This window comes from Chiloscyllium punctatum, chromosome 29 (assembly GCF_047496795.1).
Source record: "Chiloscyllium punctatum isolate Juve2018m chromosome 29, sChiPun1.3, whole genome shotgun sequence".
Lineage (NCBI taxonomy): Eukaryota > Metazoa > Chordata > Chondrichthyes > Orectolobiformes > Hemiscylliidae > Chiloscyllium > Chiloscyllium punctatum.
Genome location: NC_092767.1, coordinates 8,548,052 through 8,620,140, shown reverse-complemented (window position 1 = coordinate 8,620,140; position 72,089 = coordinate 8,548,052). Strand labels below are relative to the sequence as shown.

Sequence of the window (72,089 nt, the reverse complement as noted above, 5' to 3'; positions counted from 1 at the left end):
AGTACTCCAAATGGGGCCTAACCAGAGCTTTATAAAGTCTCAGGAGCACATCGCTGCTTTTATATTCCAACCCTCTTGAGATGAATGACAACATTGCATTCGCTTTCTTAATCACCGACTCAACCTGCATGTTTACCTTTAGAGAATCCTCGACTAGTACTCCCAGATCCCTTTGTGCTGTGGCTTTACGAATTTTCTCACCGTTTAGAAAGTAGTCGATGCTGTGTTCTTTCTTCCAAAGTGCAAGACCTCGCATTTGCTCACATTGAATTCCATCAACCATTTCCTGGACCACTCTCCCAAACTGTCTAGGTCCTTCTGCAGACTCCTCACTTCCTCAGTACTACCTGCCTGTCCACCTAACTCTGTATCATCGACAAACTTCACTAGAATGCCCCCAGTCCCTTCATCCAGATCATTAATATATAACGCGAACAGCTGTGGCCCCAACACTAAACCCTGTGGGACACCACTTGTCACCATAGAACATAGAACATAGAACATAGAAGAATACAGCGCAGTACAGGCCCTTCAGCCCTCGATGTTGCGCCGATAAAAGCCCACCTAACCTACACTAACCCACTATCCTCCATATACCTATCCAATGCCCGCTTAAATACCCATAAAGAGGGAGAGTCCACTACTGCTACTGGCAGGGCATTCCATGAACTTACGACTCGCTGAGTGAAGAACCTACCCCTAACATCAGTCCTATATCTACCCCCCCTTAATTTAAAGCTATGCCGCCTTGTAATAGCTGACTCCATACGTGGAAAAAGGTTCTCACTGTCAACCCTATCTAACCCCCTAATCATCTTGTACACCTCTATCAAGTCACCCCTAAACCTTCTTTTCTCCAATGAAAACAACCCCAAGTGCCTCAGCCTTTCCTCATTGGATTTTCCTACCATACCAGGCAACATCCTGGTAAACTTCCTCTGCACCCGTTCCAGTGCCTCCACATCCTTCCGATAGTATGGCGACCAAAACTGCACACAATATTCCAGATGCGGCCGCACCAGAGTCTTATACAACTGCAGCATAACCTCAGGACTCCGGAACTCAATTCCTCTACCAATAAAAGCCAGTACGCCATATGCCTTCTTCACTGCACTATTTACCTGGGTGGCAACTTTCAGAGATCTGTGTACATGGACACCAAGATCCCTCTGCTCTTCCACACTACCAAGTAGTCTACCATTAGCCCAGTAATCCATCTTTTTATTACTCTTACCAAAGTGAATCACTTCACACTTAGCTACATTGAACTCCATTTGCCACCTTTCTGCCCAGCTCTGCAGCTTCTCTATATCCCGCTGTAACCTGCCATATCCTTCCTCACTGTCTACAACTCCTCCGACTTTCGTATCATCCGCAAACTTGCTCACCCAACCTTCTAACCCTTCCTCCAGGTCATTTATAAAAATGACAAACAGCAATGGTCCCAAAACAGATCCTTGCGGAACACCACTAGTGACGGCACTCCAAGATGAACCTTTGCCATCAACTACTACCCTCTGTCTTCTTCTAGAGAGCCAATTCCTAATCCAAACCTCCAACTCACCCTCAATGCCATATCTCTGTATTTTCTGCAGTAGCCTACCATGGGGGACCTTATCAAACGCCTTACTAAAATCCATATATACCACATCTATCGCTTTCCCCTCATCTACCTCCTTAGTCACCTTCTCAAAGAATTCAATAAGGTTTGTGAGGCACGACCTGCCCTTCACAAAACCATGCTGACTATCCTTGATCACATCATTCTTATCCAGATATGCATAAATCCTATCCCTTACAATTCTCTCTAAGACTTTGCCCACAACAGAAGTGAGACTCACTGGCCTATAGTTACTAGGATTATCCCTACTCCCCTTCTTGAACAAGGGAACCACGTTTGCTAGCCTCCAGTCCTCTGGCACTACTCCTGTCGACAAAGAGGACACAAAAATCAAGGCCAATGGCTCTGCAATCTCCTCCCTTGCTTCCCAGAGAATCCTAGGATAAATGCCATCAGGCCCAGGGGACTTATCTATTTTCACCCTTGCCAGAATTTCCAACACCTCTTCTCTACATATCTCAAAGCCATCCATTCTACTTATTCGTGCCTCAGTATTTATATCGACAACAATGTCCTGTTCCTGAGTGAATACTGACGAAAAGTATTCATTCAGCGCCTCCCCAATCTCTTCAGCCTCCACACGCAACTTCCCATTACTATCCTTGATTGGACCTATTCCTTCCCTAGTCATTCTTTTATTCCTAACATACCTATAGAAAGCCTTAGGGTTTTCCCTAATCCTACCAACTAAGGACCTTTCATGTCCCCTCCTTGCTGCTCTTAGCTCTCTCTTCAGGTCCTTCCGGGCTACCTTATAACTCTCAATTGCCCCTATTGAACCTTCACGCCTCATCTTTACAAAGGCCGCCCTCTTCCATTTAACCAGGGATTCCAACTCCTTATTAAACCACGGCTCCCTCACACGACCCTTTCCTCCCTGCCTGATAGGTACGTACTTATCAAGGACACTCAATAGTTGCTCCTTGAACAAGTTCCACATATCAATTACGCTCTTGCCTTGGAATCTACTTTTCCAATCCACACATCCTAAGTCATGCCTCACCGCATCATAATTTCCCTGCCCCCAGCTATAACTCTTGCCCTGTAGTACACACTTATCCCTCTCCATCACTAGAGTAAAAATCACCGAATTGTGGTCACTGTCCCCAAAGTGCTCACCTACCTCTAGTTCTAATACCTGGCCTGGTTCGTTACCCAGAACCAAATCCAGTACGGCCTCACCTCTTGTTGGCTTATCTACATATTGTGTCAGGAAACTCTCCTGCACACATTGGACAAACACTGACCCATCTAACGAACTTGAGCTATAGCTTTCCCAATCAATATCAGGAAAGTTAAAGTCTCCCATAACAATCACCCTATTACTGTCACTCTTCTCCTGAATCATCTTCGCAATCCTTTCTTCAACGATTCTAGGACTATTAGGAGGCCTGTAAAAGACTCCTAACAGGGTGACCTCACCTCTCCTATTCCTAACCTCAACCCAAACTACCTCAGATGGCAAATCTTCGTCCATCTTCCTTTCCACTGCTGTAATACTATCTTTGACAAGCAAAGCCACACACCCCCCTCTTTTGCCCCCACCTCTGACCCTACTAAAACATTTAAACCCTGGAACCTGCAACAGCCAATCCTGTCCCTGATCTAGCCATGTCTCCGTAATAGCCACAACATCGAAGTCCCAGGTACCAACCCACGCTGCGAGTTCACCTACCTTATTTCGTATACTTCTGGCATTAAAGTACACACACTTCAAGCCACTCTTCTGTTTACAGGCACCCTCCTTTAAGATTGATGCCATATTCCTAACCTCCCTACACTCCAGGTCCTGCACCCTAAAGCTACAGTCTGGGTTCCCATGCCCCTGCAGAGTTAGTTTAAACCCCCCCCAAGAGCACTAGCAAACCTCCCCCCAAGGATACTGGTGCCCCTCAGGTTCAGGTGCAGACCATCCTGTTTATAGAGGTCCCACCTTCCCCAGAAAGAACCCCAGTTATCCAAGTACCAAAATCCCTCCCTCCTGCACCATCCCTGTAGCCACGCATTTAACTGTTCTCTCTCCCTATTCCTCGACTCTCTATCACGTGGCACGGGTAACAAACCAGAGACAACAACTCTGTTCGTTCTAACTCTGAGCTTCCAACCTAGCTCCGGGAAAGCCTGTCTAACATCCTCAGCACTCCTCCTACCTATGTCATTGGTGCCAATATGGACCACGACTTCAGGCTGCTCCCCCTCCCCCTTAAGGACCCGGAAAACACGATCAGAGACATCACGTACCCTTGCACCAGTTGCCATTCCGAAAAAGAACCTTTTATCCCAACTCTCTGCCTTCTGTCAGACAGTCAATCCTCAATCCATACCAGTAGCTCACCTCGAATACCACAGGCCCTCACCTTGCTCAGCAGCCTCCTGTGTGGCACCTTATCAGAGGACTTTTGGAAGTCTAGATAGACCACATCCACTGGGTTTCCCTGGTCTAACCTACTTGTCATCTCTTCAAAGAATTCCTACATGTTTGTCAGGCATGACCTCCCCTTACTAAATCCATGTTGACTTGTTCTAATCCTACCCTACTCTTCCAAGAATTTAGAAACTTCATCCTTAATGATGGATTCTAGAATTTTACCAACAACCGAGGTTAGGCTAATTGGCCTATAATTTTCCATCTTTTGTCTTGATCCTTTCTTGAACAAGGGGGTTACAACAGCGGTCTTCCAATCATCTGGGACTTTCCCTGACTCCAGTGACTTTTGAAAGATCTCAACCAACGCCTCCGCTATTTCTTCAGCCACCTCCCTCAGAACTCTAGGATGTAGCCCATCGGGGCCAGGAGATTTATGTCATACTTGTCTGCAGGGTTGGAAAAGATTGGGTTAGTGTCTGTCTTTTTGCTAATATAAAATATAATGTGATCCAGTCTCTTTTATCGGTAACATGTATCAAGGATTATTAAAATATTACCTCAGTTTTATTTATGGTTGTGTTCAATCTGGTTATTTCCTGTTTTCTCTTCAATCTATTTCCGGCTGTTTGGGAATCAGTTCAGGCCAAAGGGACAGAGACAATTGGAGTCAGCACAGGAACCTACAGCTGCACTGACTGTATCCGTGGGTGAATGTTTCAGACTCTTCAGGGCTAGAACAAAAAAGAGAAGTACAACTTTCACGTTGTTGGGGTGGCACTGATATAAGGGGTTAGAATAGAAAGACTGCAGGATTAAAACGACACGACACATGGCTATAGGTCAACAGGAATAGGGAGGAAAAGTCACAATGAAAACCCATGTGTGTCTCCCCCATTGAGAAACAGCTGGGGCTTGTTTTCAGTTGAAAATGAATCGATATTTGATGTAAAGGTAGGAGACTGCAAGGTTTAAGTTGGTGTCTCTGAGAGAACAGATGGACAAAGGCCACAATACACCGTGGTATTTATGACTCCTAATGGATAACATAATATGGAGGTGCCGGTGATGGACTGGGGTGGACACAGTTAAAAATCCTACCCCACAAGCTACCTGATCAAGGAGCAGCTCTCTGAAAGCTATCACTTTTAAATGTACCTGTTAGACTATAACCTGATGTTGTGTGATTTTTAATTCAATGGATAACGTGGGAGAGCTTGGACATAGGTTCGAACAAATAACTTGAAACCCGTTTCAATCAGCTGGCAGATCCTCAGAAGACTTTAATCCTCGGTTCAAAGTCCTGATGTCAGGGCTTGGGTTTGCACCATCTGACCAATTAGAACATCACATGTCACCTATTAACAGTTAATTAGAAATTAGATAATTATGCAGTTAGCAGTACAATATAATTTGATTCAGTTAAATATGTTAACGTTTTATTATCTTCAGGGAGCATTTATTCAACTCGGATGGTTTATCCTGCTTAACTGTAATAAAGTTGTGTTTTCCTCAAGGATGTCTGAACTCTAGCAGTCAGTGCTGAAAATGTGTTGCTGGAAAAGCACAGCAGGTCAGGCAGCATCCAAGGAACAGGAGAATCGATGTTTCGGGCATAAGCTCTGATGTCCGAAACATCGATTCTCCTGTTCCTTGGAAGCTGCCTGACCTGCTGTGCTTTTCCAGCAACACATTTTCAGCTCTGATCTCAAGCATCTGCAGTCCTCACTTTCTCCTTAGCAGTCAGTCCCAAACACGAAATTAGAACAAGGCTATTGATTGGTATGTTTTCTGCTCAAAATCATTCATGTAACTATATTTTGTCTACAGAAGTCACAACTATATCTATATCACCTGTCTCTTATGGAAAACATGTACAGTCACTATTAGAGGGGGAATCATGTGTTTGTCTGTGTGAGAGGCCTGGATATTCAGAATCTAGCAGAGGGAGAATGCTGTTGGTGGTGTATGTTCTGTAATTGACACTGTTCTGAGTGTCAACACCTTGAACACAATTTGCGTCAAGCAACTATTTCCCAACATTGACTGTAGATGAACTATTGATGAAAAATGGAACAGCCTTGTAACATTGAGTTAAAAATTCCTAGGAATGAAGTACTTTTGTTTCATGCATGTATGTTCAATTCATCATACATTTCTGTTAATTTTTAAAAACATTTTGTCCATTTGTATAATTGCTTTATGTTAAATTGTAGAATGTATTTAGCATAATTTGTATAATCTCAAACTCATTAAACATGCTGATGAAAGTTACCTTTCCTCCTTTGGTTATTTCATGACAACTGCATAGCTTATACAAGTATAATTAGTCCATTCAGTCAATTTGCATTCTTAGTAAGTCAAGTGCCTCCTCTGGGGAGTCATCATCCAGAGGAGCAGCATCTGAAAGATACTAGATTTCAGCATGGAAGTTTGGGCATGGAGGTACTGGGGTAGGCAAGGGTCGATTAACCAGATTCCTCTTTGGCTTAGGCAAAAAAACAATATAAGGTCCGCTTCATACATAGGTGGATGACAATGTATATTCCTAAGATGTGACATAGGACTATCAATACGTCCCATATGATCCACCCATATAGCGACCATAGCCAGCAACTAACACTCCATTCACATGAATCAGATAATGGTGGGGCAGGTACCTTCCCTGTGTCTTGACCTGATTTATTGATAAAATGTGTTGTCCAAATGTTTTTTGAGAAATCATTGAAGTAGGTGCCACGTTGCGGGCCAATGACTGAACAAGCACCTCCTTTAGCAAGGAGAAAATCTAGCACGAGCTGATTCTGAACCATCATCATCCGGATCTCCTGTAACTCTTTGTTCACCAGCTTCAGAGCATGGGCAGTCGAGTTGGCAAGTTTTTCTATGTCATATGCCAGGTCACTTATCTGATCTAGGGCCATCTCAACACACCAGCCAGGAATAAGACCTCCCAGCAATCTGGACCACCAGCCTTATTGATGGAAGAAGTTGTGTAAGTTTTGTTTGTCCTTTACTTTTTATTCCGTACTGATTCACATGTTGGTGGGTGTTCCATTCATCACCTGTTTCAGACATTTCATGGCGGAGGGTAAAATGTGGTAACGTGTGTACTACGGCACAACTTCCGTAACAGTCATTGGGTAAATATGAGTCGGCTTTGTTTTCACATCGTCAATGAAGGCTAAAAGGAGTTCCAAGGGTGCGCTTCTGTGAGTGAATGAGGAGTCCACTCAGAACGAGAGCTGAATCTTACAAACAGTGAGTGCTACCAAATGTTATGTTCAGTTGTCCAAGGGTATTCACGGATGGAGAACAGGGGTATGATCAGTGTCTTTGATAATATTTTTACATAGTTTTTGTTTCACTTGCCCCACATTGAGGGTACCAGAAGGTCTTTCAGTGTACCATTTTAACAGCAGAACAACGTTAATATTGAATCCTTTAGGTTTGTACACTTTATACAGTGATGCGCTTCTTCTACTGAATGGGTGTTTCCATCACAAATGAGGGACTGCATAAGTGGATGAGTCCTATTTACACACTGTCCATCAGAATGATAGAAGAGTGAGTAGATAACACATGGATCAGGAGGTTTAGCTTAAATCAAGAAACCATTAGTAACAGGAGGAGGATTGGGAGTGCATAGTATTTTTGGTCTTGGTTCATCTTTCCAGCTTGTCTTGTCAATTACTGTAGCTACTGAATACAGGAAATGTGTAAAGGTATTGATGACGGTGGCGTTAGGTTGGATAGGAGAGGATTCCATTAAGAAGGTGTAGATGGTCAGTCTCATTTCGGTACTGTGTGCTCAATATTGCAATCTGTACAGTTCAGTTTGAGAGGGGAATAGACAAACATTTCAAGTAACAGTTTTTGGTTGACAGAGCAGATGAGGTTATGGAATTATACTATCTCATGATGACTGGCATAGAAGTGTTGTGAGGATGACAATAAGGTCGAGAGTGATATTTACTTACACAATGTGAGTAGTTTAAATAAGTTTCAGCTGGGGAGCTGCAGTCATAACTTCCCATGGTTTTAGTACAGGTTTCACTTATACAGTTACACTGGAGTTTAGCCGGTCTGAGATATCACAGATGGATTGGTTACAGCTGGGCGCATGTACTTGGGTTGGGTTTTCATAAGATGCCTGTATCAGTACTAACACTAGGACTGTGAGGAAGATACAAGCTTGCAATGTCCTTCGTCGCCCATGTTGAACGTCCTTCTACCTTTACTGTAGTTTCAGTTGTCAGAAGAATTTCATAAGGATCTTTCCAGCAGAGGCCCAATTTTTCATGATTAAAGTCTTTCAGTAGTAGGTAGTCACAAGGGTTGATGTATTTTAACGTTGGGGCTTTTTCTTCTTCCTTCCCTGGTGTCTGATAGGCTTCTTTGACCTGTTGATGATAAGACTGCAATGCTTGGTTAGCTTAATCAGGTACCTCTTCTGTCATGGCATCTCTTCCGTCATGGCATGCACATCAATAGGGTGTTGGGCAGTTAATGATGCAGACCAGCAAGTCCTCAAAGATTTTCCATATATCAGTTCAGCTGCTAAGAATCCCGTCTTTTTCTCTATAATGGTTGGCATATTTAAAAGGGTAATTGGGAGTACTTGCAGCTAATTAAGACTGGTTTAGAGTCATAGAGATGTCAAGCATGGAAACAGACCGTTCGGTCCAACACATCCATGCCAAACAGATATCCCAACCCAATCTAGTCCCACCTGCCAGCACCCGGCCCATATCCCTCCAAACCCTTCCTATTCATATACCCATCCAAATGCCTCTTAAATGTTGCGATTCCACCAGCCTCCACCACATGCTCTGGCAGCTCATTCCATACACGTACCACCCTCTGTATGAAAACGTTGCCCCTTAGGTCTCTTTTATATCTTTCCCCTCTCACCCTAAACCTATGCCCTCTAGTTCTGGACTCCTCGGTCTATACCAATTCAATTGTTAAATTTATATTTGACATAAGCAGTGATTTTTATGAATCAGTGTATGGAGTTAAGGCAGACAAATGGAGTGAGGCCACAGATCAACCCCAATCTTATTGAGGGATTGGAACAGGATCTAGGGGCTGAATGGCCTCCTCTTTTTCCTGTGAAACTTGTTTACAAATTTACCAGAGCTCTTCAGTAAAATTGGAAGGTGATAAATTAATAAAGATGGATAATCTCGTGCCCGGGGGCAGCACAGTCACTCAATGGTTCGCACTGCTGCCTCACAGCACCAAGGCCCCAGGTTCGATTCCAGCCTCGGGTGACTGTCTGTGTGGAGTTTGCACATTCTCGCTGTATCTGCGTGGGTTTCCTCTGGGTGCTCCAGTTTCCTTCCACTGTCCAAAGATGAGTGGGTCAGGTGGATTGGCCATGCTAAAGTGCCCATAATATTAGGTGCATTAGTCAGAGAGAAATGGGTCTGGGTGGGTTACTTTTCGGAGGGTCGGTGTGGACTGGTTGGGCAAAAGGGCCTGTTTCTGCACTGCAGGGGAATCTAATCTAAGACAGGGTTCACTCTGCTGAAACTGCTGGGATGGGACTGTGCATTTCTCATCAAATAGTTACTGTGTCCCTGACCCCACTGTGTCGGTGTCCCTGACCCCACTGTGTCGGTGTCCCTGACCCCACTGTGTCGGTGTCCACTGTGTCGGTGTCACTGACCCCACTGTGTCGCTATCACTGACCCCACTGTGTCGGTGTCACTGACCCCACTGTGTCGGTGTCACTGACCCCACTGTGACGGTGTCCCTGACCCCACTGTGTCGGTGTCACTGACCCCACTGTGTCGGTGTCACTGACCCCACTGTGTCGCTATCACTGACCCCACTGTGTCGGTGTCCCTGACCCCACTGTGTCGGTGTCCCTGACCCCACTGTGTCGGTGTCACTGACCCCATTGTGTCGCTATCACTGACCCCACTGTGTCTGTGTCACTGACCCCACTGTGACGGTATCACTGACCCCACTGTGTCGGTGTCCCTCACCCCACTGTGTCTGTGTCCCTGACCCCACTGTGTTGGTGTCCCTGACCCCACTGTGTCGGTGTCCCTGACCCCACTGTGTCGGTGTCACTGACCCCACTGTGTCGCTATCACTGACCCCACTGTGTCTGTGTCCCTGACCCCACTGTGTTGGTGTCCCTGACCCCACTGTGTCGGTGTCCCTGACCCCACTGTGTCGGTGTCACTGACCCCACTGTGTCTGTGTCCCTGACCCCACTGTGACGGTATCACTGACCCCACTGTGTCGGTGTCCCTGACCCCACTGTGTCGGTATCCCTGACCCCACTGTGCCGGTGTCCCTGACCCCACTGTGTCGGTGTCCCTGACCCCACTGTGTCGGTGTCCCTGACCCCAAGGAGAGCAGACTGATACCTTGTCCCTTTAAGGAGGATGTGTTCTGTTTCTCTTGATGAGGGATGTTATCAACCTGGTGCCAAGGTGTATGTTCCATGGAAAGCAGAGTAAATAACTTTGGGTTTTCTTAAATTATGACCAAAGCAGCTTGCGGAAGTGGAGTCTGGCTCTTACCGATCCAGGGGCTCAGTGCTGCTTTCAGTTACTGAAGTTGCATTATTTGGTGCTGAAGCTATTCGTCACAGCTGTCACCTCTCTCTGCTGTAGGAAAAAAGCTTGAACTCTCTCCCTGCTGTGAGATTGTTTGTTTTTGTGTTCCTATCTTTTGGATTGGAGGAGATAGTCAGTGAGGGAAGTCTGTTTTGCTGAATTTGCCTTTACTATGGGTCTGTTTATAGGACGTGGCTGTATTGGAACAGTTGATTGGTAGAATTAAGTAATATATTATTTTGTTCTGTATTCCAATAGGTTCAAGTTGTGTTTTTTTTCATTGTTTGCATTTTAATTGTGGTGTAAGAATTAAGTGTATTTTGTGTAAAGCTCAACATTCTGACCAATCGAATTCCATCCAGAACAGAACACTCTTGAACTGTCCATGATGCTACCAGCAATGTCTAAGGTTCGACGTGACTGTTCTCAAACTCACTTGAACTATTAGCCAATGGAGTTCGGTACATTCTAGAAGGGGTGTGAGTGCATTGGAGAGGGTGCAGAGGAGATTGACCAGGACGTTCCCTGGGCTTGGAGAGTTTTAGTTCTGAAGAGAGTTTGGACAGACTGGGATTGTTTTCATTAAAGCAGAGGTGATGGAGAGGAGACATGACTGAGATGTATAAAACTATGATGGGCGTAGGGTACACAGGAAGAGAACATTTCCCATGGATGGGGGGATTAAGGACCGGGGCATAGATTTTAAGTGAAGGAAACTGAACCCTTTAGTTGAAGAGGAGTAGCGTGTCAACAACTAAATGGCTGGAGGATAAGAGAAAGAGCTGGAAAGCACAGCCTAAATGAGTGTAGAGGTGTGAACCCTGAAGACAATTCGGAATTATATGGATGATATTTTGAAATGCCACAGTAGACAAGGCTGCAGACTAATGTAGACAGTGGGGCAAGAGGATATGACAGACAAGGAGTGAAACCCACACCTCTCTGTATAGTGGGCCCAGAACCATACCCTCCCTGGCCTCACCCCTCCATCCCCCTTCAAACTGCTCCATCATCAGTCAGCTGTTTTGGGTTTCTACACTGAGCATGCCCAGTACACTGCAGGGAACAAAGAATGACTCAACCCCATCTGCTGCCGTACAGATCGTGTGTGTCTCAGAGTCAGCTCTGAGACCTCTCCAGGGCAGTCTCAATCTGTATCTGTGTGTCTCTGACTCCGTGTCATTGAGCATCACCCGTACACCCTAATGTCTGTGTCTAGAACTGCTTTATATATTCTGGAATATGAGCACATTGTAACCTGAGAAAAGTGAGGGTTTCGGTCCTCCCCGGCTTACTCCCTGTTTGATCGCAGTGAGGCCACTTGAATTGGACAGGTCAAAGTGTGACCTCACAGAATAAGTGTGACCTCACCGTGTACATCACAGAGAGAGTTCAGACATCACAACTGGTTTGTGAACTGGCTTCAACTGAGACACGAGGCTGTGTCAGGAAACACAGGGAAGGCTAGGTCACTGCACTGACCGTGTCTCGGGCTGATCTGTCTGGGAGTGAATGTGATCAGAGAGACCATCAAAACAGCTGGACTTTACAAAGAGAAAACAAAGCTTTGAAAACACCATCAGCAATCTGATCAGGCAGAAGATGGGGAAGTTTAAAAGGTTTTTTTTAGATATTAGATTAGATTCCCTACAGTGTGGAAACAGGCCCTTCGGCCCAACAAGTCCACACCGACCCTCCGGAGAGTAACCCACCCAGTCTCATTTCCCTCTGACTAATGCATCGAACACTACAGGCAATTTAGCATGGCCAATTCACCTGACCCGCACATCTTTGAACTATGGGAGGAAACCAGAGCACCCGAAGGAAACCCACGTAGACACAGGGAGAATGTGCAAACTCCACACAGACAGTCACCCAAAGCTGGAATTGAACCTGGGACTGGTGCTGTGAGGCAGCAGTGCTAACCACTGAGTCACCGTGCCACCCTAAAAAAGGTTGTTGTAAAATTCTTCCTCTTGCACTGACTGAGGATTTGGGAGTAATTGCAGAATAATGCTCTCAAGATTTATTCTGAGAAAGTTTAGGGCTGACTGAAACCGGCGAGATATACAGAACTAATTCTTAATGAGGGACAGAAGCTGTCCCAAATGGACCTAGGCCGATCCCTATGTTCATCCTTTTGACAAGCATTAAGGGTGGTAAAAATTGTTCAGTAGAGAACTGATATGCCAACAATATGAGGAGACCCCAGAGACAAGGCGGCACGGTGATAGGGCGGCACGGTGGCACAGTGGTTAGCACTGCTGCCTCACAGCGCCAGAGACCTGGGTTCAATTCCCGCCTCAGGCGACTGACTGTATGGAGTTTGCACATTCTCCCGGTGTCTGCGTGGGTTTCCTCCGGGTGCTCCGGTTTCCTCCCACAGTTCAAAGATCTGCAGATCAGGTGAATTGGCCATGCTAAATTGCCCGTAGTGTTAGGTAAGGGGTAGATGTAGGGGTATGGGTCGGTTGCGCTTTGGCGGGGCGGTGTGGACTTGTTGGGCCGAAGGGCCTGTTTCCACTCTGTAAGTAATCTAATCTAATTTAAACAATGCATGTGATTGGGAGGAAGACGGGTCAGAAATTGAGTTGGAGAGAGATTGATTGAAGGGGAGCTCCCTGTGGGAGATTAGGGTGGGAGAGGTGTCTGATGGTGAGGATTAGAGGGGAGGGCATTGTGGAGAGATGATGCCCTGCTTCACATCATCATTGCCCTCAATTCCACCAACATTACCAAGGGTGCCAACCTCAAGAGTTTGCAGAGATCCAACCCATTCTCAGCATGGGGCCACAGTGCCCAAAACTCTTCATTAGGTTTAAAAAAGATGTTTGATCTTAATCTTGAGATTTGTTATTTAGTTGGATGGAAGTTGCCATGGATTTGAAAATCTGCACTTTCTCTTGTTTCTCATCCTGCAGACATGATTTGGAGGTGCTGGTGTAGGACTGGGGTGGGTGGGCAAAATTATAAATCGTATCACACCACTTTATAGTCCAATAGGTTTATTTGGAAGCACTAGCTTTCGAAGCACTCTTCCTTATCAGGTGGTTGTGATAAAGGAGCAGCACTTCAAAAGCTAGTGCTTCCAAACAATTCTGTTGGACTATAACCTGTTGTAGTGTGATTTTTAACTTCTTGCAGACACATTTCATAGTCAAAGAACAAATAAAATTTACAGCCGAGGAACAGGCCCTTCGGCCCTCCAAGCCTGAGCCGATTCAAATCTGCTGTCTAAACCTGTCGCCCAATTGATAAGCATCTGTATCTCTCTGCTCCCCATCTACTCATGCATCTGTCCAGATGCATCTGAAATGAATCTACTGTGCCTGCCTCTACCACCTCTGCTGGCAACGCGCTCCAGACACCCACCACCCTCTGTGTGAGGTACTTGCCGCGTGTATCCCCCCTTAACTCTTCCATCTCTCACCTTGAAAGCATGACCTCTTGTTATTGAATCCTTCACCCTGGGTAAAAGCTTATCTCTATCCACCCTGTCTATATCCTTTATGATTTTGTAAACCTCAATCAGGATCCCCCTCAATCTCCTTTTTTCTAATGAAAACAAACCTCACCTACTCAACCTCCCTTCATAGCTAGCACCTTCCAGACCAGACAACATTCTTGTAAACCTTCTCTGCAACCTCTCTAAAGCGTCCACATCCTTTTGGTAATTTTAACATAACTTGCCAGCTCTTATACTCAATACCCCATCCAATGAAGGCAAGAATACTGTATGCCTTCTTGACCACTCTATCCACCTGTGCAGCAAACTTCAGGGTACAATGGACCTGTACTCCCAGATCTCTCTGCCCAACAACTTTTCCTCAGGATCTTCCATTCATTGTATAATTCGCTCGAGAATTAGTCTTGCTTAAATGCATCACCTCACATTTAGAACATAGACATATAGAACATAGAACAATACAGCACAGAACAGGCCCTTCGGCCCACGATGTTGTGCCGAACTTCTATCCTAGATTAAGCACCCATCCATGTACCTATCCAAATGCCGCTTAAAGGTCGCCAATGAATCTGACTCTACCACTCCCACGGGCAGCGCATTCCATGCCCCCACCACTCTCTGGGTGAAGAACCCACCCCTGACATCTCCCCTATACCTTCCACCCTTCACCTTAAATTTATGTCCCCTTGTAACACTCTGTTGTACCCGGGGAAAAAGTTTCTGACTGTCTACTCTATCTATTCCTCTGATCATCTTATAAACCTCTATCAAGTCACCCCTCATCCTTCGCCGTTCCAACGAGAAAAGGCCGAGAACTCTCAACCTATCCTCGTACGACCTACTCTCCATTCCAGGCAACATCCTGGTAAATCTTCTCTGCACCCTCTCCAAAGCTTCCACATCTTTCCTAAAGTGAGGCGACCAGAACTGCACACAGTACTCCAAATGTGGCCTAACCAAAGTCCTGTACAGCTGCAACATCACCTCACGACTCTTGAATTCAATCCCTCTGCTAATGAACGATAATACTCCATAGGCCTTCTTACAAACTCTATCCACCTGAGTGGCAACCTTCAAAGATCTATGTACATAGACCCCAAGATCCCTCTGTTCCTCCTCCTGACCAAGAACCCTACCATGAACCCTGTATTCCGCATTCTTATTTGTTCTTCCAAAATGGACAACTTCACACTTGGCAGGGTTGAACTCCATCTGCCACTCCTCAGTCCAGCTCTGCATCATATCTAAGTCCCTCTGCAGCCGACAACAGCCCTCCTCACTGTCCACAACTCCACCTATCTTTGTATCATCTGCAAATTTACTGACCCACCCTTCGACTCCCTCATCTAAGTCATTAATAAAAATTACAAACAGCAGAGGACCCAGAACTGATCCCTGCGGAACTCCACTTGTAACTGGACTCCATGCTGAATATTTACCATCTACTACCACTCTCTGACTTCGACCGGTTAGCCAGTTTTCTATCCAATTGGCCAAATTTCCCTCTATCCCATGCCTCCTGACTTTCCGCATAAGCCTACCATGGGGAACCTTATCAAATGCCTTACTAAAATCCATGTACACTACATCCACTGCTCTACCCTCATCCACATGCTTGGTCACCTCCTCGAAGAATTCAATAAGACTTGTAAGGCAAGACCTACCCTTCACAAATCCGTGCTGGCTGTCCCTAATCAAGCAGTGTCTTTCCAGATACTCGTAAATCCTATCCCTCAGTACCCTTTCCATTACTTTGCCTACCACAGAAGTAAGACTAACTGGCCTGTAATTCCCGGGGTTATCCCTATTCCCTTTTTTGAACGGGGCACAACATTCGCTACTCTCCAGTCCCCTGGTACCACCCCCGTTGCCAGTGAAGACGAGAAGATCATTGCCAACGGTACTGCAATTTCCTCTCTTGCTTCCCACATAATCCTAGGATATATCCCGTCAGGCCCGGGGGACTTGTCTATCCTCAAGTTGTTCAAAATGTCCAACACATCTTCCTTCCTAACAGATATCTCTTCTAGCTTATCAGTCCGTTTCACACTCTCCTCTTCAACAATACAGTCCCTCTCGTTCGTAAATACTGAAGAGAAGTACTTGTTCAAGACCTCTCCTATCTCTTCCGACTCAATACACAGTCTCCCACCACTGTCCTTGATCGGACCTACCCTCGTTCTCGTCATTCTCAGGTTTCTCACATACGCATAGAATGCCTTGGGGTTATCCTTGATCCTATCCGCCAGGGATTTTTCATGCCCTCTCTTAGCTCTCTTTGTCTGGATTGAACTCCATCTGCCACTTTCCCGTCCAACTCTCCAGTCTATCTATATTCTCCTGTATTCTTTGACAGTCTCTTATGCTTTCTGCTACTCCACCAATCTTTGTGTCATCTGCAAACTTGCTGATCATACCAACAGTGCCCTCTTCCAGATCATTTATGTATATTACAAACATCAGTGGCCCCAACACTGACCCCTGTGGAACACCACTGGTCACCTTTCTCTATTTTGAGAAACTCCCTTCAACTACTACTCTCTGTCTCCTGTTGCGCAACCAGTTATTTATCCACGTAGCTAGAACACCCTGCACACCATGTGACTTCACTTTCTCTATTAATTTTTCCATGGGGAACCTGTTCAAACACCTTACTAAAGTCCATGTATATGACATCAACAGCCCTTGCTTCATCTATCAACTTGGTCACTTCCTCAAAGAACTCTATTAAGTTGGTAAGGCATGACATCCCCTGCACAAAACCATGTTGTCTATCACTGATAAGCCCATTCTTTTCTAAATATAAATAGATCCTATCCCTCAGCACCTTCTCCCTCAGCAACGCTCCCACCATTGACATCAGGCTCACTGGTCTGTAGTTACCTGGAATATCCCTACTACCCTTCTTGCACAGGAGGACAGCATGAGCAACCCTCCAGTCCTCTGGCACCTCACCTGTATTTAAGGATGCCAAAAAGATATCTGTCAGGGCCCCAGCTATTTCCTGTCTCACCTCCCTCAGCAACGTGGGATAAATCCTATCTGGTCCTGGGGATTTGTCCACCTTACTAACCTCTAGCCTGCCCAACACATCTTCCCTACTTATGTCAACATGATCCAGACTAATCAAACTTCTGTCTCTAATCTCAACATTCATCATGTCCCTCTCCTCAGTGAACACTGATATAAAGTAATCATTCAGAATCTAACCCATTCTCTCAGGTTCGACACACAGCCTTCCTTCATTATCCTTTAGTAGATCAATCCTTTCTCGAGTTACCCACTTGCTTCATATATAAAAATAAAATGCTTTGGGATTCTCCTTAATTCTGCTCGCTAAAGTTATTTCATGACCCCTTTTAGCCCGCTTGATTCCTCGTTTAAGACTTGTCTTACTCTTCCGATTTTCCTCCAGGGCCCATTCTGTTCTGATCTGCCTAGACCTTATGTACACTTCCCTTTTCCTCTTGGTTAGTTTGTACAATTCCTCCTGTCATCCATTGTTCACCAATCTTGCCCTTCTTATCCTTTGCCTTCAACAGGACGTGCCTACCCTGCACTATCTTTAACCTCTCTTTGAAAGCCTCCCACATCTCAAATGTGGACTTCTCTTCAAATAGCTGTGTCCAATCCACATTTCCCAGCTCCTGCCTAATTTTGATACAATTGGCCTTGGCCCAGTTTAGTACTCATCCCTTAGGACCACTCTCATCTTTATCTTCAAGTATTCTAAAACTTACAGGATTGTGGTCACCGTTCCCAAAGAAATCCCCCACTGCAACTTCTACCACCTGTCCTGGCTTGTTGCCCAGTACCAGGTCCAATATGGCCCCTTCCATCGTCGGACTATTGAAATACTGCTCTAGAAAACTCTCCTGGACACTTTGTACAAATTCTACTCCATCTAGACCTCTGATGCTAAATGTATCCCAGTCAATGTTGGGAAAATTAAAATCTCCCATCACCACTACCCTATTGCCTCTACATCTTTCCATAATCTGTTTACCTATTTGTTTTCTACCTCATGCTCACTGTTGGGAGGCCTGTAATACAGCCCCAACAATGTAACTGCACCCTTCTTATTTCTCAGCTCCACCCATCTTGCCTCACTACTCAGGCCCTCCATAGTGTCCTCCTTTAGCACAGCTGTGGTATCATCCCTGACCAACAATGCAACTCCGCCCCACCCCCACTTTGACTTCCCTCCCTGTGCTGTCTGAAGCATCTATATCCTGGAACATGCCAATCATGCCCTTCCTTCAACCAAGTCTCTGTGATTGCAATAACGTCATACTCCCAGGCTCCAATCCAAGCCCTTAAGTTCATCTGCCTTATACACTATACACCTTGCATTAAAGATGCATTTCAGGCCACCAGTTCTTTTGCATTCATCTGGTCTCTGCCTACTCTTCCCTTTATTAATGCTATCTTCGTTATTCTTACCATCTCCAGTCTCCACCTCGCTGCCTACTTATTTTCTCTTCTGGTTCCCAGTCCCCTGCCACATTAGTTTAAAACCTCCCCAATAGCAGTAGCAAAACCCCCCCAAGGACATTGGTTCCGGTCTGGTTCAGACGTAGACCGTCCATTTTGTAATAGTCCTACCTTCCCCAGAACCGGTCCCAATGTCCAACGAATCTGAACCCCTCCCTCCTACACCATCCCTCTAGCCACGTGTTCATCCTGCCTATTTTTTTCATTTCTACGCTGGCTAGCACGTGGCACTGGTAGTAATCCCGAGATCACTACCTTTGAAGTCCTTCTCTTTAACTTCTCTCCTAGCTCCCTGAATTCTGCTTTCAGGACCTCATCTTGTTTTTTACTTATATCATTGGTGCTTGTATGCACCAAGACAGCTGGCTGTTCACCCTCCCCTATTAGAATGCTCTGCAGCCGATCGGTATCTCCCCTGACCCAAGCACCTGGGAGGCAACATACCATCCAGGAGAGCTTTTTTTTAGGCCACAGAACCATCGATCTACTCCCCTCACAATAGAATCCCCTATGACTATAGCCCTATGAGTCTTTTCCCCGCCATTCTGAACAGCAGTGCCCACCACGGTGCCATGATCCAGGCAACTGCTGCCCTACCCTGGTCGGCCATCTCCCCCAACAGTATCCAAAATGGTATACCTGTTTTGGAGGGAGATGAGCTCAGGGGACACTTGCACTGCCTTCCTACTCTTTCTCTGCCTTTTGGTCACCCATTCACTGTCTCCCTCAGCAATCCTAATCTGTGTGTGACCAGTTCACTAAACGTGCTATCTATGACCTCCCCAGCATCGCGGGTGCTCCACAGTGAGTCTATCCGCAGCTCCAGACCATTATACGGTCAAACAAGAGCTGCAGCTGGACATACTTCTTGTAAGTGTCAGGGTCAGGAACGTCAGACACATCCCTGAGCTGCCACATCAAGCAAGAGGCACAGGGTCTGAAGTCCCCTGCCATTGTAGTCTTAGCTTTATATCAACTAACTAAATCCAAACAATGCCCTTAAATATACGAAAAAGAAAGATAAAGAAAAAATAAAAGCTTTGTCTTACAGAATCTTTTTCTCCTGGTTCGAGGGGTGGGGGGGGGGGGGGGGGGGGGGGGGGGGTGTGTGCGGGAGGGAGATACTACACATGTAGTATCTCGGGTTTAGCCACTGCCCAAATATAAATGAAGCCCTTACCTTCCCAGCAGCCCTCGCTTCACTCCACCTTCTCTCCTCGCCGCTCTGTCAAAATGGAGGCACAGCCAACTCCATTTTCATCTGTCGCCCCGTGATCAGCTTTTCCTTTCTCTCGGCCTCACAATTATCGGTCCCCTTTATCTGTCTGACTGCTCTTCTGTCTCTTTCTGGGCTCCATCTCCACCTATTGCAGCAGTGAGATGACTCACCCCCCACATCTGCACCATTTCCTAGCTCCTATCAGTTACGATGAAGGATTACTGGATCTGAAACGTTACCTCTGCTTTAACTCCACAGAATCTGCCAAACCTGCTGAGTTTCTCAAGCAATTTTTCTTTTCATTCACATTTACATCCAGACGACGTTCCCAAGGTGGGACCACACTTCCTACTGACTATAAGCTCGAGATGGACAGACTTTCTAACCAATCAGAGTGGGATGGAGAATCAAGGCCCGCCCTGAGGACTCTCATGGTGTCAAGATTAGAGTGGTGTTGGAAAAGCACAGCAGGTCAGGCAGCATCCGAGGAGCAGGAAAATCGACCTTTTGAGCAGGAATCCTTCATCAGGAATGAGGCTTGGAGCCTCGGGGGTGGAGAGATAAATGGAAGAGGGGTGGGTAGCTGAGAGTGCAATGGGTGGATGGAGGTGAGGATAAAGGTGATAGGTCAGAGAGAAGTATATAGCAGGTAGGTGGGAAGGAAGATTGACAGGTGGGACAGGTCATGGGGACAGTGCTGACTGGAAGGTTGGAACTGGAGTGAGGTGGAGGGAGGGGAAATAGAAACCAGTTCTACCAGAGAAGACACCAGATGGCCTCCTTCTTTAAAGACCGTAATGTCCCATTCCACGTGGTTGAAAATGCCCTCCAATGCATCTCAGGCATGTCCTGCACCTCTGCCCTCAACATTAGACATCCATGGCTGATGAAGGAACTCAGAAAAAGAGAGAGCCTATAAAGTGGCTGAGAGCACGGGGACATCAGAAGATTGGGAAGATAACAAAGAGAAGGATAAGGAAGGAGAGGATCAAATACGAAGGTAAGCTAACCAGTAATATTAGAAATGTTAATTAAAGTTTCTTTCAATACATAAGAAAAAAATGAGAGGCAAAATTAGAGATCGGGCTGCTCCAAATTGATGCAGGAAGGCGAGTGCTGGGAGATAAGGAAATAGCTGAAGAACCTCATAAATACTTAGTGTCAGTCTTCACAGTGGAAGACCTGAGTAATATCCCAACAATAGTCAAGGGGCAGAGTTGAGTATGGTAGCCATTACAAAAGAGAAAATACTTGAAAAGCTAAAAGGTCTAAAAACTGATAAATCTCCTGGCCCGGATGGGCTACATCCTAGAGTTCTGAGGGAGGTGGCTGAAGAAATAGTGGAGGCATTGGTTATAATCTTTGGAGTCAGAGAAAGTCCCCAGGTGAATGGAAAATCGCTGTTGTAACCCCCTTGTTCAAGAAAGGATCAAGACAAAGATGGAAAATTATAGATGATTAGCCTAACTATGGTTGTAGGTAAAATTCTAGAATCCATCGTTAAGGATGAGATTTCTAAATTCATGATAGTGTAGTATCGATTAGAACAAGTCAGCATGGATTTAGGAAGGGGAGGTCATGCCTGACAAACCTGTTAGAATTCTTTGAAGAGGTAACAAGCAGGTTAGACCAGGGAAACCCAGTGGATGTTATCTGCCTAGACTTCCAAAAGACCTTTGATAAGGTGCCTCACAGGAGGCTGCTGAGTAAGGTGAGGGCCCATGGTGTTCAAGGTGAGCTACTGGCATGGATTGAGGATTGACTGTCTGACAGAAGGCAGAGAGTTGGGATAAAAGGTTCTTTTTCAGAATGGCAGCCGGTAGCAAGTGGTGTCCCGCAGGGTTCAGTACTGGGGCTATAACTGTTCACTTTCTACATAAATGATGCAGACAAAGAGACTGGGGGCATTCTGGTGAAGTTTGCCGATGATATGAAGTTAGGTGGACAGGCAGGTAGTTCTGAGGAGGTGGGGAGGCTACAGAAAGATTTAGGCAGTTTAGGTGAATGGTCCAAGAAATGGCTGATGAAATTCAATCTGAGTAAATGTGAGGTTTTGCACTTTGGGAAAAAGATCACAGGCATGGACTATTTTCTAAACAGTGAGAAAATTCATAAAGCCAAAGTACAAAGGGATCTGAGAGTGATAGTGCAGGATTCTCTAAAGGTTGACTTGCAGGTTGAGTCCGTGGTTAAGAAAGCATATGTAATGTTGTCATTTATCTCAAGAGGGTTGGAATGTAAAAGCAGTGATGTGCTACTGAGACTTTATAAAGCTCTGGTTAGGCCCGATTTAAAATACTGTGTCCAAGTTTGGGCCCCACACCTCAGGAAGGAGATACTGGCACCGCAGCGTGTCCAGTGGAGATTCACATGGATAATCCCTGGAATGGTAGGCCTAATGTACGACGAATGGGTGAGGATTCTGGGATTGTATTCATTAGCGTTTAGAAGGTTGAAGGGAGATCTAATGGAAACTTACAAAATAATGCATGGCTTAGAAAGGGTAGATGCTGGGAAATTGTTTCTGTCAGGCGGGAATACTAGGACTCATGGGCACTGCCTTAAAATTAGAGAAGGTCAATTTAGAACAGAAATGAGGAGACATTTCTTCAGCCAGAGAGTGATGGGCCTGTGGAATTCATTGCCACAGAGCACCGTGGAGGCCGGGACGTTAAATGTCTTCAAGACAGAGACTGATAAATTGTTAATCTCGCAGGGAATTAGGGATACAGGGAGGGTGCGGGTAAGTGGCGTTGAAATGCCCATCAGCCATGATTGAATGGTGGAGTGGCCACGATGGGCCAAATGGCCTTATTTCCACTCCTACTTCTTATGATTAGATTAGATTAGATTACTTACAGTGTGGAAACAGGCCCTTCGGCCCAACAAGTCCACACCGACCCACCGAAGCACAATCCGCCCAAACCCATTACCCTGCATTTACCCCTGCCCCTAACACTACAGGCAATTTAACATGGCCAATTCACCGAACCTGCACATTTTTGGACTGTGGGAGGAAACCGGAGCACCCGGAGGAAACCCACGCAGACACGGGGAGAATGTGCAAACTCCACACAGTCAGTCGCCTGAGGCGGGAATTGACACTGGCACTGTGAGGCAGCAGTGCTAACTACTGTGCTACCATGCTGCCCATAAACATTATAACACTACAGTCTCCCCTGGACTGGGAGGAAGTGTCAGGAGACTGGAAGGTTGCCAGCATTACAGCTTTGTTTTAAAAACCTAAGGCTAATCCTGGCGAATACAACCTTGTCAGTTTAACTCTGGGGAACAATTATTTGGGATAAAGTCATATGGAAAAAATATGGGATGGTTAGGAAAAGTCATGAGGAAATTGTGCACATCAGCCATTCCTAGTCACTGAGTTTTTACAGCATAGAAACAGGCCGTTTAGTCCATATCCCTCCATACCTATCCCATTCACGTACCTGCCCAAATGTTTCTCAAATAATGAAATTGCCCTCACTTCCACCACGACCTCTGACAGCTCCTTCCAGACACCATCCTCGGTGTGAAAAAAACTTGCCCCGCTGGATCCTTTAGTACCTCTCCCCTCTCACCTTATACTTATATTATCTAGTTTTAGACTCCCCAACAGTGAGGAAAAGCAGTTGGCTATCCACCTTATCTGTGCCTCTCATTTTCTAGACCTTGATAAGGGGACCCCTCCTTCTCTGACGCCCCAAGGAAATGTTCGAGCTTATCCAGTCTTTCTGTATAACTCAAACTTTCCAGTCCCGGTTGCATCCTCATAAATCTTTTCTGCACTCTTTCTAGTTTAATAATATCCTTTCTATAGCAGGGTGACCAGAACTGCATGGAGTACTCCAAATGTGGCCTCACCAATGTACAGCTGCAATAAAAAGCCCCAATCCCTGTATTCAGTGTTCTGACCAATGAAAGCTAGCATGTCGAAAGCCTTCTTTACCACCCTGTCTACCTGTGACTCCACTTTCAAGGAACTATGAACCCGTATCCCCAGATCCCGTTGTTGTATAACGCTGCCCAGAGGCCTATGACTGTAACTCCTGCCCCGGTTTGCCCGACCAAGATGCAACATCTTGCACCTGTCTAAATTAAACTCCATCTGCCATTCCTCGGCCCAGTGGACCAGTTCATCAAGATCTCGCTGTATTCCCAGATAACATTCTTGACCATTCACTATACCATCGATATTGGTCTTATTCACAAATTGATTAATCATTCCTACTAAATTCAGATCCAAATCATTTAAATATATGATGAATAACAGTGGACACACAACCTCCACCACCATCTGTCAAACCAATTTTGGATCCAGTTGGCTAGCTCTCCCTGAATCGCATGAGCTTTAACCTTACTCAACAATCTACCAGGTGGTATCTTGTCAAAAGCCTCACTAAAGTCCATATGGACAACATCTCCTACATTGCCCTCATCTACTTTCTTGTTCACCTCTTCGAAAACTCAGTCAAATTCATGAGACACGATTTCCTATGCAAAAAGCTATGCTGACAATCCCAGACTATCGTTGCCTTTCCAAATACCTTCAATCCTGTCTCTCAGAATCCCCTGTAGCAACTTACCTACCACAGATAGTAGGCTCAATGGTGGAAAGTTCCCACGCATTTCCCTGCAGCCTTTCTTAAATAATGGTACAACATTAGTCACTCTTCAATCTTTGGGCATTCCATCCCTGGCAGTCGATGATACAAATATCTCCATCAGGGACCTCTCAGTATCCTCCCTAGCCTCTCACAGTCCAGGAAGACATTTCATCAGGTCCTAGGGATTGAACCCTAATTCATGTTAAGACTTCAAGCACCTAATCTTCTGTACTTTGGACATCACAATTTATTCCCCAAATTCCCTCACATCCATGCCTTTCTCAACAGTAAATACTGACAAGACATATTCATTTAGGATCTCATCCATCTCTTGTGGTTATAGCAGGTCTCCCAACCTCCAGTTCCGATCATCTCTATGCCAGGAGAGATCCCAATGATCCAAGTACCTGAATACCTGCCCCATCTCTCAAGCCACGCACTCATCAGCCAAATCCTCCTATTCCTACTCTCGCTTCCACATGGCACCGGAAATAGTCCAGAAATTACTGCCCTCGAGGTCCCACATTTTAACCTTCTGCCTAACTCCCTACTATCACTGTTCAGGACCTAATCCCTTTTCCTAACCATGCAGTTGGTCCCAATATGTACAATGACTGCTCACCCTCCCCTTAAGAATTTCATGCAACCACTCAGGGATGTCCCTGAGCCTGGCACCAGGAAGGCAACACACCACTTTGGTGTCTCGATTGCTGCCACAGAAACATTTGTTTTTAACTGTCCGTAACCGTTACAGGCATCTAGAAATAATTCTTGACTGCGGAAAAATAGTTGTCATCACAACCTTCTCACGTGGATCTGATCAATCATTATTCTTTTTCCTTTGCATGTATCCTGCCCTCAAAGTTGAAAGATTGAAGCCCGTTTGTGTAACCTTTGTTCGGGACTTGCAATGATAGATCATAAATTGATGGCTCCCTATCAACAAGTATAATTACAAATCAATAAAAACTAGTGCTTATCAGATTGAGTCACCCTTGGTAATTGTAATCGGAGTCTCAACTTTGACCAGGGAGTGGGACAAATTGACTGTAAGGACGGGAAGAAGACTCTCAATCAGTGAACTTTGGTTAGGCTGGGTGGTTAAAATGGTACTGTATACATCCAATTGTGTCACTTTGCACAGTGCTCGTTATGAGGTAGGAACAAAATCAATCAATGAAGCATGGCTCTAAACACCATGATTCCAGTAAAACTCTACTTGTCCCACTAATTTGAGTAAAAAAACAACAGCCTGAGGCATCAGTCTGATTACTGCGTCACTTTGTTTCTAAATAAGAATAAATGAGAGTGTTATCTATTCCGGGTATTTTCACAGACGGTCAGACTTGTCCTCTGCTCTTTGCAGCCTCCTTCCGAAGCAAGTTGTCAGAAAAAGCTCAGCAGAGAAGATGGAAAATTGATCACATTAATTTCCCAAGCCAGACATTGATGTGGTTGAATCTGCAGCTATTACCGGAGTCTCAGTGTTAAATGGAGGATATTTGATCGTGACTGAATCAAACAGAAATTGCTGGAAAAGCTCAGCAGGTCTGGAAACAACTGTGCAGAGAAATCAGAGTTAACGGCTCGGGTCTAGTGATCCTCCCTCAGAATGGTTTACACTGTATAAGGGAACCTTTTGAAATTATTGTAACAAAGAGAAGTAGAGAATAGTTCTGAGGACAGGTCACTGAATCCCAAACGTTAACTCTGATTTCTCTCCACAGATGTGACCAGGCCTGCTGAGCTTTTCCAGCCATTTCTGTTTCTGTTTCTGATTTCCAGCATCCCTAGTTCTTTCAATTGTTATTTGATCGTGACTACTTCAAACAACTATAAACATGACTGCACTTGGAGCATACATTGCCACGGCACTTCTATTTGTTGATAAGCCAAACAAAACCCAATTCCTAAGCTGCTATACCTAATCTTTTGTCATCCCTAAACACGACACTGTATGAGTATCCTTTCACATTATTGTGGTTCTGTTTGCCGAGCTGGGAATTTGTGTTGCAGACGTTTCGTCCCTTGTCTAGGTGACATCCTCAGTGTTTGGGAGCCTCCTGTGAAGCGCTTCTGTGATCTTTCCTCCAGCATTTGTAGTGGTTTGAATCTGCCACTTCCGGTTGTCAGTTCCAGCTGTCCGCTGCAGTGGCCGGTATATTGGGTCCAGGTCGATGTGCTTATTGTTTCAATCTGTGGATGAGTGCCATGCCTCTAGGAATTCCCTGGCTGTTCTCTGTTTGGCTTGTCCTATAATAGTAGTGTTGTCCCAGTCGAATTCATGTTGCTTGTCATCTGCGTGTGTGGCTACTAAGGATAGCTGGTTGTGTCGTTTTGTGGCTAGTTGGTGTTCATGGATGCGGATCATTAGCTGTCTATGTAGTGTACAAAATCCCATGCATGGACTGCACAAAACACTACATAGGACAAACAGGAAGACAGCTAACGATCTGTATCCATGAACACCAACTAGCCACGAAACGACACGACCAGCTATCCTTAGTAGCCACACACGCAGATGACAAGCAACATGAATTCGACTGGGACAACACTACTATTATAGGACAAGCCAAACAGAGAACAGCCAGGGAATTCCTAGAGGCATGGCACTCATCCACAGATTCAATCAATAAGCACATCGACCTGGATCCAATATACCGACCACTGCAGCAGCGGACAGCTGGAACTGACAATTGGAAGCGGCAGATTCAAACCACTACAAATGCCAGAGGAAAGATCACAGAAGCGCTTCATAGGAGGATCCCAAGCACTGAGGATGTCACCTAGACAGGGGACGAAACGTCTGCAACACAAATTCACAGCTCGGTGAACAGAATCACAACAACGAGCACACGAGCTACAAATCTTCTCACAGACTTTGAAATCCTTTCACATTATTGAAACGAATAGACGTAAAGAACATTTATTTCGCACAGAGGCAGTATTGTTGTATTGTAGTTCTTGAACTAATAGGATGAAAGCTCTAGACAGTGTACCAATTCTGCTGTGTTGGCTGATTGAATTTGAAATCTATGAATAAACGTGGAATACCTCCGTGACAGTGAATGTAACAGCTATTTCCATCAAAGCTGATTATTTTTTCAGCAACTTCCATTTGGGAAGAAAATCTGCCATCCCATTTTGTTTTGGCAGACCCACAGTGTGATTGACTGGTAAATACTCTCTGCCATGCTTCACAAACCTGCTGAGGTCAAGCGGTGGGCAAATTGACAACAGTTTCACTGACAACCCAATAAACACTAAAATGAAAGGAAACATAGGAACAGGAATAGGCCAATCAACCCCTCAAGACTCTTCTGCCATTCACTGCGATCATGGCTGATCTGTGGCCTAACCTCATTTACTTGCTTTTGACGCAGATCCCTTAATATCTCTGCTTAACAAAAAATTATCAACCTCAGATTTGAAATTAGAACTGATACAGCATCCACAGCTATTTGTGGAAGGGGATGTTAAATATCTACCTGCCTTATGCATAGATGTGCTTCCTAACACCTTTTGTCCTATCCACAGACAATATCACCTAGTTCTCGAATCAGTGAAAAGAGTTGATCCCTACCTACCCTGTCTTTTCCTGTTAATATCCCAAAGAGTTTGATCAGATTACCTCTTAAACTTCTAAATTTATAAAGAGACATCACATGAAATGTCTGTGACCTCTGGGTTGTTAGTTGAGGAACAGAACTCAGCTCAAAATGCTTCTAATCTTGCAGTCCTCGAATCATACAGCACAGAAACAGACCTTTGGGTTCAACTTGTCCATGCCGCCCAGCTTTCCCCAAACTGAATGAGCAGTGGTGTGATGTTTTCTGGCTCTTGTAATGGAGTTTTAAATTTACACCAGAGAATGTCGCAGATGATGAGTGATTTTCCATTATTATTATGCACCAAGCATCCACCTGGAGCAGGTCTTGGGAGCAGGATCCCATATGTTTCTGCCTTGGAGGTAAAAGCACTATCCGAAAAATGGGCATTTGAAATTCTGAGCAACAGTGCACCAATAAATGATGGTTGAAAACTAACTATTCTGTTCATTTTATTTTCCGCAAAGCAACTTGTTCAGAAATGTTATTGCGTACCTCTGGAGCAGGCAAGACTCGGACTCTGGCCACCTGACTCAGAGATGGGGATATTACCACTGCACAATGTGACTCTGAAGGCACATTACGCTTAGTAACATTGCACCGCAACCTTTAAGTACTTGTGAAAAATTTAGATTGCTACTCCGAAGTGGCAGTCACAATGTTTGCAATAATATCCAATTACTGGCAGGAATATAATTGTCCCACTCAACAATATGGTTTGAATATGTTTGATTCACAAATCTGGCCAATGCATTCATTCACAGCCAAACATTATTCCTCATTAGTTGCAAAGTGATTTCAGCTGCTTCGAATTCCTAAATATTCAACATGGGAGCAAAATTGGGCTCTTGCAGTGCTTCTATCTCCGGCCCAAGAGTCCTGGGTTCAAGACCCAGCTTCTCCAAAGATGGGTCTGAACAGATTGATTGAAATATTTAGAGACTCTTGTGGCTGGGTTTTTATATTCATTCACAGGAGAAAGGCTTTGCTGGCTCAGGAAGCATTTAATTCACATCCCTAATTGCCCAGAGGCCAGTTGTGATTGAGTCACATTGACTAGGTGGTCTGGAGTCACATGTAGGCCAAACCAGGAAAGGATGGCAGTTTCCTTCCCTAAAGAACATCAGTGAACCAGGAGGGCTTTTCCCAAAAGTCAACAATGGATACATGGTCATTGTGAGACTCTTCATTCCTGATTTTGTATAGAATGCGAACTCCACCAGCTGCCACAGTGGAATTTGAACTTGGGGACCAGGCTCATGACCAGCATCCCTGGATTAACAGTTTAGTGACAATAGCACTAGGCCATTGCTTCCCCTAGCCCAGAGGCCTCTGTTTAAAACCCATCTACTTCAGAGCTGTGCCACAACGTATCTGAATATGAGTTTAAGAAGCATCCATAAGTACAAAATTAATTTATCCTACAAGTTAATTTTGGGTGAGTGTTGTGAAGATGTGGGGTGTACTGTACTTTTAAGAGAGTTAAAAGCTACAGAACTACCAGACAGAAAAAAAAAGATAATGTAACGTGCCCCAGCTACTGGTGTAGTTAGGGTAGCTGGTTGCCGGGAAACGACAAAACAGAATTGAATTAGGCCAATCAGTTTAAATTATACCCCAAAAAATACCGAACTCCAATCCAGTTTGAATTTGCTTTATTGACGATCTTAAAATGATACAATCCAGTGCTTTAGGGGTATAAGACCAGGGAAATTTGAACAGTTGGGAGGAGCATCTTCTCAACTGCAACAGCATCTGCACACTGCCCAACAGAATAGCTCTCTTAAAAAGGTCCCTTTATTGATCAGTAACCTGTGACACAATATCCCCAAGGAGAAGGAAAGAAGACTGAAATACAGAGAAGAACAAAAGCTGCCTAGATTTGAGATAATAAGTTTTTTTTGTAAATCTTAATCGGGGTGTTTTAATCGGACTAGTATTGTGTGTGCAAGGTTTGTGAAGGTTTGTAGCTCAGGTTGAGGTTTAGGGTGTAGGTTTGCTCACTGAGCTGTAGGTTTGATATCCAGACGTTTCATTACCTGGCTAGGTAACATCATCAGTGGTGACCTCCAAGTGAAGCGAAGCTGTTGTCTCCTGCTTTCTATTTATATGTTTGTCCTGGATGTGGTTCCTGGCATTTGTGGTGATGTCATTTCCTGTTCTTTTTCTGAGGGGTTGATAGATGGCACCTAGATCGATGTGTTTGTTTATGGCGTTGTGGTTGGAGTGGCTTCTCGGAATTCTCTGGCATGTCTTTGCTTAGCCTGTCCCAGGATAGATGTGTTGTCCCAGTCGAATTGGTGGTTTTTTTCACCCATGTGTAGGGTTACGAGGGAGAGAGGGTCGTGTCTTTTTGTGGCTAGCTGGTGTTCGTGGATCCTGGTGGCTAACTTTCTTCCTGTTTATCCTACGTAGTGTTTGTGACAGTCCTTGCATGGAATTTTGTAGATGATGTTGGTTTTGTCCATGTGTTGTACTGGGTCTTTTAAGTTTGTTAGTTTTTGTTTGAGAGTGTTGGTGGGTTTGTGTGCTACTAGGATTCCGAAGGGTCTTAAGTAGTCTGGCTGTCATATCTGAAACTTCTTTGATGTATGGTAAGGTGGTTAGGGTTTCTGGGTGTGTTTGGTCTGCTTGTCGTGGTTTGTTCTTGAGGAATCTGCGGACTGTATTTTTTGAGTATCCGTTCTTCTTGAATGCGTTGTATAGGTGGTTCTCCTATGAGGTACGAAGGTAAACTGGCCAAGAATATAAAGGAGGATAGTAAAAGCTTTTTTAGGTATGTCCAAGGCAAAAAAATGGTTAGGACAAAAATTGAGGAAGCACTATGTGAGGCACTGAGGGAGCATTATCTGACATACTGAGGGAGCATTATCTGATGTACTGAGGGAGCACATTCTGTGGTACTGAGGAAGCACTTTCTGAGGTATTGAGGGTGCACTATCGGAGGTATTGGGCCCTTGAAGACAGAAACAGGGGAATATATTACTGGGAACAAAGAAATGGCAGAGGAATTAAATGGGTACTTCAGATCTGTGTTCACTGGAGAAGACACAAGCAATTTCCCTGAGGTAACAGTGGCTGAAGGACCTGAACTTAAGGGAATTTATATTTGCCAGGATTTGGTGTTGGAGAGACTGTTAGGTCTGCAGGTTGATAAGTCTCCGGGACCTGATGGCCTGCATCCCAGGGTACTGAAGGAAGAGGCTCGGGAAATCGTGGATGCGCTGGTGATTATTTTCCAGAGTTCAATAGAATCGGGGTCGGTTCCTGAGGATTGGAGGGCGGCTAATGTGTGCCACTTTTTAAGAAGGGTGGGCGGGAGAAAGCAGGAAATTATAAACCAGTTAGTCTGACCTCAGTGGTGGGAAAGACGCTGGAGTCTATGATAAAGGATGAAATTATGGCACATCTGGATAATAGTAACAGGATAGGACAGAGTCAGCATGGATTTATGAAGGGGAAATCATGCTTGACTAATCTTCTTGAATTTTTTGAGGATGTAACTCGGAAGATGGACGAGGGAGATCCAGTGGATGTACTGTACCTGGACTTTCAGAAAGCTTTTGATAAAGTCCCACACAAGAGATTAATGAGTAAAATTAGGGCGCACGGTATTGGGGGCAAAGTACTAGATTGGATAGAGAATTGGTTGGCTAATAGGAAACAAAGGGTAGTGATTAACGGCTCAATTTCGGAATGGCAGGCAGTGACCAGTGGGGTACCGCAGGGATCCGTGCTGGGACCGCAGCTTTTTACAATATATGTAAATGATATAGAAGATGGTATCAGCAATAACATTAGCAAATTTGCTGATGATACAAAGCTGGGTGGTAGGGAGGAATGTAATGAGGATGTTAGGAGATTACAGGGTGACCTGGACAAGTTAGGTGAGTGGGCAGATGCATGGCAGATGCAGTTTAATGTGGATAAATGTCTGGTTATCCACTTTGGTGGCAGGAACAGGAAGGCAGATTACTACCTCAATGGTATCAAATTAGGTAAAGGGGCTGTTCAGAGAGATCTGGATGTTCTTGTCCACCAGTCAATGAAGGCAAGCATGCAGGTACAGCAGGTCTTGAAGTAAAGGCTTATAGCATGCTGGCCTTCATAACAAGAGGAATTGAGTATAGAAGCAAAGAGGTGCTTCTGCAGCTGTACAGGGCCCTGGTGAGACCACACCTGGAGTACTGTGTACAGTTCTGGTCTCCAAATTTGAGGAAAGACATTCTGGCTATTGAGGGAGTGCAGCGTAGGTTCACGAGGTCAATTCCTGGAATGGCAGGATTGCCTTACACGGAAAGACTGAAGCGACTGGGCTTGTATACCCTTGAGTTTAGAAGACTGAGAGGGGATCTGATTGAAACGTATAGGATTATGAAAGGATTGGACACTCTGGCAGGAGGAAACATATTTCGGCTGATGGGGGAGTGCCGAACCAGAGGACACAACTTAAAAATACAGGGTAGACCATTTAGGACAGAGATGAGGAGAAACTACTTCACCCAGAGAGTGGTGGCTGTGTGGAATGCTCTGCCCCAGAGGGCAGTGGAGGCCCAGTCTCTGGATTCATTTAAGAAAGAATTGGATAGAGCTCTTAAAGATAGTGGAGTCAAGGGTTATGGAGATAAGGCTGGAACAGGATACTGATTGGGAATGATCAGCCATGATCATATTGAATGGCGGTGCAGGCTCGAAGGGCTGAATGGACTACTCCTGCATCTATTGTCTATTGTCTATTGTTTTCCAAAGTTTGTCTGTGCTGCAGTGTGTGGTGGCTCATTGGAATAGTGTTCTGATACAGTTTCGTTTGTGTGTGTTGGGACGGTTGCTGGTGTAGTTAAGTATTTGGTCAGTGTTTATCAGTTTTCTGTATACGCAGGTTTGTAGTTCTCCGTTGTCCTTTCTTTCGCCTGTGACGTTCAGGAATGCAAGTTTGTTGTCGGTTTCTTCCTCCTTGGTGAACGTTATTCCTGTGAGGGTGTTGTTGATGATGTTAAATGTCTCTTCTATCTTGTTTCGTTTTGTGATGACAAAGGTGTTATCTGTGTAGCGGACCCAGATTTTTGGTTTGATGGTTGGTAGGGCTGTTTGTTTTAGTCTTTGCATTACCGCTTCCGCTATGAATCCTGACAGTGGAGATCCCATGGGTGTGCCGTTGGTTTGTTTGTAGATTATGTTGTTGAAGGTGAAGTGGGTGGTGAGGCACAGGTCCACAAGATTCATGATATTTTCATTGGTAATGTGATTGGATGGTGGTTGGGGTGTGTGTGATGGTCTCGTCTAAAAGTGTGGTAAGTGTTTCCTTTGCCAGGTCGATGTTGATGGAGGTGAACAGTATTGTATATTGTATTGTCTGTATCCTTTTATTTCCTGCCAATCATGTCTGTCAAAATGCCAATAGACATTGCTGTTGTGTCTGCTTCGACCACTTCCTCTGAAAGCGCATTCCAGGCACATTGAGTCAGTCATATTGTCATACAGCACGGAAACAGACCCTTCAGTCCAACCCGTCCATGCCGAGCATAATCCCAAACTGAACTAGTCTCACCTGCCTGCTCCTGGCCTACAACTCTCCAAACCTTTCCTATTCATGTGCTTCTCTCATTTCTTTCTAAACATTGTAATTATACCCACATCCACCACTTACTCAGGAAGTTGCCTCTGTGGAAAAAGAATTTGCCCCTCTCATCTCCTTTAATCATTCCCCCTTTACCCTTAAATCTATGTCCCCTAGTAATTGAGATTTCTATCCTGGGGGAAAAAAAACTGCATTCTATCCATGCCTTTCATAATTTTGTAAATCTCTATCAGGCCGCCTTTCAGCCTCTGGTGTTCAAGTAAAAACCAATCTTGTCCAATTTCCTTCACAGATAATTCCTCCCAAACCAGACAAAATCCTGGAGAACATTTTCTGTACCCTCTCCAATGCTCTCACATGTTTCTGGTCATGATGCAATGACCAGAACTGTACACAATATTCCAACTGTACACCTTGCTTACGCTCTGCAACATGGCTTGCCATTTTTTATACTCTGTGTCCGAAACAATGAAGGCAAGCATGCTATATGCCTTTTAGACTACCTCATCCACTGACATTGTCCCTTTCTGGGAACTGTGGACCTGTATGCTTCAAGCCCCTGTACTTTAATGCTTCTAAGGGTTCTGCCAATTATTGTGTAACTTCCCTTATGCATTGGACCTTCCATATATATCAACTCATATTTTTCCAGATTAAAGTCCATCTGCCATTTCTTCACCCAAATCTCCAGATTATCTATAATCCTGCTGTATCCTCTGGCAATTCTCCACATTATCCATAGCTCCCTCAATGTTTGTGTTATCGGCAAACTTACTGATCAGACGATGGACATTCTCCTCCAAATTATTTATAAACAAATGAGGGGTCTCAATACTGATCCCTGTGCACCAACACTGGTCATATGGCCATATGACTTCACCCCCAGTATCCACTTACCGTGACAGACCTTGACAAAGGCCTTGCTAAAGTCCAGTGAGACAATATCTGCCACTCTGCTCTCTTCAGGCATCTTTGCCACTTCCTCAAAAATCTCAATCAAGTTTGTGAGACATGACCTTCTCCACACAAAGCCTTGCTGCCTGTCACTAATTAGTCCTTTTTTTTCCCAAATGTGAGTAAACCCTGGCCCTAAGAATCTTCTCCAAGATCTCTTGCCTTGGCGGTATAGAGTCATGGAGTTGTACAGCAAGGAAACAGGCCCTTCGGTCCAACCCATCCATACTGACCAGGTATGTTAAATTACCACTGACATAAGGCTCACTGGATTTCCCATATTATCCGCGTTGCCCTTCTGAAACAAGGGAACAACATTGGCTATTCTCCAGTCCTCTTGGACCTCTCCTGTAACTAAAGAGGATTTAAAGATTTTGTACAAGGCCCCAGCAATTTCCTCCCTAGAATAGCGACCATCAGCTCCTGGGAACTTGTAACCTCATGGTTTTTTGAAAAGCCCAACACTTCCTCCTTCTTTTATATAGACATGCCCTAGAATTATCGACATACCCTTTTCTAGACTCACTATTCACCAGGTCCATTTCTTTTGAATACCCATGCAAATTATTCACTAAGGTCCTCACCCACATCCTCTGGCTTCATACAGAAATTTCCTTCTTTGTCCACAACTGGACCTGGCTTTTCCCTCACCCGCACCAACCAACCCAACCGCCCCGTGGCTGAACACCTTAATTCCCTCTCCCACTCCGCCAAGGACATGCAGGTTCTTGGCCTCCTCCATCGCCAGACCATGGCAACACGATGCCTGGAGGAAGAGCGCCTCATCTTTCGCCTAGGAACCCTCCAACCACAAGGGATGAATGCAGATTTCTCCAGCTTTCTCATTTCCCCTCCCCCGCCACCTTATCTCAGTCCCAACCCTCAGACTCAGCACCGCCTTCTTGACCTGCAATCCTCTTCCCGACCTCTCCGCCCCCACCCCCTCTCCGGCCTATCACCCTCACCTTAACCTCCTTCCATCTATCGCATTCTCTCCTCCCTCCCCCAAGTCTCTCCTCCCTACTTTTTATCTTAGCCTGCTTGGCACACCCTCCTCATTCCTGAAGAAGGGCTTATGCCCGAAACATCGATTCTCCTGCTCCTTGGATGCTGCCTGACTTGCTGCGCTTTTCCAGCTTTGGCCAATATCCCTCTAAACCCTTCCTGTACATGTACCTATCCAGATGCCTTTTAAATGTTGTAATTGTCCCATCCTCCATCCCTTCCAACGGCAGTTCATTCCAGACATGCACCACCCTCTGTGTGAAAGCATTGTCCCTTAGGTCCCTTTTATACCTTTCCTCTCTCATCTTAAACCGATGCCTTCTGACATTGGACTCTCATACCCTGGGAAAAAGACATTGACTATTCACCCTATACATGTACCTCATGATTTCAGAAAACTCTATAAAGTCACCCCTCAGCCTCCAATGCTAGAGGGAAAATAGCTTCCGTTTATTCAGCTTCTGCCTGTAGCTCAAAGCCTCCAACCCTGACAACATCCTTGTAATTCTTTACTGCACCCTTTGAAGTTTCACAACACATTGAGAGAGACCAGAATTGCACACAGTATTCCAAAAGTAGCTTAACCAATTGTCATCCAAAGCACTTGAATCTAGCCATTATTATCCTTCACTTTCACAGGAAACGCTGGTCTGGAATTCACTAGCCTTTAAAAGAGTCTCATATTATCCACAAACAGCTACTCCCATCTATATGCTCCAGTTTGTGACTAATATCACCATTGCTAGCTTCTCCCAATTTCGCCAGGAACCACTTTTATCCTCAACATAAGTAATGTATAACTTGCAGAATTCTGGTCAGTGTTCCCAAAATGTTTTTCCACTGAAACTTTGATCACGTGACTGGGCTCATTCCTTAATACCGGGTCAAGTATTTCCCTTCCTCAATTGGACTAGAGACATATTGCTTCAAGAAATCCTCTTGGACTCAATTAACACATTCTACCCCAGCCACACAAAAGCCCCTTTCCTTAAGAGAGTCCTTGTCAATTTCTAGAATGTTAAAATCACACATCACCACAACCCTGGTGTTTTCACATTTTTCCATTGACTCTCCATGGATATGTTCCTCTGTCTCCCACTGGCTGTTGGGAAGCCTGTAATACAAACCCACTGAAAGGTTTGCAGCCCTCTTATTCCTGAGCTCTACCCATATGACCTCACTGGATAAGCCCTCCAAGATGTCCTCCCTCAGTAAACCTGTGATATTCTCCCTAATCAATAATCCTCAACATCTTTTACATCCCTCTCTATTTTGCATGACAAAATATAGAACATTAAGCTACCATTCTTTTCCTTCTTTGAACCAAGTAATAGCTACAATGTCATAGTTATTTGCATGAATCCAAGCCCTAAATTCATCTGTTTAATGTGCCATAATCCTTGTAATAGAACAAATTCACTTCAGATCAACAGTCCTGCAGTGTTCAGTAACCTCTTCCTGTCTGTTCTACTTCATTGAGAGTGTGCTGCTGGAAAAGAACAGCAGGTCAGGCAGCATTCGAAGAGCTGGAGACTCGATGTTTCAGGCAAAAGCCCTCCGTCAAGAATCAGGCTTGTCGTTCAGGGGGACTGAGAGATAAATGAAATCCACATCGATCCCACATACACCTCCCCCCGAACACTTTAACTCCCCCTCTCACTCCACCAAGGACAAGCAGGTCCTGGGCCTCCTCCATCACCAAACCCAAACCACCCGACACCTGGAGGAAGAACACCTCATCTTCCACTTTGGGATGCTGCAACCACACAGGATCAATATGGATCAGTTTCCTCATTTCCTCTCCCTCCACCTTATCCCAGTCCCATGCCTCCAACTCAGCACCACCCTCTTGACCTGTCCATTTTCCTTCCTACCTATCCACTCCATCCTATCACCTTTCCCTGCCACTTTCACCTACCTAACACATTTCCAGTTACATTTCCCCCCAGCCTCAGCCTTCTCCCATTTATCTCTCAGACCCCTGGCCCACAAGCCTCATTCCTGATAAAGAGCCCATGACTGAAACGTTGACTCTCTTACTCCTCAGATGCTACCTGACCTGCTGTGCTTTTCCAGCACCACAGTTGACTCTGATCTCCAGCATCTGCAGTCCTCCCTTTCTCCCACCCTGCTTTAAACACCTACCGAGTGACACCAGCAAACCTCCCTGCCAGGATATTGGTGCCTCTCCAATTTGCGTTAAATCCTTCCTTCTTGTTGAGGTCCCAATTGCCCTGGAAGACATTCCAACGATCCACATATTGGAAGCCCTCCATCCGACAGCCTTTTAGCAATGTTTTTCACTGCACTGTCTTCCTATTCCTCGCCTCACTGGCACATGGACTAATCCCGAGATGTGAACCCCAGAGGGGTTGCCTATGTTATTCATACCAACCTGTACCACACTCTTTGGCTACTCAGAGTCATAGAGATGTACAGCATGGAAACAGACCCTTTGGTCCAACTCATCTATGTCAACCAGATTTCCTAACCTAATCTAGTCCCACTTGCCAGCACCTTGGTCCATATCCTTCTGAACCCTTTTTATTCATGTACCCATTCCAGATGCATTTTAAATGCTGTAGTTGTACCAGACTCCACCACTTCCTCTGGTAGCTCATTACATGCAAGCACCACCCTGTGTGAAAACACTGCCCCTTCGGTCCCTTTTTTTATCTTTTCCCTCTCACCCTAAACCTATGCCCTCTAGTTCTGGACTCCCCCACCCCAGGGAAAATACTTTGTCGATTGATCCCATCCATGCCCCTTCATGGTTTTATAAACTTCTATAAGATCACCCCTCAGCCTCCAACACTCCAGTGAAAACAGCCCCAGCCTGTTCAGCCTCTCCCCATAGCTCAAATCCTCCAACCCTAGCAACATTTCTGCAAATCTTTTCTGAAATGTTTCAAGTTTCACAAATCCTTCCTACAGGAGGGAGACCAGAATTGCACACAATATTCCAAAAGTGTCCCAGAGATATTCTCTGAAACAATCCAACGTCCTGTACAGCTTCAACTCATTGTTCCTTTTGACAATGTTCTATGCCCACTCACAGACACCCTTGACCCTGGAACAAGGGAGACCATGCACCTTCCTGGTCCCTTTTGCAGCCATAGAAATGCCTATGGAGACCCCTATTAGTACTGGTTTTCTGTAATTTGATCCTACCTGTTGAACAACAGTGCCAGCTGTGGTAGCACTGTTCTGGCAGCTGCTGTTGTTATCCCCTGATCGGGCCCTACCCACCACTCCACTCCTCTCCTATCAACATCCAGAACGGTATACTTGTTGGAGATGGTTTAGCCACAAGGGTGTCCCAGTCTCCAACTGCCTGTCCCTTCCAGCTACCTGCCTGAACCTTGGTAGTGACCACGATATAAAACTCCTGTCTATGACGCCCACCACCCACTTTCCTGAATGCCCCGAAGTGTGTCCCCAAACTGACCCATGTAATCTGACAGAAGCTCCAACTGGACAGTTCCCACAGGTTTGGTTGGCATGACTGTTTGAACTGTCTCGTATTTCCCACATTCAACATGATAAGCAAACTACCCAGTGTACTGCCATTTTAATCTTCTAACAACTATTTCATTGAAAATTAATGCCTGTTAAAATTAACTTACAGTAAACTAGATAGCCCTAGAGTTAGAATCTCATTAAAGAACAATAAATATGCAATTAATTCTAGAAATAGCAGTCTCGGTCCCACTCTTAATCCCAGGACTGTACTGCTCCCCCACCAGCCTGACTCCCATTGCCCTTAAACCTGATGGGGAGGGCAAGGTGAATGGAGATTTCAGGTAAGAACAGAGTGAGTCATCTGACCGTTACTGCCCAATCAGCAGCCCTTCTGTCCAAAACGTTACTTTGGCATTGTGACGTCACTCCCCTCCAGGTCTGGCCCCGGAAGCTCCTTCCGCTGCCTCAGCCCCTCAAGGTGTGTCCTCAAACCCGAGCCCGCTCCTTCGGGATTGATGTGGAAGCTCCCACTGAGTGAGACCGTTTCATGCCGGGTCACAGGAAGCCTTGACTGTGCTGGGTGTTGACAGTGTCAGTTAAATATTAATCAGCTCAACCTGTCACTGAGAGAGGTGTGAAAAAGGGGATAAATCGGAATCACCTTCTTCTGTGCTGTCGATCTCTACGACAATCATATAACCAGAAGGTAACACTCTGAGATCTTAATCAAGGTGCTGGAACAAATGACTGCAGATGCTGGAATCGGAACTGAAAACAACAAATGCTGGAGATCACAGCGGGTCAGATAGCATTCACAGAGGGAGAACAAGCTAACGTTTCGAGTCTAGATGACTCTTCATCTTAATCAATACAGTTAAATATTTTTAGTGTTTTGATATCAACACGATCTATTTGCTGTTATTAGAATGTAGTTTGCTTCCATTTGTTGAATAGCAGCAGCAACAAAATTCCGCCAGCATTTTGATCAGTCTAACAACAATGGTACATATTCTTTTGTTTAGCTTGTGAACAAATGCAAAATTATGACGGATGGAGTAAATGTGGGACAAATACAATGTACTTCAATGAAAGGAAGAAATGGAAAAGGTAAAGTTCAAAGATCAGTTGTGTTACTGGCAATATTCCCTGATGAGTATCAGACCCTCCAGGATAGAATGTTACAATTTCAGGAAAGGCTGAGAAGTAACTGTTGCTATCAGAATGGGAAACAGCATGGCAGGCATCTCAGGAGACTGCATAGCCTGAGCACAACTTGCAGATGAATGGTATTTGGTGCTTGGCCACTGGGCAGACCACCTATGAACAAAAACAGTTGTTTTATCCCCTCATACATGATCTGTGGCAGCAGGAGAGATCATCTAGGCTCACGATCCTGCTACATGGAAACACAATTCAGTTTACTGAACCAGCTCATAACATCAATTGGATGGCCAGGCTGGTTGTAAACAGGTCTTGGCAGTGTGACTGTGGAGGGAGGTAACTATCTGTCCTTCTGTGGTTCCATTCAAGCCCGGGTGTCCTTGGAGATGGGGCGCAGAATGTCCATCTCAATGCCTTTAGAGGGATGGAACACCACAGAGGCATACAGTGCTTTATTTCCCGTCCAACTCCATTTCGACTTTATCCCTTCCCTCTCTTCCTACTACGTCCGCTGCCACGTTTATATTTGGTATTGCATTGCCCAAAAAAGGCTGCGCTTGTAAATCATCAATTGGATATACATGAGTTTTTACTGGTGGTGGCTGCTCATTATACAAAAAAAAGAAGTTGCAGTGGGAAAGAACTCATTTTTGTGTGATAACACTTCTGGGTAGAAATATAGACTAATAAAACACAGCAATGAAGGGCTCCTATGGTGCAGGGTTAGAATTCTTAAGTGTGTTCAAGTTCAGCCTGCTACCCTAAATGTGTAATATCTATGGGCAGAGTGATTAGAAATAACTAATGAGAACTGAAACAATTTAAGTTTTTGACTCTGTCATGTAGGAGGAGAAAGAGACCATTAATCCTTGTGAAATTGCTACATAAAGACAGGAAGAGTCTGCAAGTAAAATCGCACAATTATTTATTGCAAATTAATATTTTGTATCAATGGTTGAAAGTAGAAGGTTTTTGGTGTGATATTTCTTTAGCTTTTTACATCAGATTTTTTAATTGCATGTTTTGTTCACTTTCTTCTGACAGACGGTGATGGAAAAGGAATTAGTCAATTGCTGAATAGTTACAGCGACAGGGAGTTAAACCTGATTACCCGATTCTACTGTGAGAGATTGGAGGATGCAATATTAGACTTGGTGGAGAGCATTGCCCTGACATTAACAGCAACTGATTCATTGAGCAATGGAAATTACGCTGTAAGTTATATTATAGATTTTTTCCATTATTCTATTATTAATCAGTAAAATGATTGAAGTGGGCATGTATTTGAAGGAACCTTTGGAAGTTTAAGGAAAAGTAACAAGGTTGTGCATTTCATTAATGATATGAAAAACAGTAAAAGTAAGGGTCAGGGGTACAAAAATAAAAATGCACCAGAAAATAGAAAATACTGAAACAATATTTTTTTCAAAAGAAAAAAAAATAATGAAAAGTTGTTTACTTGAAGGACCGATAATGAACTGAGAGCAAAATGGAAATTAGTGAGGTGGGACCCCATGGCTTAGTGGTTCGTGGATGAAATCATGTGATGATGAAAACCACATGACAGAGAATGTCAGGATAACAAATCAGTTTTAGCGAGATGGAAGAAATGCCATGATGAATATTTCACTGGGAAGAATAGCTTGTGTGTGCTCTGCAAGCAACAAGATTCTAGCAGAGAGCACAAATAAAAATACCATGGTGGGGAGGGATTGGGGTCAGCGGTTTTAAGGGAGACACTGGAATACCCATTGAGTTCCGTTTCCAAATCGATTATGATGGAATTCTTCAGTTTATGTTGTATGCAGCTTTTGGTTTAAGCCCGAACACTATGGTCATTGTGTCATTCAGAACTGAGAGAGCTAAGTTTGGCTCGACCTAGAAATAAGTGAAACATTGTCATGGGCGGCACGGTGGTTTAGTGGTTAGCATTGCTGCCTCACAGCACCAAGGTCCCAGGTTCAATTCCAGCCTCAGGCAACTGCCTGGGAGTTTGCACGTTTCTCCCCGTGTCTGCGTCGGTTTCCTCCGGGTGCTCCGGTTTCCTCCCACAGTCCAAAGATGTGCAGGTCAGGTGAGTTGGCCATGTTAAATTGCCCATAGGTTAGGTGCGTTCGTCAGAGGGAAATGGGTCCGGGTAGGTTACTCTTCGAAGGGCCTGTTTCCACACTGTAGGGAATCTAAAAAAAATAAGAAATGTGTTGTCAAGTTTTAAACAGGTCACCTTATGAAGTTCAAGTTCAAGTACCAGTAAGGTGCCACTCATGTCACTGAGGCAGGTAATGTTGAGGGACTCTTGAAGAAGTGTCCTGTCCAGATCATCAAAAGTGAGGAATTACAACCCCTTGTGAAGTTTTTTTGACTTGGTAGATTAGATTCCTTACAGTGTGGAAACAGGCCCTTCAGCCCAACAAGTCCATACCGACCCTCCGAAGAGTAACCCTGAAGAAGGGCTTATGACCGAAACGTCAATTCTTGTGTTTCTTGTATGCTGCCTGACCTGCTGCGCTTTTCCAGCAACACATTTTCAGCTCATCCTTAAATACAGGTGAGGTGCCGGAGGACTGGAAGGTTGCTCATGTTGTCCCCCTTTACAAGAAGGGTAGTAGGGATATTGCGGGTAACTACAGACCAGTGAGCCTGGCATCGGTGGTGGGAAAGTTGCTGGAGAAGGTACTGAGGGATAGGATCTATTTATATTTGGAAAACAATGGGCTTATCAGTGATAGACAACATGGTTTTGTGCGGGGGAGATCATGCCTTACCAACTTATTAGAGTTCTTTGAGGAAGTGACCAAGTTGATAGATGAAGGAAGGGCTGTTGATGTCGTATGCATGGACTTTAGTCTACTATGGGGAACCTTATCAAATGCCTTACTAATGGAGAAAGTGAAGTCACATGGTGTGCAGGGTGTTCTAGCTAGGTGGATAAAGAACTGGTTGAGCAACAGGAGACAGAGAGTAGTAGTTGAAGGGAGTTTCTTGAAATGGAGAAAGGTGGTCCACAGGGGTCAGTGTTGGGGCCACTGTTGATTGTGATATACATAAATGATCTGGAAGGTTGGTATGATCAGCAAGTTTGCAGATGACACGAAGATTGGTGGAGTAGCAGAAAGCATAAGGGACTGTCAGAGAATACAGGAGGGTATAGATAGACTGGAGAGTTGGGCGGAAAAGTGGCAGATGGTTTTCAATCCAGACAAATGTGTGGTGATGCATTTAGGCGAGACTAATTCAAGAGTGAATTATACAATGAATGGAAGAGCCTTGGGAAAAGTTGATGAGCAGAGAGATCTAGGAGTGCAGGTCCATTGTACCCTGAAGGTTGCTGCACAGGTGGATAGACTGGTCAAGAAGACATACAGTATGCTTGCCTTCATTGGACGGGGTATTGAATATAACAGCTGGCAAGTCATGTTAAAATTGTACAAGACATTGGTTCGGCCACATTTAGAATACTGTGTACAGTTCTGGTCGCCACATTACCAAAAGGATGTGGACGCTTTGGAGAGGTTGCAGTTTAGGTTTACGAGGGTATTGTCTGGTCTGGAAGGTGTTAGCTATGAAGGGAGGTTGAGTAGGTTAGGTTTATTTTCATTAGAAAAAAGGAGATTGAGGGGGATCCTGATTGAGGTTTACAAAATCATAAAGGATATAGACAGGGTGGATAGAGGTAAGCTTTTACCCAGGGTGAAGGATTCAATAACAAGAGGTCATGCTTTCAAGGTGAGAGATGGAAGAGTTAAGGGGGATACACACGGCAAGTACTTCACACAGAGGGTGATGGGTGTCTGGAGCGCGTTGCCAGCAGAGGTGGTAGAGGCAGGCACAGTAGATTTATTTAAGATGTGTCTGGGCAGATGCATGAGTAGGTGGGGAGCAGAGGGATACAGATGCTTAGGAATTGGGCGACAGGTTTAGACAGTACATTTGGATCGGCTTAGGCTTGGAGGGCCGAAGGGCCTGTTCCTGGACTGTAAATTCTCTTTGTTCTTCGTTCTTTGTAAGCACACATGTTGAAAAGGCAAAACTTCATGCAGTTGCAGTGATGTTAATATTGTGTCTGTTGGTGAGCTGAAGGATATTTATGACTTCAATTATTGGAGTTTCATGATGTTATCAGAACTAGTTACCCAAATTGTCCCAAATACCATAATGACCGTTGATATCCTTTCAATTCTTACGGCAATAAAATCCTGGTAATTACAAACTTTTCAATGTTTCCTACAAAATTTCTAATTTATTGTTTTGGATTTCCTTTTTGTTTCTTTGGATATAGCAGTGAAACTAGTCCACTTTTAATGTAGGAATTCAATGAAGGTGTTGTGGTTCTAGCTATTAAAGTGACAACATGGATCTCATGTTCGCATCATAGTTCAAGTGTTATGGATTCAAACCCAAACCCCAAAACTTCCACTTCCAATATTGTAGAGTCCGGTTTTGTTTATCACATAACTTGTTAACTGCAAGTTTCATGTCATATCCAATAGATTCCTCTATTCCTGATGAAGGGCTTTTGCCCAAAACATCGATTTTCCTGCTTCTCGGATGCTGCCTGAAATGCTGTGCTTTTCCAGCACCACTCTAATCTAGAATCTGGTTTCCAGCATCTGCAGCCCTTGTTTTTGCCTACTACTAATGTCTCCCTCATAGTACTTCTTCACAAGGGGAGGGAAGGTCTCATCAGTGTGCTGAGATTAATATTCTTCACCAATGGAACATCATTAATGTAACAGCTTTTCACAATTCCGACACTGCTGTTTATCATTTTCTCTCTTTCATTGTTTTCCTTTCTATTTCTTCCTTTTCTGGTTTATTCCATTGTTCTTCCTTTGTTTCTTTCTTTCCCATCTTTTTCCCTCATTTCCTCCATCAATTCATTCTTCCATTCCGTTCCTTCATCTATTGTTTCCCTTTTCCCGTTTCCCTTTCTATTTTACCTGTTCTTCTCTTTTATTCCAGTATATCCGTAATCTGTCAGAGCATCAACAGAGAAAGGAAGCAGCAAAACATCTTCTGAGCACAGTGACCAAAACCAATGGCTGCAGAGAACGAATATTTTGGGAAACATTGGTGAAAATGCAAGAATCAAAGCCAAAACTGAAACTCATTCTGAAAGAAATTCAGAGCAGAGGTATTGTACGGTCCAATTATTTCTAGCAATCAAACATGGTTGCCTCTTTAATGGGTGAGGCTGCCACACACTACTAATGAAATGAAACATCTTTCCCAGGTTTTGACTTGCTTTATAATGCACGCATCGGAGAGATGGAAGGAGAGCTATCAGATCACCTCAAAGGTAAGTCAAAATAAAAGTAATCGTTAATCATAAAAATGTACTGCATTAATTAAGTTCTAACATTTTATTTGTGTCTCACATTTCATCACTGAAAGGAAACAAACCCTCCAAATTATTACCATTAACTGTTTCTATAAAATGCAATCAAAGTTACAACACGAAGCAAATGAACTGGAACTTGGGCATGGACAAATTCAATGCCACATGTGTGATATTGAGCTTTGTTGGAAATTGCTGAATGCTAATTTTGATTTTCCCAGCTGCTCTGGAGCAGACTGAGCCCAACTTTCCAGTTTTAGATGCTGAACCACAAGGTCACAATCAGCTTTGCAAGTCAGTTGGTTTCAAAATCTTCCCTGGTACTTTGTCAGGCCATTATTTCTTTTCCCTTCAGTCACATCAGGATCTGAAAAGAAGTCTTGCTTTTACTGTCAATACTCGGCCTTAGGGTGCCTTTATGCAAATGTAAACCTCAATATCACCAGAGTCTCAGAGTCTACAAAGTCTATATTGGGCTGGAGTCACATAGAGCTCCAGACCCAGTTAAAGCTTGAATCAAATACATGACAGACTGAGTAAAGATGATGTCATTTATAGGATCACATTTGGTTCTAGACTAGTTACTGATGAAGTCAGATCTGGTGAATACAGAAGTTAGAGTATGGTCCCACAGTGTGGACAGAGTGAACTGATATGTATGTACTGGTTGAAGAAGGTCTTGATTCATATGTCGGCTCCACCCTGGGCAATGACTTGAAACACACATTGACCTAAAGAAGGTGAGGATATGGGTCACGTATAGAAACAGAATCTTTAAACATCCAAGTGTCATATTTCTACCAACTGCATATGTAGTAGAGTTCAACATGTATCAGATTGCACACATGTTGTTTGGGCATTGAATGAAGGCACAAATAGGGCTACAATGATATTAGCTTGACCGAATTGATCAACCAGGACTAGATAAGGAATTGTTTTTCAATAAGTCACATATCCCAGAAACACATTTCTACACACAGTACTGAAACATTGGATTTGTGAAGAGCCCATATTTGCTGAAATCTTACTGACGTCAGGTGGCTGTGTCAAAGACTGTACTCAATTGTCTGGCCTGGCAATTAGTTGACTTGGAAACATATTTAGGCTCATATCGAGATAAGATTTGCTTCATCTATGTCTCGGACTTGTTGAAACATGAAATCAAATATGGGGTCAAGCTGGGTATAGGTACATTCACACGAAGATTCAGAATAGATAGGGAGTCCATTCACATACAATCTTAGACTGTACAATGAGAGGCTTCAGCTTTCGCACTGAAATGGACAATGAGTTGATAAAATTGGTGGAAGATCCCAATGTGATCCTTATACATCAACAGTGTTATTTTATAATTATGGTTCACATAGCACATTTAATTGTATCACTGGTTTTCATCCTGTTCCCAACAGTAAGCATTGAAAAAGTGAGAGTTATGCACAGTCCCTATTCAGCCAGTGGGCTGAATATGTTTACATTAGGTATAAATTGTCTGAGATTGAAGCAGACATCAATCTTAGAAACACTCTGATACTATCTCCACTAGGGACAACAGACAAAACAAAAATGAATGCAGTAAATAATAATAAGTGAACAATGTGATAATATTTGGCTTCTCAGATGTTCCAATGTTAAATTCTCCTCAAATGGAGATGGAGATGACGATAGAGTGGAGGGGCTTGTCTGTTATAATGTAAAATCTACTATCATTCAGTATTTATTCGGCAAGATTAATTTCTAGCACGGCGGAGTAAAATTTGGATTTGACTCCCATATTTTGTATTGCTACCCAACTCAAACTCCTTGCTTCTCGTTAATTGTTTTAATGTAGTTAATTAACAAATAAGAACAATGCCAACATAATTTTGATCATTGTCATGAAAGGTATGCAAGATCAACACAAGCAACACCTCCTCCATCAAACCGAGCATGTGTTCAAACACACCATCAAAGGAGACAGCAAAATAACGACCATTTCCCTCACTGATCGATATACAGAGCTTATCATTATTTCCACTCTGCGTGAACGGAGACTAGTGGAACATGAGCTCCTTTCCAGAGGCAGAGAACATGAAGAATGGCAGCGGAAGTACGTCACCAGCGAACTTGAAAAAATCCGGATTGATCAATTATTCAGGAGCAGTTTTGGTCACTCCAGCCTGTCTGGCACCACGGTGGTTAGCGGAGTGGCTGGCATTGGTAAGACAACAATGGTGCAGAGGATGGTCCATGAATGGGCAGCAGGAAACATCTATCCTCAGTTCCAATTTGTTCTACATTTCACATTTCGAAATCTTAATGCCATCAACAGAGCCATTTCTCTGACTGAAATGGTATTGGATCAGTACCCTTATTTAGCAAAGATAATTGAAGATATCTGGATGAAACCTGAATATCTTCTCTTGGTTTTTGATGGATTAGATGAGTACAAACACCAGATTGATTTCACTGGCCACGTGGCTGGTGATGTCTCTGCGAATCACTGTGTTGCGCCTGACTGCAGATGTGAAGTTTTTGAAATGGTGCACTCCCTGGTACAGCAACAGCTGCTCAGAGGTTGTTCTGTGCTGGTTACCAGCCGGCCGACTGCCCTTAACTCATTGGAAAAGGCCAATGTCAACCTTTGGGCTGAGATCCTGGGCTTTCTTGCTGATGAAAGAAAAGAGTTTTTCAGAAAGTTTTTTGGCAGTGAGCAACTCGCTACCAATGTCTTCAAACACGTCGAGGAGAATGAGATCCTGTACACCATGTGCTACAACCCTTCATATTGCTGGATCATTTGCTCAACCTTAGGCCCGCTCTTTACACAGCTGAAGTGCAAGCAACCTCTTCCCAAAACCATCACTCAACTTTTCTCCATCTACCTTTCCAACCTCTTGGACAACCACAAGCGAGATGTTGAGGACCAGCGGATGGTTTTACAGCGACTCGGGGAATTGGCTTACCAGGGAGTTTCGAAAAGGAGAATTGTTTTTAATGAGAATCACTTCATTCAGCATCAGCTGGAGTCCAGCAAATTCATTTCAGGATTCATGATGGAGATCTTGGAAAGGGATGACACAGCTAAAAACATTGTGTACACATTTCTCCACCTTACCATCCAGGAATTCTTGGCCGCCCTGGCTCAGTATTTGAGTCCAAAGCATCAGAATGTGGTGGAAATGCTTCACTGTGCTTTTAAGAAGGATGATGGTCGGTTTGAGATTTTTATTCGATTTTTAGTTGGTCTTTCAACACCCACTTCATCCCGAAATCTGGAACCGTTCCTGGGTCCGCTGTCTCATCACACGACCTGTCAGGTGATAGACTGGCTGCAGGCCAATGTTCAGGCAGAAATCAAAAACCTGGACAGAGTCACTGGAAAGAGGAAACTGCTGAACACATTCCATTATTTGTCGGAGTCTCAGAATAGAGCTTTAGTTCAGAAGACCATTGGATCTGTGGAACGTTTGAACTTTGGGGACTCCAATCCAAAGAATGCACTGAGATTGAACCCAATGGACTGTTTTATAATGTCTCATGTTGTACAACTTTGTGAATCAGTGATGGAGTTGAATTTGGAGAAATGTTATATTCAGGAGGAGGGGATCAAACGATTGGCCCCTGCAATCCACAAGTGCAAAGTTCTAAGGTATGTTTGATCCGGATGAAATTAGATAACATGTCAGCAATGACCCATTGATTTTCTCTTATAAATTCCAACTGATATGAATTTCATAGGATCATAGAATCTCTACAGAGCAGAAAACGGTCATTTGGACCATCTAGTCTGCTTCAACCCTCTGAAGTGCATCCCATCCAGACCCCTCCCCTATCCCTGCATTTCCCAAGGGACATGAAAGGCTATAGAAAAGATTTAGAAGGATGTTGCCAGGGTTGGAGCGTTTGACCTAAGGGAGAGGCTGAATGGACTGGGACTGTTTTCCCTGGAGCATTGAAGGCTGAGGGTGACCTTATATATAGAGTTTATAAAGTCATGAGGAACATGTTAAGGGTAAATAGGCAAGGTCTTTTCCTTGGAATCTGGGAGTGAGAGGGGAAAGATTTAAAAGGTACTGAAGGGGCAACTTCTTCACGCAGGATGGTGTGGGTATGGAATGAGCTGCCAGGGGAAGTGGTGGAGGCTGGTGCAATTACAACATTTAAAAGGCATCTGGATGGGTATATGAATAGGAATCATTTAGAGGGATATGAGCCAAATGCTGGCAAATTTGATTAGATTAATTAAGAATATCTGGTCAGTATGGATGAGTTGGACCAAAGGGTCTGTTTCCTTGTTGTACATCTCTATGACTCTATAACCCATCTAGTCTGCACATCCCTGGAAACTATGGGCAATTTAGCACGATCAGTCCATCTAGCCTGCATATAGATGACTGTGGGAGGAAACCAGAGTACCCAGAGGCAATCCCCGCAGACACTGGGCGAATGTGCAAACTCCACACTGACAGTCACCCAGGGGTGGAATCAAACCCAGATCCCTGGTGCTGTGAGGAAACAGTGCTAATTGTTGAGCCATTTGTCACTATCGTAGCTGAATCACAATTACTATTCGTTTTTTTTCTGAGAGTCAAGGAGTTTTCCATGCTTTTTATTTATTTTTAATGCTACTACTGCATTGACCTTGATACTGAGTGAAAACTATAATAGAAAAAAAAGCACCAGGCTAACTTAGTTGGTCTTACACTGTGAGACATTCAAAAGCCACAAGGAGTCTGGCAAAGTCTTTAACTAGTGCTATGACAAGGAAACAAAGAACCGAGCCAAATCATCGTACCTCTGTGTTCACAACAGAGTAAAATTAAAACCTTCAAAGATTTTAACCTGAACAATTCCTAACCAGACTTTATAACCAATCGCAGACTCTGTTGATAATGAAACCTAGACGGTGGGTTAATAACTGAAACAGAAAAAAGCAATTTATTACCAATATAGGAACTTTAGCAGAGCAAAATTAAACAACAAAGTTTGAAACCAATAGCCTTGTTTCCAGGGCAATTCACACAAAAGACAGACAGACAGACAAATAAACACAGTGAAGGGATAATTAAAATAAAGTAACAAAACTGGCCAGATTAAGTGGTTTTCATATCTTATTCTCAATGTATATTTGATGGTTTCTTTGTTAATTTTCTGAAGATATCGATCTGTGCCACCTTTGAATTCACTCTGAGGACTGAAATTCTGAAATAAAGTACAAGGTTAGGCAGGGAGCATTTAAATCTTCATGCTGTAACATCAATAGCTAGGTTCATTCTCTCAAAAGCACAGTCCCAAAACCAACTTAAACCGTGATCTATGTCTATGTTTGACCATGTCGTTCTCTCCCAGAAACAAATGGAAATTGCTGTTCTGAGGAAAGCTCATTGGACCAAAATATATCTATCCACAGATGCTGCCAGACCTGCTGCGCTTTTCCCTCAATTTTTGTTTTTGTTTCTTATGTCCAGTATCCGCAGTTCTTTTGATTTTATATTCTATCCCAGGCTTGTTCACAACAATTCCCAGGTACTGGCCTGATCAATGCCCAAACATTTCTTATCTGGTTCAATGTGCTGCTCTCCCACCGTGCTGAAACATCTACAGGATCCTATTGATCAAGAGCTAACCTGTCATTAACTGTGAGGCCCCACCTCGCGAACAAACAGCAGCTTGTTTGTTTTGTTGAAACACAAGTTGCTGTCCACAATCCAAAGATCATTTCCAGCTCATTGCAGTTCACTGCTACAAATCAAAATTGATGAAATAATAAATTAAATGAAAAGTTGGCGAATGTTTGAACACTAATCCTAAGAGGCCCTCAATTAAATGAACAGACCTGGTGTGTGTCTGAACACAGTTCACTGACAGAGAATAGCAATGGAGATCAGGTGGCAAATCAAACTGTTGAACCCAATCTCTGTTACCAATTGTGTGCCATTGCAGAGATGAATATCATCCTTTGCAGTTTACTTTTACAAACCAAAGCTAATCTGGTATTGTATTTGACCCAACCATTCACTAGATAAATAGTAAGTGAATGCTGTACCTAGTTCAATGTAGAATACGTTGCTAACACAGCAAGGCTGCCATTCATGTATCTGAAACTGTTACGGGTGAGGGTCAGGGTGGGTTTGAAATAGAGGTTCAACAGTCTGTGATTTACAGGAGGCATGATCTGCCCTTTGTGGTAGCACAAAATTCACCATTCACCTCAGCAGGAGGGAGATTGGGCAGCTCATCACCACATATTTTACATGACTGTTGGGATGAACTATTATCCATTCTGCTTGGAACTGAAAACATGGCTTGTGTATTGTTAAATACAATAGAGATGCAGGAATTTATTGATTGATTGATGTCTATAAGTCTTTTTCTTTGTTGTGTTATCCAAGCAGGGCAATAATGCCTCACAATTAACCATTGCTTTTACTCTTTGCTGGATTACATATGGATGAGTTCAATGGAATATAATTGCACAAATGTTTAAAAAAATTGGAGGTAAGACAATCAATTTTCTGTCTTGCGTTCAACTTGTCAGAGTCAAATAACATGGAAACAGACCCTTTCCAGTCCATGCTGAACGTAATCCCAAACTAAACTAGTCCCACCTGCCTGCTCCAGGCCCATATCCCTCCAAACCTTTCCTTCTCATGTATTTATCGAAATATCTTTTAGAATCATAGAGATGTACAGCACGGAAACAGACCCTTCAGTCCAACCTGTCCACGCCGATCAGATATCCCAACCCAACCTAGTCCCACTTGCCAGCCCTGGCCCATATCCCTCCAAACCCTTCCGATTCATATACCCATCCAAATGCCTCTTAAATGTTGCAATTGTACCAGCCTCCACCACATCCTCTGGCAGCTCATTCCATACACATACCACCCTCTGCGTGAAAAGGTTGCCCCTTAGGTCTCTTTTATATCTTTCCCCTCTCACCCTAAACCTATGCCCTCTAGTTCTGGAATACTCAACCCCAGGGAAAAGACTTTGTCTACTTAGCCTATCCATGCCCCTCATACTTTTGTAAACCTCTATAAGGTCACCCCACAGCCTCCGATGCTCCAGGGAAAACAGCCCCAGCCTGTTCAGCCTCTCCCTATAGCTCAAATCCTCCAGCCCTGGCAACATCTTTGTAAATCTTTTCTGAACCCTTTCAAGTTCAGAACACCTTTCCAATCGGATGGAGACCAGAATTGCACACAATATTCCAACAGGGGCCTAACCAATGTCTGCTACAGCCGTATTGTTTGAAATATGTGTTCACTAGTCACCAACTAATTCAGTCAGAATAGTTATGCAAGATTTCAATCTGTTTTCTAATACTGCACAACACTGTTCTATCTGCCCATGCCTCAGTGTGTCAATGAGAATCAATTGGATGGAGTTTCTGTAAGGTGAAGTTTATGCTATGTTAATCAGAGAGATTGTTTTTTCCTTCTTGTCTGTTAGGCTGAATGACAATAACATTGGAGATACAGGAGTCAACATTTTGTCTGCATCTTTGGTGCATTCGGAATGCAAAACAAAGCGATTGGAGTAGGTAATCTTCCCAACATTAACCCCAAATTTTATGTGCAATGATTTGTGGCAAGTCGGGAATTTGCTGTATCTTTGGCATGACCACTGTTGAATATATAGGGGAAGGTGAGGACTGCAGATGCTGGAGATTAGAGTCAAGAGTGTGGTGCTGGAAAAGCACAGCCAGTCCGGCAGCATCCGAAGAGCAGAAGAATCGATGTTTTGAACATAAACCCTTCATTAGGACTCTTGATGAAGGGTTTATGTTCGAAATGTCAATTTTCCTGCTTCTCAGATGCTGCCTGACCGACTATGCTTTTCCAGCACCACATTCTTCGATCTTGCTAGACTGCACCTGGAGTATTCTGTTCTGTTCTGCACAAGTATATGTTAGACTTCAATCAAATTTCAACAGGAAGATATTAGGGAGAAATTGAATCAGAATCTTTTTGTGGAAATTATGGTCACATGGTAACCAATGGAGATGTTTAAAATGCTGAATGATGGGACAGGGTCGTTAGCTAAAAGATCGAGGAAAGAGCATTATTTTAAAGTTACAGTTAAGCCATCATTCAGGAGCCAGTTCAAACCACACTTCCAACTAGACAAGCACAATTTTCAGATTCTCAACAAAAAGAGTTGTTAAGATTCAGAGACGAAAGTAAAAAAGTTAATTTTTTTTCTTCAATTAATACAATTTGGCCTAAGCTGATGTGTTTACATCCCACGTTGTTACAATGCTTGAGGAGAGATGCAGGACATCGGAGAAAGGAAGAAATGACTCATGAAAAGGATTTCATGGATCATGAACATAAGGTCTGAAGATAGATTGCAAACATTGGATCTGTCTCCATGAAGGAAAGGAAGCTGTGATGTAATTTGAATGAAGTATTAAAAATGATAATTTCAGTGAAAAGAGTCGGTAGCAATAAACTGTTCACTGCCATGAAATGATCAAGTATATCAGCACAAAAATTCAAGAAATTGCCAAAAGAAGCAAGAACAATGTGAGATCATCTTTTCTGCACAGTGACTGGTTAAGGTTGGAATGTTGTGCCTGACTGACATCATGGCAGAGGCTGGTTCAACTGAAGTGTTCAAAAAGGAATTAAACTTTGATATGGAAAGGCCCAGTGCACAGGGACACGGGATACAGAGTGGCAGGAAGTGAATTGCTCATTCGGAGCCTCGAATCACCTCCTCCTGCACTGTACCCTGTTTGATTCTTTTCAAAATTAAGAGTAATGCCTTTCAATTAAGGAATAATAGTGTTAAAGACTAAAAGCATTAAAGTTAATTGATTATTAGTTTGTCATTACTGAGTCAAATAAAATGAAAAGGAGGCTGATGGTTCAAAAGCTTTCTCACTTTGTTATGCTGATCCAATTATTGCTCTTCCTTCTCAGTGGAATTTCTTTTATCTTTTCAAGCTGTATTGAAAACTGATTTGTAATTATCAATCTTTAGTTTGCAGGATAACAATCTGACATTAGCTTGCATTGAAGACCTGAGGATGGCATTTAGTCAGAGCGAATCATTGTCAATGCTATACCTGGATGGAAATAAATTCACAGATGATTGCATTCCGAAAATGAGAAACTTCATCATCAACTGCAAGAATTTGGAGCTGATTCAGTGAGTGCATATATTAAAACATTAAACATTTCCATTGTATTGTAAACAATAATTTCCTTAAGTCATGTCCACAGCAAGTTCTTCAGGGGTGCTTAACATATTAATTCACCTGAACATAGAAAATCAGAACAGCAGCAGGCCATTCAGCCCATAGACCCTGATCTATCATTATATATACCATGAATGATTATCCAACTTTAAACCCTATTCCTGTTTTCTCCTTGATATCCTTGACCCCTTTAACCCTGAAGAACTTTATCTGCCTGGCGTTATAGAGATGTTCAGCACAGAAACAGGCTTTTTTGTCTAACTGTCCATGTTGAACAGATACCCCAAATTAATCTAGTTCAGATGGAGTTTAATTTAGATAAATGTGAGGTGATACAGTTTGGAAAGGCAAATCAGGGCATGACTTATACACTTAATGGGAAGGTCCTGGGGACTGTGCTGAACAAAGAGACCTTTAAGTGCAGGTTCATAGTTCCTTGTAAGTGGAGTCACAGGTAGATAGGATAGTGAAGAAAGCATTTGGTATGCTTTCCTTTATTGGTCAGAGGACTGAGTATAGGAGTTGGGAGGTCATGTTGAAGCTGTACATGACATTGGTTAGGCCACTTTTGGAATATTCTGCGCAATTCTGGTGTCTCTCCGAGAGGAAGGATGTTGTGAAACTTGGAAGGGTTCAGAAAAGATTTACAAAGTTATTGTCAGTGTTGGAGGCTTTGAGCTGTACGGAGAGGCTGAATAAACTCTGTTTTCTCTGGATCGTCGGAGGTTGAGGGGTGACCTTATAGAGGTTTATAAAATAATGAGTCCCATGGTTAGGGTAAATAGACAAGGTCTTTCTCTGGGATGGGGGAGTCCAGAACTAGAGGTTTAGGGTGAGAGGGGAAACATTGAAAAGGGACCTAAGGGGCAACCTCTTCATGCAGAGGGTGGTGCTTGTATGGAATGAGCAACCAGAGAAATGGTGGAGGCTGGTACAATTATGATGTTTAAAAGGCATCTAGGTGGACACAAGAATAGGAAGGAAATGGGACAAGCGCTGGCAAATGGAAGTAGATTAGGTTAGGATGTGGAGCTGCCAGTGTTGGACTGGGGTATACAAAGTTAAAAATCACTCAACACCAGGTTATAGTCCAACAGGTTTAATTGGGAGCACTAGCTTTCGGAGCGCTGCTCCGGACAACCACCTGATGAAGGAGCAGTGCTCCAAAAGCTAATGCTTCCAATTAAACCTGTTGGACTATAACCTGGTGTTGAATGATTTTTGGATTAGGTTTGGATATCTGGTCAGCATGGACGAGTTGGACCGAAAGATCTGTTTCTGTGCTGTACATGTCTCTGACTTGTTATGGACCAAGCCAGACCCCCTCAAAACATTTCAAGAAAGTAGCCTAGACCCTAACTTTGCTCGTTGTTTTAAGAAAGTGTAAAGTGGATATTCCAGGAGAGGTGCCATTGGTCAATCCACTTCGTTTTAAACAAAACCAAATTTATTTACAAGATTACCCAATGAAATAGAAGCAAAGAGAACTGAATGCAGAATAGCCTCACCTATCCAAAAACCAAACAGACTTTACCTGTTGTTCCCTATACTTGCAACAATCCCCATAAACACCTTGTGGCGCAAAAGGTAGCATCAAACACCGGGTCTTACAGGAGAGAGATGTCAGACAGAGAGGATCAGCATGAACCTGCTTCTTTCACGTAACTGTTTCTTGGATCAGCAGCCTCAAAACACTCCCTGTCTGCTTTCAGTGAATAGCCAGATGTCCAAAAACCAAATCAAACCAGAGAAAAGCTGAGCTGGGGGAAGTGACCATTCCCCTTTCATTGCACAAATTCTTTTAAAAATAAAACTTTTTGCTGGAGGCAGTATCTGTAGCTATAATCAAACTGGCCCGAAAACCCTTTGAAACCCAAACCTTTTGGAACCTGTGTCTTTTACGATCTCTCTGGGGGGAAGAAAACCAAGTGCAAAAGAACCTTGTTAAAGGAGCAGCATCATCACAGACTCTATTTGACAGCATTTGGCCCTAATCCCCCTCAACCCTTCGCATTCATAAACCCATCCAGATGCCTTTTATATGCTGTAATTGTACCAGCCTCCACTACTTCCTCTGGCAGCTCATTCCAATCTCATACCATCCCACTGTGTGAAAAAGTTGCCCCTTAGGACCCTTTTAAATCTTGCCCCTCAACTTAACCCTATGCCCCCTAGTTTTGGTCTCCCCCAACCCTGGGGAAAACATCTTGTCTATTTGCCCCACCCATGCTCCTCATTGTTTTATAAACCTCAATAAGGTCACCCCTCAGCCTCCCATGCTTCAAGGGTAACAACCCCAGCCTATTCAGCCTCTCCCTCTAGATCAAACCCTCCAACCCCAGCAACATCCTTGTAAATCCTTTCTGAACCATTTCAATTTTCACAACATCCTACCTATAGCAAGAAGCCCAGAGCTGCATGCAGCATTTCAAAAGTGGCCAAAGCAATGGCCTGCACAGCCACAACATGACATACTAAAGCAAAGAAATACAGATAGTAGAAACCTGAAACAAAAGCCAAAATTGCTGAAGAAACTCAACAAGCCTGACAGCATCTGTGGAGAGAAAGTAAAGTTAATGTTTCGAGTCCAGTGATCCTTCTTCACAGCTGACTCTGTTTCTCTATCTGTAAACCTGCTGAGTTTCACCAGAAATTTCTGTTCTTTTTGAGAACAATATTTAACTTTTTCTTTCCAACCATTCAGTGTTTTAGCCAACAAACATTCTCTCTGACAGTGAATATCACAGACTCACCTCAACCTGAGTGAAGAAATTTATCCTCATCTCAGCTCGAAATAGCCTACCCCAGATCCTTAGACATTGACCCTTTGTTCTGGACCTTCTGGAACATCTTTCCTGTGTTTACCCTGACCTTTCCTGTTAGAATTTTGTCGGTTTCTAAAAGGTGCCCCATATTATTCTAACCTACAGTGGAAATAGTCCTAACTGATCCAGTCGCTCTTCATTCATCAGTCCTGCTATCCCATGAATCAGTCTGGGAAACCTTTGTTGTATTCCTTCTATGCATGAATGTCCTTCCTTAGATAAGGGACAAAAACTATACACATGACTTCAGGTGTGGTCTCACCAAGGCACTGCATGTAGGCAACTCGACAGCCCTGCTCCTGTCGTTGAATCCTCTTCTCTTTTTTTTCTCTTTTTCTGTCTTTCTCTCTCTCTCTGCCTCTGTCTGTCTGTCTCTCTCTCTCTCTCTCTCTTCGCCTCAGCATGCTACTCTCTAAGGGGTTGTGGGAGGGAGAGAGACTGTCACACATCTCCTTCTGGAATTTGTCTTTGCAAAGGAAGTCTGGAGAAAGATGCAGTGGCCTTTGTCAAGGTTCGTCCTGAGTAGCTCCATGACGCAAGACTGTGCTCTTCATTCTGTTCCCCGGGACGCACACCGAGACAAACATCAACTGCTCCTGGAGGACCGTCACCTTGCTTAAAGACACTCTTTGCTCTGCCTTAAAGTTGTTGATTGTTAGTTCCCGCCTGAATCACAAACACTGCTGTTTACCCTCCCTTTCCAGGGGTTAATCCAGCTGTTCTTTGACACTGAACAGTCAGCAATCTCCTTCCCTGTTCTAGTGATTCAACTCCCAGAATTTTCCTCAGTCACTTCTCACTACCACCCTATGGTGGATGCTCTTTCTCCTGCTGAGCCCCATGGCCTCTGCGATTCCCATCTCATTAAGTTGAAACAAGTTGTTATTTCTTATTGGTTCCCTTTGCGTGAGTTTCAGGTCTAGTCTGGTTGACAATGTCCTCACGAATTAACGAATTTGGTCCCTTGTGTTGCTACTGAGAATCTGATGCTCCCCAGTCTTTGCCATTTGCCATTTGAAGCACGTCTTTGAGGTGGTGTTCAAAGTGCAATCGACATTTCAGTGTGAATTGATGAAAAATCAGCAAAATAAAAATCCTTGCCCATATCTGTCTTGATACCAGTCGTTAGGAAGGAGTCATTACCGTGTTAATTATGTGTGTTGTAAACTTTTTAGTGCCGAAGTTGAAACCAGATATCCATCCCATTTTCATTCCATATTCATATCTGAAACATACATGTTTAACCACACATTATATATCAGTCAGAACTATTTAATGTCTTCTGAAAATACCTCTGGGCCAGACCAGGTAAGATTCCCAGATTCCCTTTGGTGATGGACATGAGTGAAGCAGATGTGTATTTACAGCAATCACTGATTAGGTTTGACAATGGTGACTATGAAACTAACTTTCAATTCCAGATGGATTAATTATTTGAGATAAAATTCAGACAGTTGCTGGTATTTGTACTCTAGGTCACTGCATTACAAGTCCAATGTGATTTCCCCCAGTCCAACTACATCCTCAATTTACATCATTCCCCAAATATCAACACCTTAGTTTCTTACAGCACTGTCTGTGTGTGCAGCAGCTCATTAGATTCTCTCTCCCCCACCACTTACACCCATTTGTTACTGTGTAGCTGCTCAAAGATTGATTTCAAAATGTGTGTTTCAATTGGAAAATTATGAATGATTCTGTCATTTGAACTTTATTAATTGGTTGGTTATTAATCATTAATTTCTTTCTTAGATTATGGAGGAATCATTTCAGTTCAGATGGAAAGAAGCAGCTCCGATCACTGAGAGAATGCAGGGCTGGTGTCCGAGTATTTGTGTGATCAAAGGATCAAGAAATTGCTAACTATTTGGACTTGATATTACTGAGAGGTGTATTTCTCTCACCTCCATCAAGTGAAACACATGAGATATTACATTGGCTCAAGAAAAACAATTCCTGGAATTCTGAAATAGAATGGGAACGATGTGGAGTATTCAGTAGAAACTTTCAGTCGCAGTTGGTGAGTGTCGATGTGTGGGTGATATTCACCGTCGAGCACAGGGAGATGGAGCTGTGACTGTGAAGGTTTTATAAAAGAGTCCGAGAGATCGCCATCATAGAAACAGGCCTTTCGGCCAGCGTGGCTATGCTGTCCACTTTTCACCGTTAAACTAGTCCCTTTTGCCTGTGTTTGGTCCATGTACCCCCCGTATCTAACCCATCCATACACCTGTCTAAATGTTTCTTAAACGATGAAATTGCACTCACTTCCACCACCTCTGGCAGCCCATTTCAGACACTCACCATCCTCAGTGTAAAGAAAACTGCCTCTCTATACCCTTTTGTATCTCTCCCCTCTCACCTTAAACATATGCCCCAGAGTTTTAGACTCCCTTGGGGAAAAGCTGCTGGCTACCTACCTTATCTACGTCTCTCATGATTTTATAGTTCTGTATAAGGTCACCCCTAAATCTCCTGCGCTCCAGGGGAAAATGTCCCATCCTATCTCATCTCTTCTTGTAGCTCAAACCTTCCAGTCCAGGTAACATCCTAATAAATCCTTACTGCCCTCTTTCTAGTTTGATAGTTACTTTCTACAGTAGAGCATCTAGAACTGTGTACAGTATTCCAAATGTGACCTCACTCATGTCATAGAGTCATACAGCATGGAAACAGACCCTTCAGTCCAACCTGTCCATGCCAAGCAGATATCCCAACCCAATCTAGTCCCACCTGCCAGCACCCCGGCCCAGATCCCTCCAAACCCTTCCTATTCCTATACCCATCCAAATGCCTCTTAAACGTTGCAATTGTACTATCCTCCACCACTTCCTCTGGCAGCTCATTTCATACACGTACCACCCTCTGCGTGAAATAGTTGCCTCTTAGGTCTCTTTTATATCTTTCCCCTCTCATTCTAAACCTATGCCCTCTAGTTCTGGATTCCCCAACCCCAGGGAAAAGACTTTGCCTATTTACCCTATCCATGCCCCTCATAATTTTGTAAACCTCTATAAGGTCATCCCTTAGCCTCCGACGCTCCAAGGAAAACAGCCCGAGCCTGTTCAGTCTCTCCCTATAGCTCAAATCCTCCAATCCAGGCAACATCCTTGTAAATCTTTTCTTAACCCTTTCAAGTTTCACAACATCTTTCCAATAGGAAGGAGACTACAATTGCATGCAATATTCCAACAGTGGCCTAATCCATGTCCTGCACAGCTGCAACATGATTTCCCAACTCCTATACTCAATATATAGGCGGCACGGTGGCACAGTGGTTAGCACTGCTGCCTCACAGCGCCAGAGACCCGGATGCAATTCCCGCCTCAGGCAACTGACTGTGTGGAGTTTGCACGTTCTCCCCGTGTCTGCGTGGGTTTCCTCCGGGTGCTCCGGTTTCCTCCCACAGTCCAAAGATGTGCAGGTCAGGTGAATTGGCCATGCTAAATTGCCCGTAGTGTTAGGTAAGGGGGAGATGTAGGGGTATGGGTGGGTTGCGCTTCGGCGGGGCGGTGTGGACTTGTTGGGCTGAAGGGCCTGTTTCCACACTAAGTAATCTAATCTAATACTCTGACCAATAAAGGAAAGCATACCAAATGCCTTCTTCACTATCCTATCTACCTGCGACTCCACTTTCAAGGAGCTATGAACCTGCACTCCAAGGTCTCCTTGTTCAGCAACACTCCCTGGGACCTTTGCATTAAGTATATAAGTCCTGCTAAGCTTTGCTTTCCCAAAATGCAGCACCTCGCATTTGTCTGAATTAAATTCCATCTGCCACTTCTCAGCCCATTAGCCCATCTGGTCCAGATCCTGTTGTAATCTGAGGTAACCCTCTTCGCTGTCCACTGCACATTCAATTTTGGTGTCACTTGCAAGCTTACTAACTGTACCTCTTACGCTTACATCCAAATCATTTATATAAATGACAAAAAGTAGAGGATCCTTGTGGCACTCCCGTGGTCACAGGCCTCCAGTCTGAAAAACAACCCTCCACCACCACCAGTCTCTGTCTTCTATCTTTGAGCCAGTTCTGTATCCAAATGGCTAGTTCTTCCACTATTCCATGAGATCTAACCTTGCTAATCCGTCTCCCATGGGGAACCTTGTCAAAGCCTTACTGAAGTCCACATAGATCACATCTACTGCTCTGTCCTCATCAATCCTCTTTGTTACTTCTTCAAAGAACTCTTGTACACCTTCAACAAGGCATTCCAACTCCTGTACTCCATGCTCTGCAATTTGTTCAATTGTACAATAAACCTGTTTGTTATTAATTATTTCTTATTATTACCTGTCTTCAGTTGTACATAAAGCTATATTCAATTTGTCTTAAACATATGTTTATTACACAAACAACCATATGTTCAAGTGTGTAATTATTCCCAGCGTTAGACTTTCGACAATAGACAATAGGTGCAGGAGTAGGCCATTCAGCCCTTCAACCCTGCACCGCCATTCAATAAGATCATGGCTGATCATTCCTTATCAGTATCCTCTTCCTGCCTTATCTCCATAACCCTTGATTCCACTATCTTTGAGAGCTCTATCCAACTCTTTCTTAAATGAATCCAGAGACTGTGCCTCCACTGCCCTCTGGGGCAGAGCATTCCACACAGCCACCACTCTCTGGGTGAAGTAGTTTCTCCTCATCTCTGTCCTAAATGGTCTAACCCGTATTTTTAAGCTGTGTCCTCTGGTCCTCGTGTTTCCTGCTGCCAGAGTGTCCAATCCTTTCATAATCTTATATGTCTCAATCAGATCCCCTCTCGGTCTTCTAAACTCAAGGGTATACAAGCCCAGTCGCTTCAGTCTTTCCGTGTAAGGCAATCCTGCCATTCCAGGAATTGACCTCGTGAACCTACGCTGCACTCCCTCAATAGCCAGAATGTCTTTCCTCAAATTTGGAGACCAGAACTGCACACAATATTCCAGGTGTGGTCTCACCAGGGCCCTGTACAGCTGCTTCTATACTCAATTCCTCTTGTTATGAAGGCCAGCATGCTATTAGCCTTCTTCACTACCTGCTGTACCTGCATGCTTGCCTTCATTGACTGGTGTACAAGAACACCCAGATCTCTTTGTATTGCCCCTTTACCTAAATTGATTCCATTGAGGTAGTAATCTGCCTTCCTGTTCTTGCCACCAAAGTGGACAGTCTGTGTTTGATACTGGGTCAGAGATTGGTCAGCGCTGTAGCTGTTCCCCTGTGGGAATGATAGGGTCTGCATCAACAGTATGTGTAAATACTGGGTCAGAGATTGGTCAGCGCTGTAACTGTTCCCCTGTGGGAATGACAGGGTCTGCATCAACAGTGTGTGTAAAATCAGTCAGGATCAGGTCGTAGTTTGGAACCAGTGACCATCTGCACAATGTGTGCCTGTCCCACTCTCATCAAATACACTGGAGACCCCGACACTTGCAGAGATCCCACTAACAAAACTCTGAAAGAAATCACATTTGTAAGGGAAGATTAATTAAGTAATCTCCCTCCCAGTCCCTAAAAGGCCATTTTTTGATGCTTCCACTGCATTCACTGTGATTTCACTTTGAACATCTCTGGTCCCTATCTCATGTCGGGTTGCAGGGTTGGGTCAACTTGTCAGAGTCCAAAGGCAATTTTGTTGATTTGTCTGTTAAATATTTGCCTCTAACACAGATCTCCACAAGGCTCCATTCAGTCTTAGAGTTCAACAAATGGTGCATCGTCCAATGGTAAAGACTGGAAAGGACCCAGCATCTCATTGTGCACCCATGTGTTCAATGCAGGCTACACTCAGCTAAATATTCAAATTTCACTTCCCACACTGTTGACTATGTATTACTGTAGACAATACAAATGTGCACTCTGCTAACTGTCCACATGTCATTGTCACACACTGTAGACAGCAATCACTGTTGGAAGTTCACACTTTGCACACGACAGAGTGTCCGTATATTAGTTATCAAGTATTATAGATGTTGCATTCCTGTAGATATTGTATTACTGTAGACAGTACATATGTTGCACACTGTGGACTGTCCGTACATCAGTTATCTCATACTGTAGACATTGTATTCCACGCCAGCACTGTAGCTGTACTGGCACACCTTTATTAGGCATGTGACAATTTTTAGAGACTGATGTTGTCAGGATGCACAATCTTTGCAGTATACAGTGCGACCAGTCAGGTGATGGCAGCTTAGTGGATGAGGGAGGGTTGAACCTAGACTAAGTGTGGGATATCCAGTGACCAGGACCCAGCCCGTGACATCCCCACATCCACACACAAACCTCTCTCTCTGTCAGACTGACTTGTTAGAACCAGCCGAGATTGCTGCAGATCTGTTCCAGTCCCAGAGTCACAGCTTCTTGATGCTGTTCAGACTGAGCTGGAGGGAAAGGAATTGCTGGACCTTTCCCTACTCCAGCAATTATTTCACACAATTCCCACAGGATCAACGCAAGGTATGAATGAGACTGACATGAACCTGTAAAGTCAGCAAGTTTTACTTTTTGATTGAGTTTCTGAGGGTAAACATCAATCCTTTTCACAGACAGCCATCCAGTGATTACACAGATCACTGTTAATTGTACAAATGACCATGAGATTCAGCTCTTCCTTGACAACAAGCTAAGGGACACTGAGGTAATGCAAATGGTTCTGCAACATTATACAATATTGGGGTGAAGATATAGCCACAACTACTCCTCTGTTTTCATTGATTTGGTTCCAGTTTCTTCCATCTGTGGGAAAGTTGGCATGGTGGCTCAGTGATTAGCATCACTGGCTGGGGCTCCAAGGTGTACTAGCTAGATGGATGGAGATCTGGCTTGGCAACAGGATGCAGAGAATAGCAATGAAGGGAGTTTCTCAAAATGGAGAACTATGACCAGTGGTGTTCCACAGGGATCCATGTTGAGACCACTATTGTTTGTTATATACATCAATGATCTGGAGTGATGTACAGGTGGTCTGATTTGCAGATGATTGGTGGGTTAGCAGATGATGAAAGGGACTGTCAGAGAATGCAGCAGAATATAAACAGATTGGAAAGTTGGGCAGAGAAATGGCAGATGTAGCTCAATCCGGGCAAATGTGACATGATGCATTTTGAGAGCGAACTACACGATAAATGGAAATGCCCTTGGAAAAATTGACGTACAGAGTGTTCAGGCCCTGAAGGTGGCAATGCAGATCAACCGAGTGATCAAGAAGGCGTACGGCATGCTTTCCTTCATCGGACTATGTTGAAGAAAATCTCAGATGCAGACTTTGGGAATTGACCAAGCTTATTACATCTCATAATATGTCATGGGTAGCAGCCAGTCCATAAAACAAATGGATTGTGACTGCGTCGAAAAGCTCCAGTTCAGTGGGGATTTATAAATGGCCCAACGACAATTTGCTTAACTAGACTCAGTACCACAATTAGCCACTAGATAGCTGATTTACACTTGCATGCAGCAGAGTTGAGACCTTGCCAAGAGTGGGTATTAATGGTGCATTGTTCTCAGGATTTGTGTCAATACTCTGTATTCAAATGCTGATTAGCGACAGTCTCCAGATAAGGCAGTTCATGAGACATGCGAGAAAGCATACTATCTCATAGGTAAGGCAAGTCTATTTCTAGAGCAAATTATACAATGATGGAAGAGAAAGTTAAAAATCAGAGAACACCAGGTTATAGTCGAACAGGTTTATTTGGAAGCACTAGCTTTTGGAGTGCTGCTCCTTCATCAGGTGGTTGTGGAGTATAAGATTATAAGACACAGGTCTTTTTCAATATATCATTTCAGTTACATTGCACTGTAAACTTTTGCTATAAATTCTGTGTCTTACGATCTTATATTCCATGGTCATCAAAAGCACTGCAAAAGGCTAGTGCTTCTCAATAAACCTGTTGGACTATAACCTGGTGTTGTGTGATTTTTAACTTCAAACCGAATGCAAAATTCTAAGTATGCTTAACCAACATAATATAAAGCTGCAACATGACTTCCTGACTCTTGGACTCAATGTCCTGACCAATACTGGAAGTACGACACACACCTTCTTAACACCCTATCTACATGCGTGGCCACTTTCAGGGAGCTACAAACTTGAACCCTAATATCCCGCTGTACATTGATATGTTCAGGGTTCTGCCCTTAACTATATACTTTTCCTTAACATTTGATCTCCTAAAGAGTAGCACCTCACACTGAGACAGATTAAACACCATCTGCCATTTCTACAACTGCTCTATATGCCGCTGCATCCTCTCACAACCTTCTACAATATCCACAACTCTACTGATCTTTGCATCATCTACAAACTCACTAACCCACCCATCTACAACTTCATCCAAGTCATTTATATCTGTTACAAAAGCAGAGGTCCCAGTGTGATTCCCTGCGGAACACCAGTAGTCACCATTCTCCAGCCAGAAAAACACCCTTCCACAACTGCTCTCTGCCTTCTATTGGCAAACCAATTCTGAATCCATGTGGCCAAGTTACTGTGGATCCCATGCATTATACTCTTCTGGATGAGCCTACCATGAGGGACCTTGTCAAAAACCTTATTAAAATCCATGGAGACAATATCCACCCGCTCTACCCTCATCGATCACCTCCTCAAACAATTCAACCAAGTTAGTACGACACGACCTGCCCTACACAAAGCCATGCTCACTGCCCCTAATTAGGCAGTGCTTTTCCAAATGTGCTTAAATCCGATCCTGGAGAATTCTGTCAATAGCTTCCCAACGACTGATGAAAGACTCACCAGTTTATTACTTCCTGGATTATCCCTAATTGCAGTCTTGAACAGAGGAACAACATTAGGTTCTTGCCAGTCCTCCAGTACCTCTCCAGTGGCGAGTGAAGATACAAATGTCTTGCTCTACTAATTCCCTGCTTGAATTCTTTCTTGCTTTCTTTATATTCTTGACAGTCCTTGTCCAATTTTAGCTTCCTAAACCCTCCATTTGCTTTTTTTTCTTTTTGAGTAAATTCACAACCTCCTTCTTTATCCAAAGTTCCCTTACCTTGCTATCCTTATCCTTTCTCCTTACTGGAACATGACGGTCCCAATATTGACCCATTGGGAACTCCACTCCAAATCTTCCTCCAGCCAGAAAAATATCCACTGACCATTCACTCTCTCTTTCCTATCACTCAGTTAATGTTGTATCCAGGTTGCCCGTGCCTCTTGTACCATGACTTATAATCTTCCGCACAATTTGTTGCATGCTATCTTCTGGAAATCCATGTTAATCACATCAGTAACATTGCCCTCATCGATCCTTTCTGTTCAGTCATCAGAAAACTTCAGCAAGATAGTTTTACACAATTTCCCCTTGACATTTTTTAACCAACTCTCCTTTTTTGATGTGAGAGAAACAGAGCTCACAATAAATTTCAGTCCGTGTCAAATTCTGAAGCAGCGAATTTTATTGAAACATTCTTGCAAGAAGAGGTGACTAGCAGATAGCCACCCCGATCCAGAAATTACTCCACAATTTATACAGTTTAATTCTCAGTACTTCCCCGTTTACCTCATTGGCCTTCAAACCTATCAATATTCCTTACTGTGTTCTGCCCCTGCCCAGCTGCGCTCTGCCCTTGTTTACTTCTCCCCCTACTCCAAGCCGGGCGACCCTCCCCCCTATAAGTGACTTGGCTCGCCTCAGTGCTGGCATGAGGGAAATTTGCTGAGCTTAGAATATCTTGATGTTCTTTTTCAACTTATCTACTTGTTTGTAACCTCTTCCAGTGTTTGCATGCATCTTCCATTCTTGTATGCACATTTTAGCTAACTCAGCTCTTTGCTGAAACCATTATACACTGGTGTAGGTTAGTTCATTCACATTGTATAAGCAATTATGCTTGCAGAAGTAACACTACTTTACCTATATCCCACACATGTGATTATCAGTTTTATCACAATAGTTGTTTCCAGAAGCTCTCCCATCACCAGTGTTAAACTGACAAGGCTGTCAATTCCAGGATTAATTTACAAATCTTCACAGAACAAGGTCATAACGTTGATAACCCTCCAGTCTCCTGACACCTCCTCTCAGTCCAGAGGAGACTGTAATGTTGTGTCCAGTGCCCCTCTCACTTCAATCAGGATCCTTGGATGGATCTCATCCTGATCTGGTGTCCTGTTAACCCCGAGTGCCAACATCATTTGGACAGGTAATTGGATAGAAAAACTTTCCTCCTCAGTGTATCCGCACATTAACAGTTTACTGATTAGTATCATAGATGTTTTCTCACCTTCACTGGAAAGACTTAAAAATAAACTCTTATTTCTCTCCAGCGCGAGGCCCCAGTCCGCGAGCTCGCGCAGAGTCGGTTAAACGGCCGCGCCTCGAGACCCCGCGTGAGCCCTCAGGGCGGGCCTTTACTCTCATCCAGCTCTGATTGATCAGAACATCTGTCAATCTCGTGCTTATAGCCAATAGAAGTGCGGTCCCGCGTTGGGAACGTCATCTGGAAGTGAATGTGGATGAAAAGAGAAATCGCTGGAGAAACTCGGCAGGTTTGGCAGCTTCTGTGGAGTTAAAACAAAGGTAACGTTTCAGATTCAGTGACCCTTCATCAGTACTGAAAGTAGCTCGGAAAAAAGTGCAGTTATTGGCTCTCCCTCCTGTAATAGGTGGAGATGGAGCCCAGAAAGAGAGAGAAGAGACACTGGTAAAGGGGATGGATAATTGTGAGACAGGGAGAAATAAAAGCTGATCCTGGGGAAAATGTAGGAGCAGATTACTGCAGATACTGGAATCTATTGAAAACAAGTCACATTCCTGATGAAGGGCTTATTTCCGAAATGTGGACGGCACAGCATTTCTGCGTTTTTGAGGTTTCGCTTGAGGGAAGGATAGGATTGATAAATCAGTGGCTGAAAAGGTGGTGCAATGTGCAGGGATTCAGTTTCTTGGATCGTTAGGATCTCTTCTGGGACATAAAAGATCTGTTCAAAAAGGATGGGTTTCACCTGAACTGGAAAGGGACCAATATCCGACTGGAGAGATTTGCTAGTTCTAGTTTCGGATCCTGTCAACATTTTTAGAGTGGTGAGTTGGGAGCTTCTAAGTAACAGTGCATAGACAGAAATATGAGGATGGTTCTGAATCAGAAAAGAGCAAGTTATTCGAAAAGACAGACATGAGCGGTCAGAGAATGATTTAACCCTCAGGTAAGGCTGATAAGCTCAGCGCATGTATGGGAATGTGGGTTTGGGATGTCAAAGCTACTACAGGAGCTTGGTTGAGGAATTGACAAGAGAGGCAGCTCAACATTTCAGGCTTTAGGTGTTATAGGAGGGATAGTAAGAGAGTAATTAATTCCTTAATTAAATGGCATAGTTAATTAAGGAATACATTACTACTGCAATTAGAATAGATATTTCTGAGGCACTGTCGTAGTGTTACAGTTTTGGTTGGTGAAGAATTTGTTAAATGTGTTCAAGAAAATTTTCTTTATCAATATATAAATGTTCCTGTAGAGAACGAGCAAAACTTGAATATTTTTTGCAAAATAACGCAGAGCAAATGACTGGAACTAGTGATTGTAATGCTGTTAGTTTTAAAATATCTATGGAAAAGGATAAATCTTCCAAAAAAATTAAAGCTCTTAATTGGAATAAGGCAAAATTTAAGGGAATGATGCAATAACTTTCAAAAGTTGATTAGAGCAGACCGTTTACAGGTAAAAGTATGACTGACAAGTGGGAGTCTTTAAAAGTGTGATAATGAGAGTTCAGAAGCATATGGTCCTGTTGGTTGAAGGGTATAAAGAGGGTATGAACATGCTTAAAAAGGAAATCAGAAAGGCAAAAATGGAAAATTAGATAGCCTGGCAAGTAAGATTTAAGATAACCCAAAAAAGATTCTATAAACACTTCAAGAGCAGGAGAGCAATGGGGGGGAGAGAGAGAGAGAGAGAGAGATAGAGAGAGAGAGAGAGAGTAGGACCCTTTAAAGATCAACAATGTTGTCTTTGTGTTGAACCTCAGAAGGTGGGAGAGATGGTAACTGAATATTTCACATCAATTTTTACTGTTGAAAAAGAAATGGGGGCTCGAGAACTCCGGGAAATAAATATTGATTTTTAAAAAACAGTTTGAGGAAGAACTGGAGGTCTTAGAAAATGTAAAGATAGGTAACCCTCCAGTGCCTGATTATATGTGTCCCAGGATGTTGTGGGAAGTTGGGTAGGAAATTGCGGGGAATCTAGTAGAAATATTTGTATATCTATGAACATGGGTGAAGAACGAAAGGACTGGAGTTTGGCTAATGTGCTATTGTTTAAGAAAGGATGTGAGGAGAAGCTTGGGAACTATAGACCTGTGGGTCTAACTTTAGTGGTGGGTAAGTTGTTGGCGATGATTCTGAAAGATAGGCTTTATATGCTTTTAGACAGGCAAGGATTGAGTAGAGATAGCATGGATTATTTGCAAGGAAAATCGAACCTCACAAACTTGCTTGAGTTTTTTTGAGGAAGTAATCAGTAAGATTAAGGGCAGAGCAGAAGTTGTTGACTTGGATTTTAGTGCAGCCTTTAACAAGGTTCTGCATGGTTGACTGGTTAGTAAAGTTAGATCACACGGGATTCAGGGTGGGTTTGCCAATTTGTTACAAAATTGGCTTTGGAATAGGAGACAGAGGATGGTGGTGGAGGGTTGTTTAGCAGACTGGAGGCCTCTGACCAGCGGTGCTCCACAGAATTTGGTGCTAGGTCCACTACTTTTTATCATTTTACATAAATGATTTGGATGTAAATATAGGAGGTATGGTTAGTAAGATTGCAACAAGTTTGCTTTGTCCTAAGATGGCAGCACCATATGGCAGAACGGCTCTTGTGCCAGAACTCATTTGCTCCGACCGCTTTTCTCTTTCTTTCTTTTGCTTCTCTGTTTGATATTTCTCTTCTTGACCTTGTCCTGAGCTTGGACAGTATCATGGCAGCAAGCGTCCAACACAGGGAAGAGTGGGCCCAGGACACACCTCGAGTGTGCCGCTACTTACTTTTCCAGAGCATACACAGGACCTAAAATCAGTGTCTGTCATATTGGAGACGACATCAGCGAGATCAACCCAGAGGCAAAAGATCGTGCCTGAGGTTTGGCGACTTTATTGTTGGTTGGGTCCAGCACTAGCACCAGTGCAGTGGTGGAAAGGCACGATGGCAACATCGACGAGGTGGGTCTTCCGGTGAGTTATACAGCTCTGACGTTGGTAGGTTTGGCACAGCCATTGGCTCGCAATGGTCAAGCAGTACATGTCTAAGGATCAGCAACTTCAATGTTGGTTGGGTCCACTGCAGATGATGGTGAAGTGGTGGTGGAAAAAGGATGATGGCATAGGCATTGATTACCGTGCTTAGCTGGCTCATCTTCAGCCATATCTTTCCATTTTTTCTTATTCTTAAATTATTCAAAATAGTGCTATGTCATGGTGACAAATGAAATGTTTTCACTGTATTTTATTGTATTTTTTATGTAAAATGCACATGACAATAAAATAATAATCAAAATCAAATCACACCAAAATTGGTGGTGTAGTGGACAGTACAGATGGTTATGTCAGAGTACAATGGAATCGTCATCATATGGGCCAATGTGCCAAGGAGTGGCAGATGGAGTTTAATTTAGATAAGTGTGTGGTGTTGCATTTTGGTATGGCAAATCAGGAAAGGACCAATACACTTAATGGGAAGTGTTGTCAAATAAAGAGACCTTGGGGTGCAGGTTCATTGTTCCTTGAAAGTGAAGTCGCAGGTAGACAGGGTAGTGAAGTAGGCTTTTGGTGTGCTTGCCTTTATTGTTCAGCGTGTTGAGTATGAGAGTTAGAAAGTCATGTTGCGGCTATACAGGACATTGGTTAGACCTTTTGGAATGCTGTGCGCAATTCTGGTCTCCCTATTGTAGGAAAGATGTTGTTAAACTTGAAAAGTTTCAGGAAAGATTTATGAGGATGTTGCCAGGGTTGGAAGGCTTGAGTGGTAGGTGGAAGTTGAATAGGATGAGGCTAAATTTCCTGGAGTATTGGAGGCTGAGGGGTGACCTTATAGAGGTTAATAAAACCATGAGGGGCATGGATTGGGTGAATCACCAAGGTTTTTTTCCCAGGGGAGAGGAATGCAAACCTAGAGGGTATAGGTTTAGGAGACGGAGTTGGATAATCAGAAGGACTTAGAGAGGAATCGAGAAGTTTGGGCAGCGCAGTGACACAGGATTGTTCCCAATTGTCAAACTTACTGTTGTTTCTGGCATTCTTACCTGCATTTCATTTCACTTAATTCTATGAAATCGGTCATTTCTTTCACAATCACACCAGCTGGTAACATTTACATCACAACAGAACAGCTAACACTTTCATAGCGATTTTACAAAATGTGATTCACACCTATCCAAGAAAGCAAATAAATTAATGATGAACATGGAAGATTTTGAATACAGGTAAACAGGTGAGAATTGGGTGGCACGGTGGCACAGTGGTTAGCACTGCTGCCTCATAGCGCCGGAGACCTGGGTTCAATTCCCGCCTCAGGCGCATGACTGTGTGGAGTTTGCACGTTCTCCCTGTGTCTGCGTGGGTTTCCTCCGGATGCTCTGGTTTCCTCCCGCAGTCCAAAGATGTGCAGGTCA

At 43.7% G+C, this 72,089-nt stretch overlaps 1 protein-coding gene across 2 annotated transcripts; it reads left to right on the top strand.

Annotated features, from left to right (window-relative positions):
- Positions 1–39,422: 39,422 nt before the first annotated feature.
- On the top strand, positions 39,423–59,544 carry LOC140454406 (NACHT, LRR and PYD domains-containing protein 3-like). Of its 2 annotated transcripts, XM_072549100.1 has the most exons (9): positions 39,423–39,663; positions 39,980–40,064; positions 41,163–41,332; positions 45,081–45,252; positions 45,352–45,417; positions 47,338–49,084; positions 52,891–52,977; positions 54,427–54,594; positions 59,221–59,544. In XM_072549100.1, exons 2-9 carry the CDS (start codon positions 40,001–40,003, stop codon positions 59,306–59,308), a joined length of 2,562 nt encoding a protein of 853 aa, XP_072405201.1. In that variant the 5' UTR covers positions 39,423–39,663; positions 39,980–40,000; the 3' UTR covers positions 59,309–59,544. The 2 variants fall into 2 exon arrangements, with proteins under 2 accessions (XP_072405201.1, XP_072405202.1); XM_072549101.1 differs by lacking the exon at positions 59,221–59,544 and having other exon boundaries at positions 52,891–52,981; positions 54,427–54,491.
- The last annotated feature ends 12,545 nt before the right edge of the window (positions 59,545–72,089 follow it).

Coding starts and splice junctions, on each gene's coding strand:
- LOC140454406 (XM_072549100.1), top strand. CDS start 40,001: ATGACGGATGGAGTAAATGTGGGACAAATACAATGTACTTCAATGAAA. Junction 41,333..45,080: donor TGAGCAATGGAAATTACGCT/GTAAGTTATATT, acceptor CTTTTATTCCAG/TATATCCGTAATCTGTCAGA. Junction 45,418..47,337: donor GCTATCAGATCACCTCAAAG/GTAAGTCAAAAT, acceptor TTGTCATGAAAG/GTATGCAAGATCAACACAAG.